Source organism: Gracilinanus agilis, chromosome 3, assembly GCF_016433145.1.
Source record: "Gracilinanus agilis isolate LMUSP501 chromosome 3, AgileGrace, whole genome shotgun sequence".
Classification (NCBI taxonomy): domain Eukaryota; kingdom Metazoa; phylum Chordata; class Mammalia; order Didelphimorphia; family Didelphidae; genus Gracilinanus; species Gracilinanus agilis.
The window spans coordinates 497,420,983-497,493,071 of NC_058132.1; the positions used below are offsets into that span (position 1 = coordinate 497,420,983).

A 72,089-nucleotide genomic window follows, 5' to 3' on the forward strand; every position below is an offset into this window, starting at 1 on the left:
GCAAAGATACTGGTGTGGTTTGCCCCATTTCCTTCTCCAGCTCAGATGAGGAAACTGAGGCAGAGAAGTGACTTGCCCAGAGTCAAACACAGGTAGTGTCTGAGGCCAAATTTGAACTCCGTTCTTCCTGACTTCAAGTCCTGCATTCTATCCACTGTACCACCTAGCCACCCCGACTTCCACAGACATCCCCCCTTTAAGACTTAGAAAATGCCTTTTTAAAAAACATTTGCCTTCCATCTTAGAATCAATGCTGTTCTAAGGCAGAAGAGTGGTAAGGGCTAGGCAATGGGGGTTAAGTGACTTGCCCAGGGTTACACAACTAGGAAATGTCTGAGACCAGATTTGAACCCAGTTTCTCCCCAAGCCTAGCACTCTATCCACTGAGCCACCCAGCTGCCCCCTAGAAAATGCTTTTTGAGGAATGCTATTTCCAAAACCTTCATCACCTTGAAGCCAGAGTAGTGAAAAGCTAGGCTGGCATAAGAATGTCAGCTGAGTTCCCTTTCTTGTCCCATATTCAAAGTATTTGTAGCTTTAGATTCTGCTGAAGAGTGCAGGCTGCTAACCTTCTTTTAAGTGGCCAAGGCCATCTCCACAGGTAAGAAAGCAGCAAAGCAATTTCTCCTTTGTTGCTTATGGAGCTGGCCTTGGCCACTTAAAAGCAAGGTGGTGGATCCTTTCAGGCTGAGATAAGAACTGAAAGGTAGAAATCACTACAAGAGAGATCAAACATTCTTTCTTTTTTTTTTTTTTTAAACCTTACCTTCCATTTTAGAATCAATACTGGGTATTGGTTCTAAGGCAGAAGAGTGGTATGGGTTAAGCAATAGGGATTAAGTGACTTGCCCAGGGTCACACACCTGGAAGTGTCTGAGGCCAGATTTGAACCTAGGACCTCCTGCCTCTAGGCCCAGCTGCCCCCTAAACATTCTTTCTTAAAATGACCCTTTCATTAAATAAGGAAACTCAAGGCAGTTAATGGCAGTGAATAGTGAAAAGATCTATTGAATTTAGCAGTGAAAGTGTTCTGTTTGTAGTATAATTTAAAAAAAGATCTACCTATTTTGCAAATGCTGGGAAGAATCAATGAATGCTTTAAAGAAAAAACAACGAAAATTCCTTGGGATGCATCAATGAACAAGAAAAAGACATTACTTTGAGATTAAAAGAAAAAAAAACTTGAGAAAAACCAAGAATTAGAAGAATTTTAATAAAATCCATGTTTACATTTGTACATTTTGTGTATTTCTGGCCCTGTGTGCTGACATAATCAGAAGTCAAAAAACTGAGTAGCGAGGATAAAGGTTTCCTGCAGAGCACAAGCAGAAAAGTAGGTGATCTCTTTGTTGGATTACAGGCATTAACTTGGTCGCAAACCACAGCTAACAAACTATGCCTGCCCACCTCCCCATCCCATTTTCAAGTAGCAGCATGTTTCATTATTTTCACGGACATCAACTTTTTCACTTGAAGTTCAGATGACATTCTCTACTGCAAACAATACACCTTTTATAAACATTAATACTTTATAGGCAATAGCAGAGAAGTAGTTCATTAAAATAGCACATTATTGCCCATGTAGTATTAATGTAAACAGTTTAGATCATGCTGAATGAACCAAAGAGTTATGCAGAATCTAATGGCAAGAATGAGTGAACAAAATTTAAATTTTTCTATCCAGCAGCATGATTACAAAATAGAAGACGCCCTATTTGGAAGGACCTTTTTAAAAACAAAAAAGTCATTAAGAAAAAGGACTTCTGAGGGCACAGAAAAAAAGGACACAATTCCAAACTTTAAGATAAATCTGCATGAGACAGACCATTGTTTGTGCCAAAACCCCAATAGGGTAGAAATGGAGAATGTTCAAATCTGCTTCCTGTCTGTCTAAGGTATGTTTAAAGTCAGTTTCACAGAACTAATATTTGTTGGGTGAAAAGAAGATAATAGTCTCACCAAGACTTCTCCAAACTTCTGTGCATCCTATGGAGGGAGTGAGGTGTTCCGCATCCTTGTGTCCATTCTCCAAGGAGCATAAATTCAGACTCACAAGTTGTAATTACAACATGTGCAATAATAGAATCATTCTATAAGCAGTAGAGTCATCAGCTGTGCAAAATTCACGAGCAGGTTCTGAATTAATCACAAGTTAATTTTCATCCGATATAGTCCAGCTACAGAGCATAATTTCTTAATAATTTATTCTTCAGATAACAGAACCACAGTGAGTTGAGAGAATGGTACCATTCTCCCTGCCCCCCAAATAATGTAGTGATATTTAGTTTTTGACCCACTTGGTATTAGGAAAAGGAAAAGGGAATAGCTGATTACACTTAGGACAGGAAACATTTGTAATGGAACTAGGAATGGGTTGAACACCAAACCTTCCAAGTCTATAGTGGATGAATGGTAGTGGAGGGCACCATTTAGTATCATTAAGTATCACAGGTAGCAAAATAGTGCTTGCATTTGGAAAGTAACAGCTACATTGGTGGGTGGTTTTCTTGAATGCCAGTTCTGACTAAAACTACAACCACAAATCTGTGTCCCAGCAAAAATCTAAAAAAAAGGAGAATGCAATAATAGTGGCTTTAGATGATTATGCCAAAAACACAACATGAATTCCAAATCTTTTGAGAATGAGAAGCATTTTCACGTTTTATTAATAAACGTTAAAAAAGTATCAAGATATCAGGAGGCAAGACTGCCTTATGGTTTTTTTTTCCTTGTAGTAGTGAACAAAGCACTCATCAGGGAAGGTTATTTCTCCATCATCTGTGCAAAGGCAGCTTTCCTGAACCACTTGTTCAAATACATGAGGTCAAAATAGGCATCTCATGAAGACATCATTCCATTTGTCCCCACTGAGTGATTCCCTTTTAATGATCCAAGTTCTGGATAAGAGGTAAATTGTTAATGAAGAAAAAAAAAACAATCATAAGTAAATCAGATGGATTTAGGGGCAAACGAGAAAGTCAATGTGAATATGATTTAAGTTAAAAATAAAATCTTCTAGTCCAATATGTTAGTTGTAGAATTTCATACAGGCAGGAGGAAAAACATTTTTATAGGATGTAGGAATGGGAACTTGACCACTAAGCAGGTCGACTGATTTGATTACTGCGACTGTCTTAAAAGTTCTGAAGGTAGGTTGTTAGTTTTTGTTTTTTTAAACCAGAGGAGGCTATCCATTTCCAATGGATTAATCACATTCCATTGAGCAGAAAAACAAAATAAAACCCAAAGGCCACTGCTTAGTGGAAATCTGGCCAACCAAAAGAACAGGCTGGGAAAGGGGGAATAGTAATACCACAAAGGTGGCTCCCCAAAGCCAGCAATTTGAAAGCAAAAGTATAGTTCATGATCTATTCCTGAAAAACTGGATGTAGACCCCAAACCTGGATGTGCTATATCGACCCTGATTAATGCTGGATTTTGAGAGTGAGTGGCACAATGTGAGCCCCTCTATTCAATAAGATCTCTAAACATTGACCACTTCCTTGGATTAAAAAAAAAAAAAGAAGACGACATCTTCATCACCATGTCACATTATAGCAAAATATTTCAGTGCAAATTTATGTTCCTCAAAAGAAAGAAAGGAATTTTGTCAGTCCTGGCTTCTTCCCCCACGATTTGCCTTGATGACAAAAGAAAGGCTCATTTTTCTTTCAGAAGAAAGTAGACATTTGTTTTCAATTACTATGTACAAGGACAAGTTCACTCTTGAATGTCCCTATCTTTGATAAGGTATTTTCCATTTACATTCATAAAAAAAAGATCAGCAATTCAATGTTCATGTTTCACATCGACAGAAATCTTCCCAGCACCCAGGGTATAATCCCTTCATCTTGATTGATGTCAAGAGCAGTTGTACTCTGGTCTTTTTATCCAGCCCATTTTGTAAAGGAAGAAGTGTTTGCAAGTGCAAATGTGCCTTTTTCAAGTCCGATTGCCGGGGCTAGATGAATTAGGGTTCGTGTGTCTGCTCGCAGCACAATGAGTGTGGACCACACCACCGTTCGGATACCTGACGAACGCAGGCTCACAAAAGGGACTCTGGCACATCTGGCAAAGCTTTTTGTCTGATAGCCGCACTGGGCTTCCTTTTAATTTTATCTGCAAAAAGGAAATAGAGACCATGAATCCTATGGGTCTGCTAATAACATTTCAAATTTTGTTTTGTTTTGTTTTCTGGAGAGATCCATCAAGTGATTCTGAGTGATTTTTCCTCAGTCTCTTGAAAAGGTTAAGACAAAATGGGAGCTTTATACAAAACACCACATTAAAAAACCCACTTACAAGTTATAGACAATACTTGTAAAGTGCTTTGTACATAGCGGTACTTAATAAATGCGAGGTAGTAGTTAATGAAACTACTTTTAATTTTATAAAACCAAGCCAAGTAGAGACATGAATAGGCAATTTTCAGGTAAAGAAATCAAAAGTATCAATAAGCACATGAGAAAGTGTTCCAAATCTCTAATAATTAGAGAAATGCAAATCAAAACAACTCTGAGGTATCACCTCACACCTAGCAGAGTGGCTAAAATGAAAGAAGGGGAGAGTAATGAATGCTGGAGGGGATGTGGCAAAATTGGGACATTAATGCATTGCTGGTGGAGTTGCGAACTGATCCAGCCATTCTGGCTGGCAATTTGGAATCATGCTCAAAGGGCTATAAAAGAATGCCTGCCCTTTGATCCAGCCATACCATTGTTGGGTTTGTACCCCAAAGAGATCATAAATAAAACAGATTTGTACAAAAATATTTATAGCTGCGCTTTTTGTGGTGGCAACAAACTGGAAAAGGAGGGTATGTCCTTCAATTGGGGAATGGCTGAACAAACTGTGGTATATGCTGGTGATGGAATACTATTGTGCTAAAAGGAATAATAAACTGGAGGAGTTCCAGGCGAACTGGAGAGACCTCCAGGAACTGATGCAGAGCGAAAGGAGCAGAGCCAGAAGAACATTGTACACAGAGACTGATATACTGTGGTAAAATTGAATGTAATGGACCTCTGTACCAGCAGCAATACAATGACCCAGGACAATTCTGAGGGATTTATGGTAAAGAATGCTACCCACATCCAGAGGAAGGACTGCAGGAGAGGAAACGTATAAGAAAAACAACTGCTTGAACGTATGGGTCGGGGTGGACATGATTGGGGATGTAGACTCGAAACTACCACACCAATGCAACTATCAACAATTTGGAAATTGGTCTTGATCAAGGACACATGACAAAGCTAGTGGAAATGTGCATCGGCCATGGGTGGGGGGAGTGCGGGGGGTGAAGGGGAAAGTAGGAGCATGAATCATGTAACTATGTTAAAAATGAATATTAATAAATGTTTAAATTAAAAAAAAAAAAACAAGCCAAGTGCCAGCCAAGTTTATAGCTCTAATTGGATCAAAGCATCTCAATCTCATTCTAAAGCTTCTATTAATTTAGTCAAAGCCAGAGCTGTGAAGGATCAGGTGAATTTTCCATTTTCTTTCTTTCTCTTCATTACTTTTTTTAAAAAATCTTAAAATCCTTAGCTTCTGTCTTAGTATCAATCTAAGGGTAAATGACTTGCCTAGGGTCACATGGCTAAGAAGTATCTGAGGGCCAGAGTGGAACCTAGGTTCCCCCAACTCCAGGCCTGGAGCTCCCTCACTGACCCTCATTCTTTCATTTTCTAGGAAGGAAACAAAGGTGAAATCATTTCCCCGAGTCATACAACTAGTTACTGGCCCAGAGGAGAGAATTTGGGAAAAGGTTCTGAGACATTTCTGCAATTGGCACAGGTGAGCCCTGTTTTTCCTAAAATGCCAAGTTACTGTGAGTATAGCCAAGCCGGCTTGTCTAACGTCCTGGGCCTTCTGTGTACCAGGTGCTATGCCGAGCACTGGGGACACAAAAATGGCAAGGGGGCAGCTGGGTAGCTCAGTAGATAGGGAGTCGGGCCCAGAGATGGGAGTCCTAGGATCAAGTCTGGCCTCAGACACTTCCTCACTGTGTGGTTCTGGGCAAGTCACTTCACTCCCACTGCCTAGCTCTGATTGCTCCTCTGCCTTGGGAGTCCATACACAGTAAGGGTTCTAAGACAGAAGGTGAGGGTTAAAAAAAAAATAAACAAAAACAAAAAAAGGCAAAAAAAGGCTTCTGCTCCCAAGATATTCCCTGTCTAATGGAGAAGCTAACAAGCACAGGCAGGCTCTAGATCCAAGATAAACTAGAGATGATGTTGGAGGGAAGGCACTAGGTAGAGGTCATTGGGATTCTTCCTGTAGAAGATAGGATTCGAGCTTGGTCTTAAGAGAAAACCAGGGAAGTTGGGAAGCAGAGATGAGGGATGGCCGAGGAAAAGCTCGGCGGTGGGAAATGGAGAGTCTTCTATGAGAAACAGAGTGATGCCGCCACTCCCCTCCTCAGTTTCTGGGAGCTACCCCATAAACACTACAAGTCTGAATGTAGACTTAGTTTTGAATGATCATGACTACAGAGAGGAAGAATCACAAAGGAAGTCACTAATAAACACGTAAATTAAAAAATGAAAAGAAACAAGCGGCAGTTGTGTGGCATGGGAGCGTCATGCTGAGCCTACAGTCAGGAAGATCCTGGCCTGATTCACGTCTCAGATGCGGCTAGCAGCATCTGCTCCATCAGCTTCCCTTTTGTAAAACGAGGGGCTGGACACACTCGATTCTAAGGGCCTTCCTGGCTCTGAGCTCCGGGTGCCGTGACCGGAGAAGCAGCCCCCCTTCCCCCGGGCACCGCAGGCCCCACTGCAGCCCTCACCTTGTCATGCTTGTAGAGTAAGTTCTCGGCGCTGGCCAAGCCCAGCGCGGCCTGCGTCATCCTCCTGGTGTGGAGGCTTTCCCTCAGCGCCCTGGTGAGGAAGGGGGCCAGGAGCTGAACGGACCAGCCGTCTGGAACCAGCTCCAGCACCCGAGCCGCGTCGAACTCGGCCGCGTGGAGGTTCAGGAGGTCCACGGCGGCCAGCGCCAGGTCACAGGCGGGAGGCCCCGGCTCTAGGTAGATGGAGAGCAGCATGTGAAAGAGGCGCCGGCGGTATGGAGCGTCCCTCCCCTGCGAGCTCCATAGGCAGTAGTCCCGGGCCGCCGAGAAGTCCTTCAGCTCATGCACCAGGATGTGAAGGGCCTTGTCGTGCTCCTCCAGCTTCCCGTGTAATATGGCGCTCTCCATGTGGAGGCTGGTCCCCTGGATTTTATCTGTCAAAGGGAATGAGCCATTTAAAAATCAGGCAGGCAGAAGCCTGCAGGAGCACCTGGCCAATAGAGTACTTCTCCCTGAGTTCCCATCCCACCCAACATGCCTTTCTGTGCCCGTTACTATAAGAACCTGGGAAAGGAAAACTCACTGCAGGAACACCTAGCCAGGAGACAGCAGAGGTTGCTATATGCTGCCATCTAGATGACTTACTCAATGTTTTCATGCACATTCATGCTTAGTGTGTAGGTCCAAAACCAGGAATAAAATATTCTATTATGATTACAAATGATCTTGGAATGGATACTTTTCAAAATTTCAGAAGCAGGGGCATCAAATATTTCAGCAAAGGCCTGGGGAGAACTCAGGATTACAGGTTCACCAATAACCTCCAATTCTAACAAAAAGTCTTTCACTTACTTTGAGTAGGCATTGCCATATACAAAAAGCCATCTCAAATGAGGATCAAAATGAGGTAATATTTGTAGAGTATCTCGCGCTGTGCAGGCACAAAAGAAGTACTATATAAATGCTTATTCCCTTCCCCATTCCTTCCCTTCATTTTTGCTTATTCTCTACCTTTACCATACATTAGAAAAGTAATATAGGCCTGAATAATCCATTCACTGACTCCTGATCCAATGCCAACCTATGGTTGCTTTGGCAGAATGTAAAATGATTTAATTGAGTAAATCTACCTATTTAAATTATTGCTAAAGATATTCTTCTATCTCTTCAATCTAGTCTTTCACATTAAAAGAAGCAACATAATCTGATGGGAAAAAAATGAAAACCTGAGTTCTAATTTCATTTCTACCCTAGGTAAGTTGTATAAGTGACTTCATTTCTTGCCTAAAACACCTCCAGTATAAAATGGGGAGAGTAATAAAGGGGCCCTTCCTATGGTGAAGAGAGGTTCACAGGACAGATGGGGAAGGAGAACAGAATTATAGTCGATACAGTTAGGTACATGTAACAGTGGTCTAAGTGGGACAGGTGTAAGACCTTTCTAAATGTATTCCCTCAGGTTCATTTTGTCTCTCTGGCCCTCCCTGTTCTTCCAGCCTGTCACTGCTGCTCTGGCTCTTACTTTTTTGCCTTTAAGAGACTTTCCCAGTTCAACTCTCTGCTGTTCTCCTCTCCGAATCTCTTCCCCATCCGAATCTCTTCCCCATTCTCTCACTGCTGAAGACTTGCTAAATTCCAACCCAATTCCCGCCATCTGCCCTTCTCTATTCAAGTCAAGCCAACATTTATTAAGAGCCTGCAATATGTCAGCAACTGTGCTAAGCAACAGACACACAAAGAAAGGCACAAATGGTCCCTGCTCTCAAGGAGCTTCTGGTCTAACTGGAGAGAGACAACCAGCTTCACATAGCCTGCACACACAGAATCTGTGGGACACACACACACAGGACATAATCCACCTAACATGCATGCTACCTCCATGTCATTCTATGTCACATAAGCTATATATACGATACAGATATTTTATGTACATACACACATCTACTCTGTCATGTATAGCTTGTTTGTAGTTGTATGTATTGTCTCTTTCCCATTAGACTGTGAGCTAGTATATGTGTATATGAAATTACATATATAAATATCCATATTTATAAATGTGTGTATGTATATGAGTATCACATTTTTTTCTATGTGAGTGTAACATACACACACACACGATAAACTGGAGATACTTATTTTTTTTTTAAACCCTTACCTTCCCTCTCAGAATCAATATTAAATTTCAGTTCTAAGGCAGAAGAGTGGTGAGGGTTGGGCAATAGGACCTAAATGACTTTGCCCAGAGTCACACAGCTAGGAAGTATCTGGAGCCAAATATGAACCCAGGACCTTCCCTTCTTTAGGCCTGGCTCTCAATCCACCGAGTTACCTAGCTACCCCCACTGGAGATATCCTTAAAGGAAAGGCACAAACTTGCAGAAGGTGGGATATGAGCTTAGACTTGAAGGAAGCCAGAGAGTCCAGGAGTGAAGGACAGCCTATAGACTCTGAGAATTCACAGAGTGGCACAGAAGTGAAGTCAAATCCTCTTGTATGAACAACGAAAAGGAGGCCAGTGTCACTGTATCAGAGAGTATTTGGAAAGGAGAAAGGCACAAAAAGACAAGAAAGTCAGGAGGGGGCCAGGTTAAGAAGGGTTTTAAAAGTCAAACAGAATTTTACATTTGCTCCTTCTGGTTAAAGAGAACTGCTGGAGTTTACTGAATAGAGAGTTAACACGGTCAAACCTATGTTTCAGGAAGATCAGAGAAATGAGTGAGGATGGACTAGAATGGGGAGAGACCAACCAGAAAGCCATTGTGGTAACACAGATGTGAAATAATAAGGACTTGCACCAGCATGGTGGCAGTGTCAGAAGAGAGAAAGAACTATATATGAGATGTTATTGAAGGTATAAATGACAGGATTTGTCGACTGATTGATTGGATAGGGAAGTTGGGAAGAACTTGGAGGTTGGAGGGAGAGAAGAGAATAAGTTGTTCTGGACATATTTCATTTGAGGTGTCTAAAGAACATCCAATTTGAAATATCTAATAGGCGATCCGAGATTTGAGACCAGAGGTCAGAAGAAATGTTAGGGGTGGATAAATGGATCTGAGAATGATCTGCATGGAGATGATAATTGAATATATAAGAGCTACTGAGATCACCAAGTGAAATAGTGTAGGAGAGGGGAGCCCAGGACAGAGCCTTGAAGGACCCACGGTCACTAGGTGTGATCTAGATAAAAGGAGTCATAGTCAGACAGACAGGAGGACCAAGAGAGCAGAATCATGAAATTTTAGTGAGAAAAGACTATCAAGAGAAGGGGATCAAAAATAGTAAAAGCTAGAAAGATAAGGATTAAGACTACTAGTTATGGTGACTAAGAGATCACTGGTAATTTAAGAGAGCAGTTTCCACTGAATAATGTCAGAAGCCAGACTGCAGTGAGTTTAAAAAAAAAGTGAAAGGAAGTGGGAGCATGGAGAATTGATGATTTTGATAAGTTGAAGCATGAAAGAGAGGAGAGATAGGGGACAATAGCTAGCAGGGATGGCTTTTTAAGGATGGAGATATGAGTGTGTTTGTATGCAGCAGAAAAACATCCAGCACACAAGGAGAAACTGAAGATTAATGAGCATTGGGATAACAGAAGGAACAATATTTTAGAAAAGGGGAAGGAATGGGAATCATCTGTGCATTTGGAGGGGTTTGCTTTGACAAAGAAAAGGGCCATTTCTTCATATGAAATGTGAAGTGGAAAAAATAGTGGCAGAAGCAACTGAATGATGTAAAGGGAGAGGGCACTGTTTGGAGATGATCTCCATTTTTTCAATGAAAAAGAGGCAAAGTTCTCAGTTGAGAGAGTAGAGGGAGAGAAAGGGACCATGTGACGTTTGAAAAGATCTAGAAAAGACACTGTCAGAACTGAGACAGTGAATCTGAGAAAACTACAGAATTGTGTTGACTATGGGTCCACAATAAATTTTTGCTATCTCGAAGGGATCCTGAGAGCTACACAGTAATGCTTCTGTTCTCTCCTGACACTCTATATACTTCCCTCAGATGCTGATCCCTACTGGTCTCAAGCCACCTATTCCCATTCATTTTCAGTATAGGATTTTACTTCCTATTTTATTGAGGAAATCAAGACTATTAATCATGATCTCTCTCTTCTTTCTATTTCACAATTCAAAACTCCACTCCATTAGCCTCTGCTCAGTCATTTGCTCCACTACCTGAAGTAGAGGTGGCCTTTTCCTTGATGAGTCCAACCCCTCTACTTGAGCCCTCCTTTCCATAAAGATTGCCCTTTCAGTCATTTCTTTGCTTTTTTTCAATTGCTCCTTATATATGGGCTCCTTCTCTGTTGTCTACAAACAGAATGTTTGTCTCCCCATCATCAAAAACAAAACAAAAAATTATTTGACTCTACCAGATCCTCAAGCTATCATTTTATATTTCTTCTCTCTTTTACAGTTAAACTCTTGGGAGCGGAGGGGGAAAGGGGGGTCTACACTCACTGTTACCAACCTCTGCACCTCATACTCTGATTTAAAAAAATCTTTTTATTCTGAATTTAAATATCAAAAAAGAGCATTTACATGAATACAGAACAAAAAAAGAGAACTCCATATGAAACCATGACTCTCCATTTCACATCACTTACTTTATTAAAAAGTATATGATGGGGGGCAGCTGGGTAGCTCAGTGGAGTGAGAGTCAGGCCTAGAGACAGGAGGTCCTGGGTTCAAACCCGGCCTCAGCCACTTCCCAGCTGTGTGACCCTGGGCAGGTCACTTGACCCCCATTGCCCACCCTTACCAATCTTCCACCTATGAGACAATACACCGAAGTACAAGGGTTAAAAAAAAAAAAAGTATATGATGGGGGCAGCTGGGTAGCTCAGTGGATTGAGAGTCAGGCCTAGAGACGGGAGGTCCTAGGTTCAAATCCGGCCTCAGACACTTCCCAGCTGTGTGACCCTGGGCAAGTCACTTGACCCCCATTGCCTACGCTTACCACTCTTCCACCTATAAGTCAATACACAGAAGTTAAGGGTTTGAAAAATAAAAAAAATAAAAATAAAATAAAAAAAGTATATGATGAATTTTATGAGTCACACCCAAAACTGTCCTGAGTATCTGTGTCTCCCTCCAAATCTTCTTTTGTTCTCTTCTGCACATTTCCACAATGTCTCAATGGGTCTACTTCTTTTCTTTAGGGGGAAGGCAGCTCAACTAAAAATAGAGACAAAAAACCCAATGCACTTATAAGCCCTTTGTAATCTGGCTGCTGAGCCTACCAAGGACTGAAACTGACTTCCCAATAATCTGAAATGTTGAGTCAATGGTATTTTCTCAGCCTTCAACCTCCTTGGACCTGATTTCTGACACTATTCAGAAACCTTTTTCAATGCTAGATATTCTTTCCTGATTTTTGTCCACGCATCTTTCTTTGGTCAATCTCCTTTGTTCTCTCTCATGTTCCTGCTTTCTCAGTTTAATCATCAGTAAAATACGATTAAACAATATTTGCAGTGCTTACCTCACAGTCATTATAAAGCTCAAAGTATTTAAAAACCTATATAAATACTAGCTATTATTTATGATCTCTATTCCAATTTTATGAAAATTTGTATATTTGCCCCTAATCTCTCTCCTGAACTATGGTCCTATGTTCTCTGTTGTCTCTAAACATGTCCACCTAGATTTCCCATTGGCATCTCAAACTCAACATCTCCAAAATACCTTGTCTTCTCCAATAAGTACACTCAAATTCCAATTTCTCTTTCTGCTGAAAGCACTCTGATACTTCCAATCACCAAAGTTCTCTACCTCAAGAACCAATTCATTCCTCTCCCTCACACTTTTAAATCAAATTAGTTGCAAAGTCTTGGGTAAACCTTGGTGTGTTATATCCATTCTCTCTTCTACTCTTATGGCCACCACCTTATTTCTTGTCTGGATTTGCATGACTTCTTAGTGGTTCCTAGGTTCCTTTCCTTCATGTTTTCCCCTTCCCAATTCATCCTCCCTACACCTGCTGAAATAATCTTAAGGTAAATATCTGACCATGTTATTATCCTGCTCAAAAAAATCTTTGGTAAACAATGTAGTTAAAATCAGAAGGGAAACAACAAACTGGAAAAAAATCTTTATAACAAAAAACTCTGACAGGGGTCTAATTACTCAAATATACAAGGAGTTAAAGCAATTGTATAAAAAAATCAAGCCATTCCCCAATTGATAAATGGGCAAGAGACATGAATAGGCAATTTTCAGGTAAAGAAATCAAAAGTATCAATAAGCACATGAGAAAGTGTTCTAAATCTCTAATAATTAGAGAAATGCAAATCAAAACAACTCTGAGGTATCACCTTACACCTAGCAGATTGGCTAAAATGAAAGAAGGGGAGAGTAATGAATGTTGGAGGGGATGTGGCAAAATTGGGACATTAATGCATTGGTGGTGGAGTTGTGAACTGATCCAACCATTCTGGCTGGCAATTTGGAGCTATGCTCGAAGGGCTATAAAAGAATGCCTGCCCTTTGATCCAGCCATACCATTGTTGGGTTTGTACCCCAAAGAGATCATAAATAAACAGATTTGTACAAAAATATTTATAGCTGCGCTTTTTGTGGTGGCAAAGAACTGGAAAAGGAGGGTATGTCCTTCAGTTGGGGAATGGTTGAACAAACTGTGGTATATGCTGGTGATGGAATACTATTGTGCTAAAAGGAATAATAAACTAGAGGTATTCCAGGTGAACTGGAAAGACCTCCAGGAACTGATGCAGAGCGAAAGGAGCAAAGCCAGAACATTGTACACAGAGACTGATATACTATGGTAAAATCGAATGCAATGGACTTCTGTACCAGCAGCAGTGCAATGATCCAGGACAATTCTGAGGGATTTATGGTAAAGAACGCTGCCCACATTCAGAGGAAGAACTGCAGGAGAGGAAACATAAGAAAAACAACTGCTTGAACGCATGGGATGAGGTGGACATGATTGGGGATGTAGACTCGAAACTACCACACCAATGCAACTATCAACAATTTGGAAATAGGTTTTGATCAATGAAACATGTTAAAACCAGTGGAAATGTGCATCGGCCATGGGTGGGGGAAGAGCGGGGGGTGAAGGGGAAAGTAGGAGCATGAATCATATAACCATGTTAAAAATGAATATTAATAAATGATTTAAAAATTAAAAAAAGATTGACTTGCTGAAAAAAAAATCTTTGGTGGCTCCCTATTACCTTTAAGATAAAATATATTCTTCTTGGAAGGCCTTAAAACCCTCCATAGTCTACCTTTCCATATTTATTTCCTATTACTCTTCTTTACACAATCTATTTCTTTTCTGGCCAAATTGACTTACTAATTGCTTCCCACACTTGATACCCAATCTTATTCCTCCATGTCTTCGCACAGACTTTCCCCCAGTGCCTGAAAATGCACTCCTTCCTCACCCCATCCTTTCAGAAGTTTAAGCATGCTTCAAGGCCAATGTATCACCACCTTGGTGATTTCCCTAGTTGTTAATGCTCTCTCTCATTGCAAATTATCCCCTTACAATCATGTTATAGTTCTCTGCTAGAATGTTAGATACACAAGGACAAGCAATGATTCATTTTCTTATCTTCAGCACTTACTATAGTGTCTTGCACATAGTAAATAATAATGTTATTAAAAGTAATAGCATTACTTATATATAATAATATAGTAATTGTATATTAGTAACAATATCATTAGTAAATAAAAATTAATACATGATGGATTTGAATTTCTAATTTTTGAGTTATTTCATATAGAATTACATATATCTATATGAATATAACCCAAAGATGAATCAATTTGACAAATGAATAAAATCTATTCTATGTAAGGCAAGAAGAACTGAAAGGGACCTAACTGGTCATTTAGTTTAATCCCTTCATTTAATAGATGAGGAAACTGAAGCAAAGAATCAGTGACTTATCCAAGATATAAGTAGTAAGTTGAAGAGAATAGATTTGAACCTAGGTCCTCTGTCACCAAATGACACTCTTTCCACTATATTGCACTGGCTCTAGCTATATCAAGATGAAAGAGGGCATAGTCACTCTCCTCAAAAATCTTACAACATAATAAAAGGAGATGGCATATACAATAACTTTAACATATGGCTAAATGTGATAAGAGCACACAAAGGAAAGATCCAAACAAAGTGTTATGTTAAGTTGGAAGAAAGAATTATCATGGTTGGTGAGAATCAGGGAAGGTTTCACAGAAGATGTATCACCTACCTTGGATCTGGAAGGGAGATATTTAAATAGACAGAGAAGGGATAGGCGGGCCCATTCCAGGCAAGAAAAAGTGTTAGAAAAGGCACAGAAATGAGAAAGTGAAGCGCATGAATGGGGGCAGGTGTCTTTGGTCGAGTTTGACTGTAGCACTGAATTCATAAAGTGAAACAGCAGTGTGAAATCAGTTAGAAAGCTATTATGGGGCCAACAATGAGGAAGGTCTTGAATATCAAGAGAGAATCTGAAGCTTTATGCATGTATTAGAAACAAATGTTTTTAATAATCTATCTTCTATAAAGTGCTTTATTGAGTATTTAACATATAATTACTTATTTTCACTAACTTACCTAAAAAGTTTTTTTTCAATAGTATAAACATAGGACTTTACATGTAGTTATATTCATTTTTCTTTTGGACCAGACCTGTCAGTGGAACTCTAAGATGAGGAAACTCCATCAATACAAACTGGCACCTTTGCAGCAATTTAGTCTTGGAATAACTTCTGAGGTCCCAGAGGTTGATTTGCCCAGAGTCACACAGGCAATACGTGTCAAAGGCAGAGCTTGAACCCATGACTTCTTGAACCTGAGACCAGTACTCTATCTATTATGACATGTTGCCTCTCCATTAATGTTAATAATATTAATCAATAACATTACAATTGAAGCGTCCCATTTACATTTGCACGGAGCCTTACATTTTACAAAGGACTTTCAAACATATCTGTCTGGATCCTCACAACACATCTGTGAGGAAGGGAAGGCAATTACTATTCTCATTTTACAGATTAGGAAACTGAGTTTCAGAGAGGTTGAGTGATTTTCCTTAGGTTACATAGTGAGTGAGGAAGCTGAGATAACAACTTAGGTCTTCTAAAATGAAGTTCAGGTCAGTTTCTACTATGATATGGTCATTCTCCATATGAACACATCTATATATAACAGGAGTTTTAGGACAGTTTTTCTCTCACATGACGTAGGTTTTGAGGGCCTTCAAAGAAAAATCACTATATAAACATTACTCAGATTAATTTAGTTATTAACAAATATAAATTTTACAAATCAATGGAGCCAAGTAACTACATGGCTCAGTGAATAAAAAGGCAGGCCTGGAGATGGGAGATTCTAGGTTCAAATTTGGCTTCAGACACTTCCTAGCAGTGTGTCTCTGGACAAGTTACTTAACCCCCATTACCTAGCTCTTCTGCCTTGGAACCAATACTTAGTATTGATTCTGAGACAGAAGTGAAGGGTTTAAAAAGAGCAAGCAAGCAAGAAAGAAACCATGGAATTCAATGTGAAATGTTCATCAAATGCAGTTATTACCACTAAACCTCATGCTTATAGCTGGCCAACTGGTTTGCAGTCCTAGAATATTGTCATTTAGAATACCAGGGGAACATGTTACTAGTGGACTGAGCTACATGGTAAAGTGGTTGGTTTGAGGAAATTAATTGGAGAGATGTAAAAAAATTATTCCTCCAAAAAAAAGCAGGCAGCAAGTCATCAGCTCAAAGAGAAAGGAATGGAGTTGGTGGCTTGAGGTGGTTTGGAATAGTTGCTAAGAAAAATAGATTAAGTTAAGAAAAGATTAATTAAAGGATTTATAAAGAGTCAAAGCTGAGGTTGGCATGAATTTGTAGCATGACTACTCAGTGGTTTTGTGATGTCCTTCAAAAGCACTCAGCAACTTGGAAATAGCTGGTATCAACAGGTGAAAGTATGATTCATGTGGTGCCTTTAAACAAGAGACCAGAACTATTAGTACTAGAGTACTACTAAAAAGTCAGGCTTCCTTCCCTTCCCCTTCTTTTTCTAGGTCAGGGGGTAAGAGTATCATAATCCACTTTTTCAGGTCAGATTCAGAAGAAAGTAGCATAGCAAGCATCAAAAAAGATTCCACACAGATTCAACCCTAAATCTTATGCTATGATTCATGGAAATATCGGTGATCAATCATGCCAGTTCTTTAACCTGGAAAACAAACACTAAGTAGGGCAGGGGCTTAAGATGCCCATATCTCTGCTTCTTGTAAATCCAAATCAATTCAGTATTTATTGAGCAAAGATCAAGACTTTGTGCAAAGTGAGAGATTACTACACTTGGAAACATCAGAGAGGCAACTGTATTTTTGGGAGAGGATGTGGTCAAATGGTGGAAAAAATGCTGGACTCTTGAGCATCTAAGTTTAAGGCTAAACTCAAAGGCTTAACCAGCTATATGATCTTGGGCAAATCTTATATCCTGTCTCAGTTTCCTCATCTGTAAAATGGGAACAAGAGCACCCTCATTACCTGCCTCAAAGGGCAGGGAGGAAATTAATTGGAGAGATATAAAAACTGAGGGAGAGAGAAGTTTGTGAATGGAAAGCACTCTGTAGATGTGAGTTACTACTCCAGGAAGTAGAGAGAAAATAATAAGTAGATAGGAAACAGAATGCTCTTGAGATGAAGTGGATCTTACCTATCAGACAGTGGACTTTGTAGAGATCAGATTTTTGAAGGAGACTCCGTAGCTTTGCCTGAGTTTCAGTCACTTCAGCACAGTTACCATTTGCACTGGGCTTCTGCTGAAGCACTTTCTCTAGATAGAGGATGGCTAAGTGGGTGTGATACTCTTCTTTCTGCAGAAAAGGAGGGACATATGAATGATAAACACCTGGCCACAGAAAACAAAACAACCCCATTTTTAGCTGAAATCATTAATACTAATTAATAAAAACTCCCAAGCATTCTACATGGTATGGCATTTCAAGGTTTACAAAACATGTCTCCCATCTCCAACCCTTTTATAAAAATTACACAGAACAAACTTGTGACTTCAAAGCTCTTCTAAAAACCACAACCTAGGGAGAGGGAAAGAACATGAAATATGTAACTATGGGAAAATATTCAAAATAAAACTTAAAAAAATAAAAATAAAAACCACAACCTAAATAAGGTGAATTAGAAATATTTGGGGAAGAAATCTGCTTCTTGTAATGGAACTTTTTTAAATAGGAATTCACTTAGGCTCTGTAGAAGAATTCAAATAAAACCAACATTACAGTGATTGTTCTGGAAAAATCAAGAAAGTCAAATTATCCAGACTTACAACATCTCTCAGTCCTTTCAAGGAAGTAATAAGACAAAGATGTGGAAGGAACAAAAAAAGCTGAATGGAGGCAGAGTGAGCTAAGAGCCCATTAGAACATATGTCTCAAGGTCTTCATGTCCCTAGGCCTCTTGGAATCATCCAGACATCCCATTAAGTATTTACTGAGTACCTATAAGGTACACAGGATAGTTGGTACAATTTTACTCAGTGTGCTCTGTAAGAAATTCTGTAATCTATTCAGCCTCTTCCCATAATTACTCTAAAAGTATATCCTGTACTTTTTTTTTATGGAATCTTAGACTTTACAAGGACAACTAAAGTCATCCAATCCATCCTCTTACCCAGTGCATCAAGAGCATCACAGAGAGAAGACTAAGAATTTTTGAAGCACTTACTTGCACTCTCCTGTCCACGACTAGATGTTCCAGGTACTTAATAATAGACTTAGGATATTTTTTAAGGCAGTTGATGATATCATCTGGGTTAAAGTTATTTTTTTGCTCCTCTTCCAAAGGTCTCTTGGTAAAAATCTGAACTCCAACCTGAAATTTTAGATATTAAGATTTTCAAAGTCACCTATTATGTGCCAGGCACTGTGCTAACCATTTTTAGAAAGATCATCTCATTTCATCCTCTCAACAATCCTGGGAGGTAGTTGCCATTAAAATCCCCATTTTACAGTTCAGGAAATTGAGGTAGCCCCACAGGGGCACATAGCTAAGCTAATAAGTGCCTGATGGTCCAGTACTAAAAATAAATGTTAGACAGGAAGAATGAAGGATTGATTTTATCATGGGTTTGACAATATGAAGAGTACAACTTTGATCACTCCACGGGTCACCTAGGAATGACAATGTCCTCTTTCTGAAAGATTATAAGAAAAAAAAATTGGCCATTCAATAGAATAAATTCTCCATTCTCTGCATATAAATTATCCATATAGATTTGTGAACTGTTTTAAATGGCAAATGTATAAATAGGCTGGTTCTGCCAGTCACCTTCTTTCTTTCTTTTTTTAAACCCTTACCTTTCTTCTTAGAATCAATATTGTGTGTTGGTTCCAAGGCAGAGGAGTTGTAAGGGCTAGGCAACGGGGGTTAAGTGACTTGCCAGGGTCACACAGGTGGGAAGTGTCTGAGTCCAGGTTTGAACCCAGGACCTCCCGTCTCTGGGCCTGGCTTTCAATCCACTGAGCCCCTAGTTGCCACCCTGTCACCTTTCCTGAGAAACCTTTGTTATAATTATATTGTTATTGAAATAACAAGAGAAATCTAATAACAAAGGCTTCTCAGGAAAGGTTTTTGCAGGAAAGTGAGGTGAGAAGTGAAAATCATAACTAAATGAAAAACCTCATAGAATGATTTTTGGATTATTTACTCTTTTGAATTTTTTTATATCACTATCTTCCTCTGCTAGACAACATACTTGACTACTTAGAACTATTATTAGTCCTCATAATACCTGTAAGTATTTTCAATGTAGCAGGTTTAAGCAATTTACACAAGACCATGGAAAGATGAGGAAATGAGCTTTTGGATGGTCAAGCATGGGAAAATACCAAAGAAATGTGCTGATATTGTTGAAAGCAAGACACATGAGTTTCTGGGAAGAGAGAACTCATTTGTTGCAAAAGTACTCTTCAAGTTTCCTCACTCACTGACTAAATGTCTGAAGTACCATGAGTCCAAGGTTGACACTTTAAAACTGCTCATAGAATATATAGTGTACAATGTTTCCATCAATGGCCATCAACAACTTGCATATCCTCTTTGAAAATAGCTCTTAAGGTATGTGGCATAATTGTTGCAAATTCTGCACTGAACTACCCAAGGGTATTGAAATGCAGGACAACCTGTCCCAGATAAGAAGCTAGCCCCCACTAGACCGCAGGCTTCGTCCCCACAGCCCAATGTGAGCTCAGGTAGTTCTGTGCTTTTCTTGGAGGGAAGAGACATTTCCCCACTTTTTTGAATCAATGTCTGTTCTGCTTTCTGACTATATTGAAAAGACTTCTACGAGTCTCCCGGCCTCTAATCCAATCTAGCCTCTATCCTCTTAGCTGTCAGAGTGATTTTCCTAAAGTAAGGCTCACTGTGTCAATCCATCATTCAATTATCTCTGGCAGCTCTTTATTACCTCTAAAATCAAGTATGAAATCCTCAGTCATGTAATGCCCCTCACAACCTGGCCCCTTTTTTTACCTTTTCCATCTCCTTATACTTGATTCCCTGTCATGAACTTTATGATCCAGTTTCACCAGTCTACTTGTTTTCCTCAAATATGACATTTCATCTCCCAACAGCACCTTCACAGCAGCTGTTCCTGTCCTGCGTACTCCCCCCAAAACACTCTGCTCCCTCCCCTCTACCTACTTCCTGCCTCCCCAGCTTCCATGACTCCAGTCCAATCATATCCTATGCAGGCCTTTTTTGGTCCTCCTTGGTATGTGTGTTTCCCCTCTGAGACTCCCTTCCTTCTACTGTCTCCCATGTTTTATGCAGTTACTTACCTGAGAGCTCCTCCTCATGAGGCAGGATGGCACTCTTGCCTTTCTGTGTAAATCCAGTACTTCCCACCATGCCTAGTACTCACAAGAGCTCACTAAATGTTGGCTAATTGGGCTATGGCAGCACAAAGTGCCCCCATCCTGGCATGACCACACTTCAAACCTTCCCACTTTTCTCTCCTTTTTCTCCCACTTCTCTGCCTCTCCTCATCCCCTCCCCAAGGCATCACAGCCCCAAGCTCTGGTCTGCAGGACTTAGCAATAGTAATAGGAATGGCAGGCAGGATGGATGATGGATTCCGGGTGCTAATGTACCTAGTATGCAGGACTGACACATTTCTGGATCACCCAGCTGAAATTTATTTCTGTTCTACCCTCTCGTTTAGGGAGCCAAGCAATGGAATGCTATCATTCATTCCAATTTTGCTCCAGCCCACTGGAGGTAGGGAGAAAATGACAGACTTTAACCTATAAGGAGACATTTGAAAAAAAAAAAGGCTTGTGTATGTCCACCTCCAGAAAAAGAACTGATAAACAGAAACAAGCAAGACATTAAATTTCATATATATGTACATGTTTTTGTCAAATGAAACCTTTTCTTTTTTTTTTTTAAACCCTTACCTTCCGTCTTGGGGTCAATATTGTGTATTGGCTCCAAGGCAGAAGGGTGGTAAGGGCTAGGCAATGGGGGTCAAGTGACTTGCCCAGGGTCACACAGCTGGGAAGTGTCTGGGCCAGATTTGAACCTAGGACCTCCCGTCTCTAGGTCTGGCTCTCAATCCACTGAGCTTCCTAGCTGTCTCCAAATGAAACCTTTTCTAATAAGGGGAGAGGAGAGAGGGAAGGAGATAGTTGGGAATTTTAATTTAATAAACAAAAAAGTTTACTAAAAAGAAAATAAATGGGATAATGTACAAATAATAATTGGTGAAGCAAAAAAGGAAGGGGGTGAGGGGCATTTTAAAGAGAAAGCTACAAAACATGACCTGGCTGTACTGTCCTTATAGGAATGATTTGCCCCAAGAAGTAAATCAGTTGCTCTGAAATAGAGTACTTACCTAAATGCTTAAGTTAAAATGTGTAAAGGGGAAGTGTTATGGGGGAATAAAGTAACTTATAAGTCAGAAAGTAGCTCAGGATTTTTTTCTCTAAAAATAATATTTTTTTTCTCTTGACCAAAAAAAAAGAGGCTATCTATGAAACACGAACCTCTTCACTTTTCTGCAATACCCACTCAGCATATTTCCATACTAGTTCTTGGTCTAAGCAGTAGGTTAGAAAATCAACAATATATTCATAAAGGTCTGACCGAGTAGAGTCATGAATTTCTCCGTTCACAATGTTCACCCATAACTGGAAGAAGGAAAAGAAACGGAAAGTTAATTAACTATACATTTTCTGAATTAGCTCAAATAAGTTTAGGGCACTTTGTCTTTTTTTTTTTCTTTTTGAGTTTTATTTATTTTTGTGACATCAGCATCACTTCCCCAGCAATTCCTGTCCTCCCCAACAGAACCTTTGCATATAATAAAGATGTACAATTAAACAAAACAAGGCAGCATATGCCATATCTGTACCCTGCGTCTACTACCTCTCTAAAGGAAGCAGGGATTACCTATTTTTACCTCAACATCATCTATGACTATCTAAGAGCACTGTGTATGTAGCTTCAGCCTAGGGGCTCCTCTCACAAAGCATCGATATGCAGACCTTTTCCTGGGGATCCACAGCTATGACAGGACCCAAGAAAAGTAAGTGACATTCAATGCCTTCATCGCTCTTCGCTGAGGCAATGCTACCACTTATCAAACCAAGGAACGGTTTTATTTTCTATTTAGCCCAATCATGAAATTTGTGTAACATGTGAGGACTGTTAGAAAGTTTTTGGCAATATTTCCTTAGGAATGGTCTTTCTAGCAAAAAAAACAAAACAAAAACTACACTTTTTTTGTTCTAGAAAAGCTTTGTAAATCAAGCTAAGACAACCAATCAGTGTTTATATCAACAGCCTGGTTTGATTTTTAAAACACACATGACTAAAGCAGTACATACTATATAATTGGAATTTGGGGAGGTGCCATTTAAAAGTAGTGTTCGTGGACATGTGGGAGCTTTGAGACTACATTACCCATGATTCCAATGGGTCTTAGGGTCTTAGAATGTCGAAGGTCCCCATGCAGGGGGAGTTTAAATTCAGAGGGAGGGCTTAGAGGAGGTCTCTTGACCTTCCTGAGGGCTAGCTAGAAGATGGGCTCCAGCGGTAAATATAAAAGATAGGTGCGGTCTTATATATATTTTACCAGCATGGCCATGGCTTTAATTAAACTACTAATTTCTGTATTTATATCAGTCTTTATCATTTTTAATTGTAACAATACACTGCTACTCTAGGAAGACTAAACAAACCTGCACTGCGGCAGCATCTTGACCATTATAATGATAAAGGAGTCCAAGTGCAAAATACCTGAAAGGAAAAATTAAAAATGATCAGCATATAGCCTTCTCCATCACACACACACACACACACACACACACACACACACACACACACACACCATAGAGTTTATGTGGATGGATACACTTCAATTTTCTACAGAAAATTATAGCCCAGGGTAGCCAATGATGAAAGGGCAAAGGGTGATTAACATCATAAGATATTCAAATCTAAGGTGTTGAAAAGAAATGAAAACTCAACCCTGATGAAATTTTTATTTTAAATATAAAATCTCTTTCAGCATAAAATGTGTCATTACTAGCCCTGAAGTGCAGTGTTTCAAATAATTTTAAAAATACATTAATCACTCACCACTTCATAAACAGCCTCTCTTCTCTACAACTTCTAGTTGTAACTGGACATGACACATAGTAGATAGAGGACAGGCCTAAAAGCCAGGGAGACCTGAGTTCAAGTCCCACCTCTGACACATCCTGGCTGTGTGACCCTGGACAAGAGCAAAGGGGTCAGAAACCTGGGTTCCAGTCCCAGCTCTGCCAACTGTGTGGCTTTAGACAAGTCACTTAACCTCTGGAGGCCTCAGTTTCTTCATCTGTAATGGAAGCCTAAGGTTCCTTCCAAATTAAAAAAGTGCATAAATCTACAATAGATGGATAAAGCATTTGATAAATGCTTGTTACTGTGTGCCATGACATATGCTTGACTGTTTATTAGAATGTCTGCCATTCTGATCCAAGGCTTCAGGAATTTCTTTAAAATATTAATGATAAGCAGGGAAACCAATAACGTGCTGGCATTCTTCTGAACAGAATTAGGTTTCCTCCTCAAACATTCACTATTAATGGCCAGGAAAAAAGTCCTAGAGCTTGTGCCACTACTCTTCCCCTGAGGAAGTTATAATATACAAAGGAAATGTCCAGCTCTTTCCCTGAAGGGAGAAACTCCCTGGGCATCTTTCAGAATTATTCTGGGTTCCTGGTCCTATAAAGCATGAAAGTGTATTTTCTTAATATAATTATGTTACACAGATTCCATCATATTTTCTTAACATAGTTATGTTATCATTAATACTTTAATTCTTCAAGAACCACTTGAAGAGGGGCATTTCATTAAAAAGTTAAGACACTAAAAATTCTGATGATCTATATAGCAGAATTGCTAAACCGATTCCAGAGAAAATGGAAGAATAAATAATGCTACCTTAATCTAGTTATTATTCAAGTTTCTTCCAGAAATGAAAAAGGTAACTTCTTCCCAGCTGAAACACTCAACCAACAAGAAATGGACTTGCCAGCACTCTAAGCTGAGTTATCATTCACTGAAGAACACCATTAGTTTTTAATAAAATGCCCATGTGCCTTCTTTCATCTGTATAAATTTACAGATTTAAGCATGAAAGTAAAGGAGAAATATAAGAATTATTTTACTCAAAGCTATTTAATGGTGACTGATGCTGATAAACCTTAAAGGACTGACAATTTTGATAGTACTAGTCAGAGATCCTTTGATGTTAGAATTGAATATGAAGACCAAGATCGTAGCATTAGAATTTGACCTAGGCTTTGAGTGAATATGCATATTTTCTGCTACCATCCTGACTTAAAAGAATCATTCACTTAATGTGTATCCCTTGGAAGTCTCCAATTTTAAGATTATGCCATCCAAGTTTAATTTCTAGATTGGGGTTCTTAACCTTTTTTGTGACATGAATCCCTCTGACAATCTGGTGAAGCCCATTGACCCCTTTCCAGAATGTTTTAAAATAAATAAGATTGAAAAAGAAACCAGTAAGACTGAAATAGTTATCAAAATAAGAATTTTTTAATTTCATGGACCCCAGGTTACAAACCAATGTTCTAGACAGCAGCCCTTACCAACCGTATCTTTCAGGAATGAAGGATTTGGGATTCGGCTCTCAATGGAAGGTGGCTAGTACATGCATCACCGCTATCCCATCTTGGAAAGAATGACTCACTTTTTGTGTTTCTCGAGCCACGCCACACTGTCTGTTAAAAGGCAGAAGTTCTCTGTGACTAGAAGGTCCAGCAAGCTTTCATGATCTGCTTCTGCATACAATTTGAGCAACGCAGTATCAATATCTTCTTTATAACCATTAGCCACTTCTGTGCTACGGACCTCATTTAAGTAGCTCATAAGAAATCTTTTGCATTTGGTCATCTTCTCCTGGTCCCCTTGGGTTAGCTGGTTCAGGTCTGCATACTCGTGCAGAGGGGGGTGAGATCGTGTGAATGAAGAAGTAGTAGGCAACAGGAAGGGATACAGAGATATCAGCTCCCGGACATCAAGCTGGCCGCTTCTGCAATTACAGTGTCAAACTAAATGAAGCAAAAAAGAGAGAAAGAGTACACATAGGCACACAAAAACAACACTGAGGTTGTGTGCAAACATACACACATTTATGGTCTTGGGGACATTCTTTAAGAAAAAAAAAGACCAATTTATTTGCAAGCATAACTTGGAATGAACCAAAATCAACTTGGGCATGTTTCTATACATATAGTTATACATTCAGAAGTTAAAACTAATAAAGGAGAAGAGAAAGGGATGATGAATTTTTAAGAGCCTAAATCAATGTCTGAGCAACTTGTTTAAATGAGGAAGACACAGCAATCTTTAGAAGAACATTGATTTAAAGTAGCAACTTTCAAAAGGCACTTATTTCAGCCCTCAATCTAACTAAATAAAAATACCCTATTATGGTGAATGAATAGCATTTATATAACATTTTAAGGTTTAGAAAGCACTTTATACATGTTATCTCATTTGATCTACTCATAAAATTTTCATAAGTATTTTCTCAAAAGGTGATACATTTTTGGACCATTTTTTAAAAAGAGAAATGCAAGAGGAGAATTCAACCTTAAATATAGACTACACTTATATAAAGAGACTTATGGGAGTGTGGGGGACCAAACTATGAGGCAGCATGATTTCTACTTCATATTTTGGTTTGTAATTGCTTACCAAATATAAATATAAACTCTTGATTTAGCCTGGCATTCAAGGTCCTCCCATAATCTGTCTCCAACTTACCTTTTCAATCTTACTACAAATAGTTCTCCTTCACCCATTTGTGGTCCATTTTAACTGGAGTAGTAACCATTCACTGATTATTATCATGCATGCCCATTACTGCTTATGTGCCTTTAACCCTGGCACTCCAATATTTAGAATGGTCACCTTCCACATCCTTATCTTTTGAAATTCTTCCTTTTTTAAGGGCAGCTTTGATCCTATTCTGTCCCATGTAGCTATTCTATACCTGATTCTCTCAGGTGAAAGTCATCTCTTCTTCCCTAAATTTCTCATACCACTTTCTTTGCACTTCTAGGCATCTATATTATAACCTGTATTAGTTAGCTATGTATTTGTCATATTTCTCCTATTAGACTGGGGGCAAAAACTATATCTTATCTCACCTTAGTATATTCAGGTTCTAGAATAGGACACTGAACATAGTAGGTATTTAACAAATGGTGAATTGAAATTAAATGTGGCCAAAGAACACTACAGAATCTCAAGAATCTCAAGCAGGAATGAGTAAGATTCAGGGTTGTTGTTTTTTAATCCTTATCTTCTGTCTCAGAATCAATACTGTATATTAGTCCCAAGACAGAAGAGTAGTAAAGGCTAGGCAATGGGGGATAAGTGACTTGCCCAGGGTCACACAGTTAGGAAGTGTCTGAGGCCATATTTGAATCCAGGACCTCCCATCTCTAGGTCTGGCTCTTAATATACTAAGCCACCTAGCTGTTGAGGCACCATGGTTTAATAGAGAGAGCACAGATGTGGGGGTTAGAAAGTCCTGGCTTTGAATCTTGCTTTAGACACTCACTAGCTGTGTAACCTTGGGCAAATTACTCAACTTTTCCATGCCTCAGTTTCCTTGTCTGTAAAAAAGAGGAGATTGTACTCTAAGATTCCAAAGGTCCCTTCCATCTCTGAAGTTGTGATTCCATGATTCTATAAAGTCATCAGGAAAGACAATTCCAAAATCTCCCTTGGTGGTTTTGGTGGTTTTATTCTCTAACTGGATTATAAACTAATTTTTTCTTCAGTTTTCTACTGAAATAATAAAAGTGGTGTTAAGAGAGAGTGTTCTGGATTTGGAAGACCCAAGTTCAAGCCCCTTACAACTATACTTCATTGATCCTCTCTCATCTGTAAAATAGGGATAATTATAATAATGATAGTGTTACCTATTTAGAGGGTTAATGTGAGGTACTAACTTGAAAGTGCTATATAAGTGTGAATTTAGAGGATAATGGATTTAGAGCTAGAAGGGATCTCAGAAACATTTTACAGATGAGGAAACTAATCATAGAGAACTTAAATGACAACATAAAATCATATGGATAATTAAGTAATGAGTCAGGATTATAATTCAAGACCTCTGATTTCAAGACCAGAATATTCTTCACTATCGAAAATATGTGGTCATTGTTCTTGCAGGAACCTTTTTTCTACTATAAGAATTATGAAGATCATCCTTTTGATTTTTTTTTTGACAGGTTAAAACATCTCAAAACCCTCAACTTTCCCTTCACAAAAATTGCTTTTCTAATTTCACTTTAATTTAAAAGCTAAAAATAGTTGGAGAGTAAGGAGCTTTAAGTCGAATGATCAGCATTGATTCGGAAGCAATAATCAACATTTCTACTTGATGTACAAGATCCAATGGTATTATCAAAGTCATATCTAGCACAGGGTCAGTGGCACTCCACCCGAGGCTGCTACAACTCAGTGATGATTTTGGTGTACATGCTTTCCCCTCTGACAGCTCTATCTATCTGCATGTGGCCCTTTATCAGCCATGCTCCATACCCTCATACCCTGCCCTTCACCTTACCTAACTGGATTGCCTGTCGTGAAGTGCTAGGGCTGAGGACTCATGCCTGGTATGCCCAGGAATAGCAGTGATTGCAGGGCATGTGCTAACCTCCTAAAGTAGAGACTTCAGGATCTTGACTTTCCCTCAAATGAATCTGCTCTAGCGGCCAGAATTCCTAGTGTTATGGAGGGAGAGAATGGTCACCGAAGGCCTTGAGCCGGTAATAAGTCCAGCAAGAGATTGAAGCTGGATGTTTGAAGGAATGAGCAACTCAGCTAGAATGGACTTGCTTTAAGTTTAAAATCCAAACCCCAGGCTGAGTGGCCAGTGAACCTCACTGCTAGCTGCTATGACTCCTTTAAAATGTCAGGCAGCCCGGCCCCTCCCTGCTAAGGTAACTGCCTCCTATTAGATGATGGCAGATCGGCAGGAAGTGATTGCTTGAGCTTCCTGCCCTCACCAATGGAGGTGTTCAACTGTTGTTCAACCTCAACAGCTTAGAATTCTCACCTTGTTGCTTGACCTCCTTAGTCTATGGTGGTAAAGAAATAACCACAGGATTCTCAGACTAAAAGCTATGGGTTTACTTGGTAACTTGGAAGGAACAAGGCAAAAGGTAAGAGGGTTTGGCAACACTATTCTATGTAATTGATAAAATGGCTGAGGCTTGTAGAAGCTCCTAGTTGGTCTTGGTAGACCAAGGGCTGGGTGCCCTTGGTTAGAGCAAATGGTCTCTGGTTAAGAAATTGACCAGATCTATTGGCTAACCTTGATGATAATGAAATAGTTATTATTGAGATGCTCTTGAAGAAAGTCCTAATATCTAGGCTATCCTAATTTCCTACCCACGATCCACCACCCTTCACCACCCTTCAACTCAGGGCCCCAGGGGAAGGGGGTAGTTGAGTGATCAGGATGAAGTCAGGGGAAACAGAACCCAGGCTTGGGTTTCCAGGGGCTTTTATAGTCTTAGCCCAACTGCCAGCTGGCACCTGGCCCATGGCACATGCCATCATCAACATTCTATCCAGGGCAACTGAAAGGTTTGCCTAAGCTAATATTGCAATGCAAAAACCCTGCATTACACTAGTCAAAACTCTGGTTATTATTTGCCCTACAGCATCATATTCTAGAAAGATCTTTTGATCCTAAAGAACATAACCTACTTTTTTTTTTTCAGAAGAATCAGTGTGATGATAGCTTTAACACCAATATTCCAATTTACCTGAAGAGTTCTTTAGCTTCTAGGAACTGAAGCTGTGCAAACTGTATAAAACCCGCCTGCTGCAGAATTCTTCTGTACATTACCTACAAGGAAAGATACAATTTGCATTTCTAAGAGAGAACAAATCATCATTCAATACCTCAAAAGATTTAGGACTTCACCAGTATGAGAACTTTCCTCTACCAATATATATCAGAAATCTCCTTTTCCTTTGTAGATAGTCTTAAGAGTTGCTATGGTCAAAAAAGAAGAAAATCATCCAAATGGCCAACCTTTGGGTGATAAATCTCCTCAGGGTTAGCCAGGCTAGTCTTCAAATGACAAACACACAGACTGCTGCCAGGTCCATAATCAAAGCTCTTCTTAAGTGGTAAGGCCTGCTGGAGTTTTTGCTCTACTACTGATATTAAAGTCAAGGACCCAAGGCTACTGCTACAATGTGACAATGCATTAGGATTTAGACTTTAGTGCTTTTTGGATAAGATCATAACTATGACAACTTTTCCAATGGGTTCTTTGACTTTAGTCCCTTCTTCCAATCTATCCAGATTAAATTTCCTAAAAGGATCACTTTTATCATATTATTTCCTCATTTGATAAGACTCTCTTTATAAGACTATCTAATTATAATATTCTTAATGCTTATCAAGATTTCACTTTTCAGTTTGGTATATAAGTACCTTTCCCAACAGAATTTACATTATTGTTTGTCTCACTTCTCTCCCACTATTCCCAACAGGCCAGGCTCCTTATAGTCCCCATGTGTGACATGCTTACTCCATGCCTTTTTTTTCAAATTGTTTTCTGTAGCCAAGTTGTACCCTCCACAGATCCTAATCTTACACTTTCTTAAAGACCCAGCTCAAGACCTACTTCTTTCCAGTGCCCAAATCCTCTATCTACAATCGTCTTTTCCTTTCCTTCATCATAACTTTCTGAATTCTATTTATGCACAGACTTTAACAGAGTAACTTGAACTTGTGTGTGCGCTGCCTTCAATTGTTCTCTTGTTGTTTTGCAATATGTGTGTGTCTGTCTGTCTATCTCTAGTTGTGCCTACTGTAAGCCCTCTGAAAACAGGAACCACCTCCTACTTCTCCATCTCCTGCTGCCAAAGGGGACAGAGTAGAGGCTTAAGAAATCTATAAAAGGATTTTCAACTATTTTCTTATTCATAACTAGTACTACATAGAAGGAAGTAAAATATAACTCAATTATTATCTACATAAGAACACAGATATGAAAAAAATTATCAAGAGATTTCAAGTAATCATACTTAATGACAAATCTTTTTTTTTTTTGAAGCTGTTTCTCCTTATGTTATCCAAACTGTAAGTTCAATGGGCTAACCACTCATGAGCTAAACCTATCACTGATTGGTATGGGAACTCTGGCCTGCTCAGGCTCTCCCTTCCTTAGGACACTTTATCATCTTCATCCCACTAAATCTCAGAACTCCTCTACTTAAGTAAACCACCAGTCTCAGCCTTCCAAACTGCAAGAATTACAGGCATGAATCAGTGACTCTCCCAGTTTAATAACTAATCTTAAAACAACTATATCATTAGGACTGAACACAGCCTCAAAGGACAGACACCTTAATTTAAGCTTAAAGGTAATTGTATACCTGCTAGGGAAAACAGAAATTGAGGCTTTAATAAACCATACCACTAGTTTAGCTCTGACATTAGATATAGTATTTCTCTTTTTTTATAATTAATTTTTTAACTAGTTAGCACCTTCTTTCTTTCCTTCCTACTTCTCTATCTTCCCTCCAACATAAGGCAAAAAAAAAAAAATCAAGAAAAAAAAACCTTATAACAAATGTAGGGAAGCAAAACAAATTCCAACCCTAGCTGTGTTAAAAAATCTATGCCTTTCTAGTTGGGGTATTTAATAGACTAGAAAATTTAGAGCTGGGTAGAAACATTCCTAGTCCAACTTCATTTTATAGAAAAGGAAAGCAAAGCCCAGAAAAGTACCAAAATCACACAGTTAGTTGTAAGCATATTTAAACCCAGGACTTCTGACTCAAAATTCAATGTTCCTTCTATTTGGCCACTACTCCATTTGGAATCTCTTATCTATAACAAAAGATCATAAAAATCTCAGAATAACTGCCCTTGAAGAGATGTTAGAGAACATCTAGAATAGCCTTTTTTTTTTTAACAGATGAGCAAAGTGAGACCCAAAAGAGCCATATGTTCTTAGAAGAAAAGCTGGTAACTAAGATTCATAATCTCATGTTCCTTTCAGATCTAAAATGCTGAATAACATTGAAAGGTAAATATTTTGTGATAAAAGAAAGAAAATTATAACCTGAATATTTCTGAATCTATTTGTAATATCTTCATTTAACTGCTTTTACTATTCTCTCAAGCACTTTTATGGAAATGCATACGTTACATGTATGTACATAAATACATGTATGTACACATGCCTGCGTATAATACATGCATGCTATGTGTATACACTTTGAAAGAGTGCCTCAAAACTTTAGTGCAGTTTAAATCTTTACTAAAATACCTCCGTGTGTATTAGGCGCCAGACTATCTGCTCGATTCTACTTCATTTTCAGAGAAAAGAAATCCTTTTCCAACTAAGGGGGAAAAGTGTCAGGATAAAAGACAAAATTTTAAAAGCACACTTTCAAATTAGACATTAAGAGCCAAAGATGGTAATAGCTTTAAAAGAGAAGAGTGGCTTCAGGCAACAACCACACGATGGCAGCAAAGGATAAGAAAATAAGTAAGGGTAGCTGTCACTTTACACTCAATCATTAAGTTTCTGAGAAGAAACTGGATACAAATCAGAAATCATAAACAAAAAGCCTTCCATAGTTTCCTCTCCTTCCCTTTTTTGCCGCAAGATCAGAAAAGGAAGTAGCCCTTCTCCTTGCCAAAACTAAACCCAAAACTTGTGTTTTTGATCAATTCCATCCCTCTTTTGGAAGATTAACACATATTCATTGATCATACCTATTTTTTGATATTCAATTTAAGAAATGTTTGTTGCCAATGTGCAAAGCATTTTAATAGACATGGGATAGATAAACACAAACCTAAACAGACCTTGCCCTTAAAGAGCTTACCTCATGTATTCTGTAAATAGATAAATTTGGCTATAAAAAAGGTGAAGTTACTTAGGTAAAGTTTTTTAAACTACTCATGAACTAAGTTTATAAATAAGAGTTAAGATACTAGGAAAGGGTTAGATAATCATTGTAAGTGAAGTGATCAGTTAAGCTGCCCCTGGAAACGTAAAAATTGCCATCTCTAGGTCAAATAAGAAGAAGATAATATAACTGCAAATAAAAACTTTCTGGAATACGCAATGGATTGAGCTTAAGTACATCAAATCCTATTATTGAAGTTTTGTGACAGGCCTGCAACTGAGCAAGTCAGCCAGCACCATTTTTCCAACAGCACATGCTCACTTTGTGTTTCTGTCATACTTTGATAATTCTCACAATTTTTCAAACTTTTTCATTATTATTACATCTGTTATCAATGATCTTTTATTTTACCTATTATAACTGTTTGGTGGTATACTTAACTGCATCTATTTAAGACAGCAGACTTAAGTTAATAAATGGTGTATCTGTTCTGACTGCTTCACCAACCCATTGTTTGCCCTCTCTTCCTCTCCTTAGGCTTTTCTATTTCCTGAGACACAATAATAATGAAATTGGAACAATTAATAAATTTACAACAGGTGCAACAGGTGCAGCTAGAGTGCAGGCTTAGAAATAGGAGGTCCTTTCTCTACTAGTAGCAATACAATGATCCAGGAAAATCCAGAGGGACTTATGAGAAAGAAGATTACCCACATTCAGAGAAAATACTGTAAGAGTAGAAATGCAGAAGAAAAACATATGATTGATTGGGGATTTTGACTTTAAATGATCAATCTATTATAAATATTAATAACATGGAAATGGGTTTTGAACAATGATACACGTATAGCCCAGTGGAATTGCTTGTCAGCTCTGGGAGTGGGAAGGGAAGAGAAGAGAGAAAAACCATGAATCATGTAACCATGGAAAAATATTCTAAATAAATTAATCAATTAAAAAAGAAATAGGAGATCCTGGGTTCAAATCTAGACTCAGATACTTCCTAAAGTCATTTAACCCCAATTGTCTAGCCTTTATTGCTCTTCTGCTTTGAAATAAAGATTCTAAAATAGAAAGTAATGCTTTTTACAAAAACGAAAATAAAAAATAACCTTACAATCATTCTTGAGTATTCAAGTAAAAGCAAGAATCAATTGATGTGGCAAATTTCACTGCTGTCATAGTTTAAGAAATTACCATGGCCACCCTAACCTTTAGCAACCACTACTCCCATTAGTCAGCAGCCTGAGGTAAGTCCTTCCACTAGAAAAAAGATTACAACTAGCTGAAGGTTTAGAAGATGAGTAGCATTTTTTAGCAATACAATATTTTAAAATTAAGGTATATACATTGTTTTTTAGACAATACTATTGCACTCAACTGCAGAATAGCGAAAATATAACTTTTATATGCCCTGAGAAATAAAAAAAAAATCCACCTTATTTCAGTATTTGCTTTATTACTGTGGTCTAGAACCAAACTGGCACCATCTCCTAGGTATACCTGTATTGCTATGCATAGTACATTTAGGGGCAGCAAGTTCTAGACCAGGTATTTGGGATTTTTTTGTATCAAAGATGTCTCTGAAAGTCTAGTAAAATTTATGGACACCTCAGATTAATATTTATAAATGCACACAATAAATTATCACAAAAGAATCTAATTATATTAAAATGCAGTTATTAAAAAAATGTCTTAAGATCAGGAATCTCAGGTTAAGAAATCCCTGAGCTAGACTTGCTTACCCTGAACTCTCCAAAACCTTGCAAACTTCCAAAGTCAACGTACTCTGCAATCACAGCTGCTAAAAGGAGTTTGGGCATGGGTGGGAATGGACATCAAGACTGGTAGCCATTTTTTTACAACCCCATAAACATTAAATGCTAGAGGTAAGAAGTATATCAGAACTATGCCTCTCACATTAATATTAATGTAAGGAGACACAAATTTACCAAATCATCACAGATGCCGTGCAAAGACAAAGGCCAAATGAGGATCATATCCTATATGACCATTTCTTAATTAAAATATTCTCTTCTATTTTGGAGACGAAATAATAGGATCATCAATATAGTAGAAAGAATCTCAAAAGAGGAAATTTAGCCTAACCTCCTTATTTTAAAGACAAGCAAACTATGTCCTGGGAAGACTAATTTAGTAGCTTCAAGGTGACGTAGATTGAGTTGTAAGAACCAGAGGGAGAATATGAATTTATATCCTGACTCCAGAGCCACTGCTATTTCTATTATATGGTGCTATTTTTAAAATATATTGCTGAAAGAAAAATGTAGACAAAAGTCTAAATACTAACTGTTGTGATGGTAAGGACTGATGGGAGGAAAAATTCAAATAATCAGAGTGATCCAAAATTTGAGAAAGCTGCCTCAGGATATTTCCTGTTTGTGTTACAAGGGGTGGTAACAACCAAGCAGACATACTGTCAAGAGAATGCTAGTTCAGGATGGCCATTGAAGATCCTTCCAATTCTGATTCTATGTATGAATGTTCTGCTTTGAAATGATATGGCTTTGTATAAAGAACACTGGATTTTGAGACGAATCCTGCCTCTAGTACTATTACCCAAGCGACCCAGGACAAATCACTTTGCCTTGCTAGGCCTCAGTTTCTTCATCTGTAACATAAGGGATTGGTTTAGATGGCCATTTTTACATCTGTGATTCTAATGAACTTTGCTCTGCTATGAGACCTTAAGAATTCTTAAGGTCTCATAGCAGAGCAAAGATCTTAGAGAAGAGGCCTTAGTTTCACCTCATTTCTCAAAATGAGGCAACGGGGCAAGATAATCACTAAGGTTCCTTCTGACTCTAATTCCCATGACTTTCTGTATCAGAAGAGTTTTCTTTATTTAAAAAAAGGGCTGTCTTCTTCCACTAAGTTATTACACAGATTTTGTTTCTCCTTATGACATATAAACACATGTAGAATTTGCTAAACAGAATGAATATACTTTATGAATCTGAGGCTCCCATATTTTGGAGTTTTCACTTAAGGTTGGCACTTTTCATTGAAGATTTGGGAGATGCAGATTTTGTTAAATGGCCTGTGACCTCTGAGTGCTCTGGGAAAGATGTATCTTCTAATGGTGATACACTCTGGAAGGGCTTCTTCTTGGTAGAATCTTCAGGTGTTAGGAAGTCTGTGCTACTTTGGAATATTACCATAGGAAAGTCTTGATTTTTTTCTTTGTTTTGTCTTGAGGTCCTCTTCCATACTGATGTAGCATTTTGGTGATCACTGCTACTACTTGAAGATAACAATGGCAAAACTCTTACTTTTCTTCTAACTCTTGGCTTTTTCTGCTTAGAATATGTTTTTAATTTTTTTTTCCTTTTGGCTGTTGATTCAAAAACTTGCACTCATACTACTGTTGCTTTCATAATCACTTTCAGAAAACAGGTGTTTCCTAAGATCATAAAACAATTTTCTTTTTCCTTGGCTTTTGTAACTGCTGAAAATAGAGCTGTCCCTCTTTTTCAAGGATGACTTTTTTTGAGACTGAAAATCCTCTGCTTTGCTTCAACAACCACTTGAGAATACATAGTATCAGAAGAGTTTCCAAAGTCATAAAGATTCTCTTTTGTTTCAGGAATGTTCTTGCTTGAAATCGTTCCTTTTCTTCCCTTCTCTATGCCATTAACCTTCAACAGATCCTCCTGGAACGTTTGAGTAGACACAAAAGAATTGCTACAGCTGGGCTCCTCATTTAACTTAGGAACCAGGATTGTATTCGTTTCTTTCAGGCCATCTAAAGAGTACCATTTTGAAGCAATTACTTCTTGATTTGGGCCTTCCAGATCCAAGAAGTTAGCTGAAGTATTACTCACAACACTTGTTGTTGCCTTAGGCTATTCAACTAATTGAGAAGAACTTAAAAAAAAAAAAAGAGAGAGAATCAGTTTTATCATCTTTCACAGATTCTTTCTGGCACATGGGCTCTTGTGCTGATGTTTCCTCACGGCAGGAGAGAATCTCTACTGTGTCTTCTTCCTCAAAACTCCCAAACATTTCTGGTGGTTCTTCCTTTTTTGTCTTATCAGGGTTTGATAGGTATTTGTCTTTTCCAAAAACTTTCATGCAAGTTTTTAGTATGTTGGATTGTAAATCAAAGTGTATTTCTATGTTCTTCACTTCTTTGTTATTGAAAAGAAGCAATTTCTTCAGGTAAATGACAAGTACCTTCTTTTTTTCAGCTTCTTTTATACTGAAACCTCCAATTGCTTCTTTTAGAAGTCTTACTGAATCCCACATGAAACCCTCAGTATTATCTATATAGAAAGTTATACTCTTGCTTTCTATATTAAAATCAATCCAAAATTTCTTCAGATTTTCATCATGTGTTTTTTTTTCAGCTCATATCTATCAACAAAGGCATATAATACTACTTTGATAAAGCTGAAACAATCAAAATTAGAAGAAGACAACATGTCATTTTTCCCTGGTTGCCTTAATGTGTGGAGAAAACCCATTTTGTTCAGCCTTACAGGTCATACCAGACAGTCTAGGAGAGTCTGCTGTCATCTCTACCCTTGAAAACCATACTAAACAATTGAAGATTAAGTTTGAGTCTAGGAACAAGAAAAAGGATATTTGTTCTAGAAATGCTATGAAAGCATCTGAGAAGTTAGCCATGCTTTAAAACCAGATACATCAATGTAGGCTAGAGAAGCTAAAACAATTCCATAAGACTGTTCTTCAAGAATTGGGCAACTTTAAGATGGATGTTCAGGCTCTGAAAGATCTCAAGAAGGAAGTGCTGGACTTTTGAAAGGAAGAGTTCACCAAACTAAATTCATTCTGTGACCTACAAATCCAGAGTCTAAACCATCTGAAGAAAAGATGAATGAAGATGACTTGCTCACTCTTTTGCCTTTGACTAAATAAATGATGCCCTGACACGGCAGCTGTCATTGACACCATTCTATTCTTTTTCTCCCCCCATCATTGAGTCATTTGAATTAGAACTGAATATGAAACACTGCAATTGGTTTGGGAAAAAAAGGGTTTTTTAAAGCTATTTGTCTACAAAAGCCTTGCTTTGGGGTTAAGTATTGGTCAGAAGAAAGAATGTTCAGGAAGTCAATAATGTTAAGAACTCTTTTAAAAGTGCAAAGTGATGAATGATTAAAAAACCCTTCTGCTTCCCTTTCGAAAGAAAGAAAGAAAGAAAGAAAGAAAGAAAGAAAGAAAGAAAGAAAGAAAGAAAGAAAGAAAGAAAGAAAGAAAGAAAGAAAGAAAGAAAGAAAGAAAGAAAGAAAGAAAGAAAGAAAGAAAGGAAGGAAGGAAGGAAGGAAGGAAGGAAGGAAGGAAGGAAGGAAGGAAGGAAGGAAGGAAGGAAGGAAGGAAGAAAGGAAGGACAAATTTTTAAAAAGAGAAAACTAGGAACTCCTATTCAAATTCCTTCAGAACAAAATGGACACGGAAACAAAAACATTTCAAGATCCAAAATGAGTATCATAGGCTCATAAATTTGAAGCAGGAGGGTACTTTAAAGCCATCTAGTCCAGTGATGGGCAAACTATGGCCTGCAGGCTAGATGCTGCCCCCTGAAATATTCTCTCCAGCTGCCTAACATTATTCCTAATCTGACGAATATAATGAGTAGGATAAAATACAATGAAACTTCGAAAGAATTGCCTTAGAAACAGACTGACAGATGAACATTTCCTTTCCTTTGTCCCCCTCTTTAAAAAGTTTGCCCATCATAGTCCAAATGTCTTACTTTAAAAATGAGAAAGAAAAGGCCTGGAGAGATGAAAGTATTACTCACAGTTAATACAGGTAGTAAAGGAATAGGTTTTTGAATTCAGGCCCTTTGATTCCTGAAGCTTAATACAATAATTTTTTTTTTGTAACTTTAGGTTATGTTATCATGAAGAAATGGCATTGCTGATTACCAAATATTTCCCCTCAATATCCTATGACTTTCTGTTCTGGCTTCTTAGCAGCTCCAAGAAATCCCTCTAATCTCCTTTTAAAATGAAACATCAGAAGCTTCAACTAAACACTGAGACAATGGTTTCATGCTCCAATTTCTTGTTGTACCTTCCCTATTTCTGAAGTAAACAAAACAAAGGCAGGAAAAGCTGATGAATGGATGCTAGCATATCAACCTCCTTGACACTTTCCTATTTCTCTCTGGTCTACCTTTTTTCTTCCTCTTGCTTTTCCTAACATTGAGATAAGAGGAAATTCTTACTCAGAGGGTTTCTGAGCTTGAATAGACTTTTTGAGATTTAGTTTCCCTGCTCATTTGATAGATCTAGCAAAGGGAGATGATTTTAAAAAAAACAATAAAACCCTTACCTTCTGTCTTAGTATTATTTCTAAGACAATTGGCGAGGCAAATCAGAGTTAAGAGACTTGCCTAGGGACATGCAACTAGGAAGTATCTGAGGCCACATTTGAACCCAGGTCCTCCTGATGATTCCAGGCCTATTGTTGTATCCACTCTGATACCTAGCACCTAGAGAAGTGATCTGTAATGAAATCATGCTACTAAGTATTCCCAAGATTTTCCTAAGGCATTTGCCTGAGATACATTATTTTTAAGTCACATTTTTATGAGTAAGGTAAAATATTTACCTACCCTGAGGGATGCAGTCCATCAGAGTGGCAATAAAGATAACAGTACATTAGCATTGACATTCATTCTCCTTTTAACTACTGTTAACAAAAATTTCAAAATTCTGGTTAAAGCTTTAGAACCCAGATATTCCAAAGAAAAAAGAATGACTAAAGGAAGTTTATCTTCTAGTCTGTCACTTTTTTCTTTTTGTAATTCTTGTATTTAAACATACACAGAGACACACACGCTCTCTTGATCTAGAATTTTGTATTCTCAAGTAGCACTATTTTCTCTAATGTACTACTATAATATTTTATGTATATTTTATATAGAATTATAGATGTACATGTTGTTTTTCCTAACAGAATGTATTTAAAGACAGTAACATCACTTTTGTCTATATATCCTCAGTACTTAGCACAATGTTTAGAAGACAGTAAGCATTTAATAAATGCTTGTTGGTTGCTATTCAGTATTACAGTTGTATGTATTGTATTTTATCCTTCATCAGTAAAGTCCCTGGGGATAGGAGCTGGTTCTTGGCTAAATTTGGTCTCACTTCATCACCTTTGTGCTCTGACAAAGGAGACATTTTAATAAATACTGGTTGAATTGAACTGATTACAGCTAGTCTTTTCTTTCTACCCAATCTAATCTTTTACAGCTTTCAAAATTTCCATTTATAGATTTAAGTTCAATTTGGATAATACATCATTAAAAAGTATAAGAGTTTAAGGTATTAGATCAAACCACTAGTTACTGAAAGACTTGAATCAGAACAACTAGTTTTTGCACTTGGGGGGCACAATAGCCAATCTGTGTGTATATGAGGAAATCCCAAGCCATTGGCACAAAGATTTGGGAAGGAACTCAACCCCTAAGGATCTAATAGCTTCTAATGCAAAGTAGCAAGCACATCTTAGACACACAATTTGTGCAAGGCATTGGACTAGCCTTTGGGGACAAAAATATAAAACAAAAATTGTCTCTTCCTTCAAGGAGCTTCTATAGGGATATATATGTAAACAGATAAGTATATAATTACCTCAGGAGGAAGAACACACTAAAAACTAAGAGGAATCAATATAGATTTCCTATAGGAGTTGAAATGTAAGTTGGGCCTTAAAAGAAACTAGGGATTCTCATTCAGAGAATGGTAAGAAGGCTGGTTGAGGACATAAAGAAAGTTTCTGAAGGCAAGTAATGTGCAATAAGCCTAGAAGTGTAAACTGAAATTGATTATGAAGGCTTTGAAGTGCCATTCTGAGGAATTTTGTATTTCACTGCCCAGGCAACAGTAAGTCATTGAAGCTTCTCAGGTAGGGGAATTAAAGGCAAGACATATTTTAGGAATATCATTTTGGCAGCTCGTGGGAGATAGATTTGAGAAGGGAGGGCTAGGAGATGAGAGTTCATTTAAGAAGCTTTTGCAATAAATAGTCCAAACAAATAAAAACCTGAAACAGAGAGTGGCAAGTGTGACTAAGGTGAGTTGGAAGGATATAAGAAATGTTGGAGGCAGAATCAACAAGACATGGTAATTGATTGCAAATGGAAATTGAGGAAAACGGGAAAAGTGGAGAATGAAGCTGAGCTTGTGAACCTAATTTATTGGAGGGATGGTGGTACCCTTAAAAGAAAGACAAAAGTTTGGTAGAGGAGCAGGTTTAAGCTGGAAGATGAGTTCAATTTTGTTCATGTTGAATTTGAAATGCTATGAGATAATAACTGTGATGCAGGTGACATAGATAGGTGGTAAAAGAAACACAGGAGAAATTATGGCTGGGCATATAGATCTAGAAGTCATTTGCAGAGGTAATAATTGAACAAATAGGAGCAGATTATCAAATGATAAGGGTAGAGAATGAGAAAAGAAGGGTGATCAAGACAGATATAAATTGGAGTAAGTGAACTCTTCAGAGAAAGAAATTGTAGATGAAAATCCAGCAAAGGAGAATGGATAGCCAGGTAAAAGAGGAAACAGGTCAAAATAACATCTCAAAAGTTGAGAGTAGAGAGAATGTCCAGAAAAATGGTCGAGGTCAACATTATCAAAAGCTGAAGAAAGAGTTCAAAGAAAGCTGAGGACTGAGAAAAGTTTACTAGATTTAGAGATCACTGGTCATGTGGTAAGGTTTGAAGCTAGATTGCAAGTGGTTAGAAAATAAGCAGAAAGTGAGAAAGTGGACACAAAGAGAATAAACAGTTTTTTCTAGGAGTCTAGTTTGGAAATAGAAGAGAGCTATAAAATAATAGCTTCCAATTTTAACTAATTATTCTTGTGAACTAAGTTTAAGTCAGAAATAGATGGTTAGTTCAAAAACTAGTTGTAGACCCTGAGGGTACAGGGAGAACAAATGAGGGATCAGTTACCTTCCCACACTCCCCACAATACTTAACAAAACTGCTACAAATTAAGAAATTGTGATACAAATCTGGGGTAGTTTGGATGAACTTTGATTCCCAACTGGACTCTAGGACCAAACTGTGAGCAACTCTGAGCCAGAGGAGTATAAAAGTAGTTTTTAGGATTTTGGTGAGGGCATCAGGAAACCCTTTTGCCAATTGCTTTTAACCTTTTAGCCAGAAGTTTTTGTTATCTTTCTTAAATGCTTTTTTAACCTTCTTCTACTGAGAGTTTTAAAATATGATTTTAAGGACTGCTTTTTGAACCCTTGGGCTCTGAGGTATAACTATCTAAACACCAGGACAAGTGGCACTGAAGAGATGTTTGAAAGGATACCCTTATTCAACTATTTGCCTCTCTTCTCCCCGTCTTCAGGCGGACATGATTCTGGCCACTCAACATCCCCTTTTTTATTAAGATGATAAAGGATTGGCCCCAGAAATGAGTGGCAAAAGTCCAGAACCCTTTACTAATTGTTGAAGGTAGTAGTAGGACAGCTTACCTATGTACATTATTAGGGATGTAGCTTAATGAATAATTTTACCCCCACCATATGTACTAGGGTGAAGTGGGGGATAATGGCAGAAAGGTAGGATAGTATTGTAAGACATGTGCAGCTCTCCCTCACTTGCCACCTCTAACCCTAATCCTCACTGCTCTATTCCCCGGTGTTATTTAGAATTTCCGGGGTTCCATTTAAAGGTATTAGGGCTCATTTGAGCCTCAAGATATGTAGATATATGACAAACTTCCTGTGGACACTTGGAAAACTACATTTTCCATGGTCCAACGGGTTTCCTGTTTTGGATGACATCTTCAAGGTACAGCCCAGCTTTAAATATTGGGAAGTCGGGCTTGACTTCCTCTTTGCTACCTGAGCATGCTCCCTGGGGAACGAAGAAAGGATTAAGGAAGGTACGGAATGTAATGGCGGAGGCGGGATTTTTGAAACAGCCAGGCGCATGGTCCAGTTTTATTCTATCAACATGGGCCCAAATAAAATATTAGTTTTCCTCATAATATCAGTCTTTATCGTTTTTAATTGTTATACCCCCCAGGCATTCCCTGAGGCCCATGAGATTACATGGGCACCTTAAAAATTAGGTACCATGTGATAAAGCATAGTCTGCCCCATCCTCATTATAGCTCTTTCTCTAACCTTAGCAGGAGAAGATGTACAAAAAAAAAAGCATAAAGAAAAACTAACCATAGTCTTGAGAAAATGTTACACACACTAAGTATGGGCAAGGAGAGGGCTCTTGAACAATTTTAACACTACTTGCTTAAGATAGCCTAAACAGATTCATTTCTTCAAAACAGAAAGTAATTCTTTTTCTTCTACTTTCTCACATCTTAAAATTAGAATTATAAAAATAGTTTTTCATTCAAAAATTTTTCTTTTCCATATTTTTTTCTATGTTTTACTTTTCCTTCACTTTAATTCTTCACTCTCTCCCCAAAGAAGACACATATGCTTTATTTCTCCCTAATTCCGTATCATTGACTCCTAACTTGTACCTATTGAGCAACAGCAGGATATCTTATTATACATGCAACTATATTTTATATAAAGTATATAATATGTATATGTATTGCTATCTCAGTAGTTCTATCTCAGATCTACCTTAAAATCTCTATGACTTCAAGTCAAGTTCTTTCTCCTTTTTTCTAGTACATCATGCTGCTTGGCTACATACAGCTTTAACATGCTAGTTCTCTTTGAAAGAGTATATATATTTTCTCTCTCCATCTAGTCTATGCCCTTGTATATATTTGTATATTTGGCATGCTGCCTTACACAAAAAAAAAATTACTGCTGGATATAATTTTTTCTACAATCTCAATGGCATTAATAGCACTGCCCTGGTACCTCCCCCATCAAGCTTAATATACATGTGTATACATTATATATATTTCTGTATCTATATCTATATATGACATATTTATACATAATATCTTTGCATGTAGTTTTGTTACTGTCAAATATTGAGAATAATTTATACTAAGTTAACAAAGTACTAACAAGATGGAGTTCTTAAGACCTTAATTTAACAAAAGGAGACAATTCATAATTAGCATATTATCTTTGATATTCAGGTGTGTCCTTACAGCTTTAGAAACTTTGTTCTCTTAGACAGATGATTACACTTGCCCTTCTTATTCATTTGCTTAGTTAACCTTTTCCCCATAGACTGCATAGATAAACTTCAGCCCAACTTGGTTCCAATAATCACAAATTCTTACTGACAAATATGAATTATGCCCTTGATTCATCTCTGCAGGTCCCATGAATAAGAATGACAAATGCTTTTCAACTAGGTTTCATTACTGTTGGATAATTTTTTACATGATCACAAACTACAAACCTGAAATTTTTCTTTTGGAATGTTCCTTCGTGCTCCTTTTGCTAAAACTAAAGCTTCTTCCACTCTTTGACTTGCAAGGAGATCCTGAATTTGTCTTTCAAGGGGTAAAGGAACCAAGATATATACTCCTTTACTGGTAGCTACAATCACTCTACCTGTACAGAAATACAAGGTTGTTATAGAAGAACATAAACATTATATTTTAGGTAACTGTTTTTTCAAAAACCAGGTTTTTGATACATGATACATTTTAAACAACTTTTAATTTAATCCAAACACTTATCCTTTGTACAAAGCACTGAGTTAAATCCAAGAGAGAACACAGAGATAAGCTGATCTCTGTTCTCTACATGCAAAAATATAATTTGTCTAATTTAAATTTGTAATTTTAAAATACTTAAAAACATTCCATTCTGCTTTAAGGTTCAATTAAAATTTAATAATCTTTCCATACTTAATAAATTATTACCCTAGTTCAATATGATTTCTCCCTACCCTGGACCATTACCATTTACATATTGCCTATACCACGCATCAAGACAACAATATAATACATTATGTCATTAAGGTTTCTAAAGAAGTATACATATGTTATTAGCTCATTTGGGCTTTGATAGCCATAGGTATAACTATCATGATCCATATTTTACATAAGTAGGAAAAACTATTCCAAAAAGGCCGAGTTGCCTATTCTCACAGTATCAGAGACAGGATTCTATCTCAGTTCTCTATAACTTCAGGTCAAGCTCTCTTTGTTCTTTCTAGTGCATCATGCTACTATCTGCCATAAAACTCCTACATACTATTCTCTTTTCAGGAGTCTATATATTTTATCTTTCTATTTAGATCCTAAGCTCTTGTGCCATATTTTTTTGCAGCCTCAAAAGCACTTAGCATGATGCCTTACACAAAAAAATATTTATTGACGGATATAATTTTTCCCATCTCAATGGCCTTAATAGCATTGTTCCTGTACAATCCCGCAACCCCCATCAAACTTAAAACTTTGTGAAATAGGTGTAATTATTAATTCAATATTTCAAAATATCCATGATTTCATTAATATAGGCATTCCCTTCCCTGACCCAGACTGAAACTTCTCCATGCTTTGGTAAATGGTTTCATTAAATTGTTGCCTTCAAAAATATTAAGTTGTTTATCTGGTGACAAATCTTTTAGTGCTGAGACAAAGGGCCAGCTGGGTAGAGCCTGCCAAAATTTGTGCTCCTGTGGCACAGTTTTCAAGAACCAAGGATCAACTTCACACCATAAGGAAGGATCATAGTCAAGACTTTAGTGGAGGACATAATCCTTAACACTGAAATTTTTAAACCAGAAGTTGCCTCTAAATTTAGAGTAAATGCTTTACGCACATATTCTAGAGCAAAGCCTCTTATTCTGGCAGTCAATTAAAGATTGCTTTTGGTAAAAATTGCAATGGGCCATCGCTTAAAATAGATTCTTTTTTTAAAATTGAAAAAAAAAGAACTTGTCAAATTCAGAACATGGATTGTTCCAAAAACTAGAACTTTACAATACAACATTCAGAACTAAAGGACCGTACAGAAAATAGCATTCTTTCCAAAAAGTCATAAAAATCATTATACTAATTTATCTTTTTCAAAGGTCCTGAGTTCATCTGGCTGATGAGCAAAATCCTTCTCATGTTACTGATCAGGGAGCTGAGACACAGAAAGGCCTAAGGCTTTTACCTATTGTTTGTAAGTGGTGCAAGCAGGATCATAATCCAGTTCTAACATCTACTACTGAGGGCTTCCAAATATACTCTGTTGTCTCTTGGAAAAGGTTTACAAGAGTGTATTGTTCACCAACTCCCTGTTTATATGAAGAGAAATGTAAAGCATGTATTGCTAACTGAAAGATAATTTATGATACCATTCAAAAAGATTATTTTTTTCATACTAGTTGCTAATGAATTTGTTAATACCTTCAAAGTCCTGTAAAATGTGGCCTTCCTTAAAAGGTAGTGTCTGTTTTCGCTGTTGATCCAACATGCTATGCACTGTAATGAATTCATCATCTAGAGCTATTACATATGGAAAGCAAATGGCTGCACCAATCACATTCTCTGACCAATGCACAGGGGCACGCTGAGATATCCCATCAACTGTTGCAAACATGCCTATAAAAAAAGAGAGATAAAATGAACTAGAATAAAGATTAATATCATTAGTGGTGTTTTTATACAGATATGTCTGACTACACAATACATTCATTGTTTTTGGAAACTGGGTTAGATTCAAAGAAAGGAGAGAAGATGAAAAGTCTGAGGAATTATAAGGCTTAATTTTATGAAGGGATTATGTAGATCTTTTCCCTAAGATCCATATTGTACATTTGCTTCTGAGAGACAATTGATTGTGACTAAGAGCAAGAGAAGTGCTTTTATCTGATCGAAGTATATTAATCTCTCACTTTTTAAAGCTTGTTGTGTCCCAAATATTTAATTAATACATACACTTTGTTCCTAAGGCTTTAGATTTTCTTAACCCTACATATTATTCTCTTCTAATTGTTCTTTTTTAGCATTTGTATACATTCTATAATTAGTTTCCTTACCACATATTATCCAAAAGTGAAATTTTTATTCCCTGCAAACCTGTGCCTCTTTCTAATTTGTCGGTGGTACCACCATTCACAGAATATCCCATATCAAATATTATCATAATCTTTCCATACCCTAACAGTTTAGATCACCACTTTTTGTTAGTCCCACTTCTTCAGTCTTTCTCCTACCCATCCCTTTCTCTTTAGACCCATGACCACTATTCTAGTACAGACCCTCATTACTACCCTCCTGGTCTTCTGCAATAGTCTCTTCACTGATATTCGATTTCTTCATTCTCTTCTGCATTCCACATCACCATTCACATTCTAGCCAAAAAAAAATAAGTTTTCTTCTGTACAAATCTGGTTGGATATCCATGTTGCTTCACTCATCTTTATTGTCTCCTGAGGACATACAAAGCCCTCCACACACAATCTGTTGTCACTCTGCCTTTCAGGTGCTACTTCATCATTCCTCTAGTTATACTCCAGGATCCAGTCAAAGAGAACTACTCTCTGTGTCCTGAACATTCTCTAGATTTTCCAAATTTCATATCTTGGCTTAGGCAACTCCTTATACCTGGGTATGTCTTCCTTTATTCTTTATTATCTAATTCTGATCCATCCTTTAAAGCCCATTTCAAACGCCAAGTCTTCTAAGTCTCTGATCTCTACTGGTTGTAATTAGTGTGACACCTTTCACATCCCACTTAATGTTTGATGATTTCACTTAATGCTATCACATTATATTTTGCATGACAATTATCTAGCCTCTCCTATTATCCTGGAAGCTTTCTGAACACAAGAACCACATTTGACCTAGACTCAAAAACAGTGCTCTGCATACAAAAACTTAATAAAAGTAGGACTATATTCTGAGTTAATGAATTGGCCAAATGGGGAAAGTAGAAGGAAAAAAAGGTAATTCAGGGACAGAATTTCACCCAAATGTCAGGCAAAGTTTAAAATGGTGAGTAGACCCAGAGTCAGACCTGAGCTTGGTCAGATACATCTGCCTCCCACCATCAGATAGGCATACAGAGTATATTCTCATGGCAAACACAGAAAGATGATAGTACAGTAATTCTCCTCAGCTGATACCAGCCATATAATAGTGTCTCTGTACAGAGAATGAGAGGAAGGATGGAAGTCAGAGGTCAAAAACAAAGCCTGCAGGCAGACAAAAGAAAAGCACACCAGGCTTTTGCCAGACTAAAAGAATCACTTTGCTGTCTGAACTAAGCGGGGACTGCTGAACTAGCTGCTTGTCTAGGAGTCACAGAGATAAACTATGGGAAGAGTAAGATTTCTCTCAGGAAGCAAGATTATCCCTACAAACATCAACAAAGAATTAACAGGGGTCAGTCTGCGAAAGCACCAATATGATTCAGCTTAGGAAAAAAAGAGTAATGTTAGAACCAAAACAGTAAGGAACAAAAGGGAAAGTTACATGACTAGGAAAAGAGTTGAGACATTTTGTCTGAGATAGAAAGTTTGACTAGTGGTCAAACAGGGAGGCTATAATAAAAATTAGCAATAATAAAGTGCTTCTGTTGGCACAGTAGCCTAGAATTTGTAAAGCATTTCTTTCCCCAAATTTTGTAAGATAAGTAGTATAAATGTGACTATTCTATTTTACACATAAGGTAGCAGACACAGCTTTGAGACCCACAGCCTCTAAGTTGTGTAAATAGAATTAGCTCAAGCCCATTCATAGTTAAAATTGTAGCCACCAGAGATAATGTCATCCCCACCTCCCTTAGTGGGGAAGGGAGATGAGTTACCCACACATGACAATAAGTAACAAATCAAGAACAAGGGACTGCCCTTTGGGCAGTCCAAATCAGTGTAGAAGCTGCCATTTGTCCACTTGAATTAGAGGTGGACCTACAGGAAGTGATAAAAGACACCATCTCTTGAAGTATGTTGGTTACTTCCTGTTGGGGCAGTTCTCCCTTTGAACTTGGTGCTGAAGGATCTCGGCTGAGACCTCAGGAAGTTTCCACTCTGAATTGTCACGTGGGTAAGTTAGGCTGACTTCCTTGGCCTACTTTGGCGTTTCCAGACTCTCTACCTTAAGTAGGCTTCTTGCCTCTCTAATTGCTAAGGCCTTGCAGCTTGTAGCCTAGTCTAATTAGCCTTTCAATCCTCTCACCGCCCGTCCTCAGGTAGGCCCGGGCTAGCCTCTCTCTCTCTATTTCCCTACCTTCTACCTTCCTAATTGTAAATAAACTATCTTAAACCCAATCCTGACTTGGGTCTATTTTAATTATGGAATCAATCTGAATTATTGATTCCTGGCGGCCACACCTTAAATATATATCTATATAATATCTAAATTATCCAGATATTACAAAGTGGCCAATGTGGAATTTGAACCTGGATCTTTTGTCTTTAAACCCACAGCTGTTTTGTAGTTACAGAGTAATTAGTATTTTTCAAAATGCTTTCATGGGCATGCTAGCAGCTGATTTTATTGTTGGAGCAGGAGGAGGAGAGGCAGTGATATTATAAACTATGATTTCATATGTGTAGGAAATACCTGCTGGCCAAAACTCATTCTACTTCTGTAATTTAGGATGAGACGGTTGTGTGAAGTTCTGGGAGGTTAAATGCTCTGCCCATGCTCACAAAAGGTCATAGTAAGGGTCAAAGGTGGGACTTGAACCCTGGTCTTCCTGATTCTAAGGTTGTTCTAAATATGATACATTGCCTCTCACTAATTTGAATGATTAGTTTATAAAAAGGAAAAGCTATGTGATGACAATTGTGAAGATGGGATTAACTCTCCCCTTGCCCATTTTTAGATTTAATCACCAAAAGAGTATAAACTCTCCCATTTCCTTAAGCAAGGGAGGTCTGCAACCCACATGCTAGAGTGGGTGACAATTCAGAAATGACTGACTGCCCCCTGGGCAGTCTTAAGAAAATTCTAAAACTGTGATTGGTCCACATAAAATGGAAGGAAGGCACAGGAAGTTATGCAAAGAAGGGTCTTTAAAAGTAGTTGCAACTTCCTGTGACCAGCTCTTTCGCCTTCGAACTTGATTTTGGAGGGGCTCCGGCTTGGGACCTGGGACTGCTCTTGGATCTTCCTTTAGGACTACCATGTGGGTGAGTGAAAAGGCTGACTCCTTGCCTGACTCCTTAAGGGACTAGCTTCTAGAGAGGCACCCCTGTCTTGGAGGAGACCTCGTGGATAGAACCCTTGCTTTATTCACCACCAGAACCTCCAACTTATGGTTCTGTGGTAGAGGGTTAATGAGCCCTACCTGGTTCACACCAGGCCAGAGTAACTACAGCCCTCAGGCCAGATGCAGCCCCCTGAAATGTTCTATCCCACCAAGCAACATTATTCCTAATCTGATGAATACAATGAGTAGGAAACAATACAATGAAACTTCGAAAGAGTTGCCTTAGAAACAGACTGACAGATGAGCATTTCCTTTCCTTTGTCCCCCTCTTTAAAAAGTTTGCCCATCACTGATCTAGTGTGATAGGATAGATACCTTCTCGACTCTCTCTTATCTCTCTACTCTTTCCCTCTGCATTTTATAAATAAATTGCTATAAAGTCATTCTGACTTGAGTAATAATTTCGGGGACCACATTTCTCTTATATTTAGTCCAACCTTAATTTTTTTAACCCTTACACAATGCTGTATTTTGATAAGATTCACACTTCTGTAATATAAAAGGACTTCATACTCGGTCACTTCCTAACATGCCCATAAAAGCAGGGATTCATAGCTGGAAAATAACATGAAGAATAAGAATTTTGGTTGATTTTCTTGTTCAGGTAGAAATAAGGGCTATAAAGTTTCAAGGGAAAATAGATGAGTATAACAATCTGCAAATGCACTGCAAAAATTACTTAATTCCTTTTAAAGAAAAATTAAATTCTTTAATTAAAAAATATTTTACAATTATTTCCCCTTATTCTCATTATTATATTTATAATTGTAAAAGTGAAATTTGGGAAATGTATCAAACTACATTTCCCGTGGTCCAACGGGTTTCCGTTTCCGGTTTTTGGGCTTGGGAAGGCTTACGTCTTGACGCAGGGAAGGGTTTAAATCTCCTGGGTTAGGAGGAAGTGGTCTCTCTCTCTTTTCGAGTAGGCTCTTGGCTAGCAGGAAACAGGAGACAGTATGGAGGCGGCAGTTTTGAATGCTTACAAGCGCATGGTCTAATAATTTTATCTATCAGCATGGCTTTCATTAAAATACTAATATATATATTTATACCAGCCTTTATCATTTTTCATATTTATCATAATAAATATATTATTAATTATAAATATTATTATAAGTATGACATTTATGTTGCTTGAAATCAATAATTATTAAGATTAAGTTAGAAGATTCATAATGGCAATTGGACATTAGGCTAAAGTTTTGTTGCCTGTTTTGTTTAAAAACAAAGAAGGAAGAAATGTCAATGACTTCATGCTCTGCATTTTTCATTTCATGAAAACTGTCTTTTCCCCCATTGGCTTGATACTACATTGTTGCTCAAAACCCCATGAACATTATAGGCTTTGGGTGTTCCTGTTTGCACCTCTCTATCACTATTACTAAAAAGCACATTAATTTCAATTCAATAAGTATTTGCGCAAGGCACTATGTGATGATGGCAAGGAAGTGCTATAAAAGCTGTATTGGATATAAAGACAAAATTTACAAAGAGGTCCTACTCTCAAGAAACTGACATTCTGCCTGGGATTGGGCTTTACAAATTTAATCAGATTAATAAAATACAATATAATTTGATGAGCTTCCATGAAGCTCAAGTCACTATTAAGAGGCAGAGGTGGGAAAGATGTGCATGCTAGTATGTGGAACACCCTGAGAAAAAGCATACAGGCAAGAGATGAAATGTCAAGTTGAGAAAAAAAGCCAGCAGCCAGTCTGTCTATAAAAGAAAGTGCATGAAGTTCAGTACTGGCTGACTTTGCTATTTCTGAAAAAGCCGCCAATATTAATACCTATCAACATTCATGCCAAGCTCACTTTAATTGTTAAATTAGTCTTATAATAGGAGTCTTTTTAGCTTGGAGCCTGTGAACTTTTTTTGTTTTTGTTTTTGTTTTTTTTTTTTAAATATTTTTGGAATTCCTCTTTTTTTTTTTTTTTTAAATTTTAAACCCTTAACTTCTGTGTATTGACTTATAGGTGGAAGAGTGGTAAGGGTAGGCAATGGGGGTCAAGTGACTTGCCCAGGGTCACACAGCTGGGAAGTGTCTGGGGCCGGATTTGAACCTAGGACCTCCCGTCTCTAGGCCTGGCTCTCAATCCACTGAGCTACCCAGCTGCCCCCTTGAACTTTTTTTTTAAAAAACCTTACCTTCGATCTTAGTATCAGTTCTAAGACAGAAGAGCAATAAAGGCTGGTAACTGGGGTTAATGGACTTGCCCAGGGTCACGAAGCTAGAAAGTATCAGAGGCCAGATTTGAACTCAGGACCTCCTGATTCCAGGTGTGGAATCTATCTACTATGCTACTAAGCTGCCTTTGTGAAGTAACTAAAAAAATTTTTTTTATAATTCTATTTTAAAATTATTCATTTCCTTTATAATCCTTTGTATAGTTTATTTTATACATTTACAAACAATATTCTAAGGAGCCATAGGCTTCACCAGACTGCCAAAGAAGTCTGTGAAATCAAAAAGTCAATAGGAATGTCTTTAGGAACTTAAGAATCTGTAGCCAAAAAAAAGAAAAGAAAAGAAAAGAAAAAATGCCTATCCTTCCTCCCCCAACCCCCCCGCAACCCCCCCCCAACCTCCTTAACTTCCTTTTTGAAGCTATCTATTAAAAATTCAAGGAAAAGTTGCTAAAAAATAGGAAGTGTGGACCTGGAAATGAGATTTCAGTTTTTTAAAGAAGGTTTTGAAGTAGAAAAATAGGCTTTTATTGCAATTTTGATCATGAAAGGATTTCCTTTTATATGTGCATTTCAAAATGCACATATTAGCAAAAACTGAAAATTTCCTTAAGCCAATCCCACTGCGAAGCATTATAACCCTCTTTAATAAGAAAAGAAGAAATTGCCACCTTTATGGATTAAGATTCATGCTGTCAGAGCAAAGGAAAGTAATAAATGTTGTAGGGAACTTGTCAAAATTAGGACATTAATGCATTGCTGATAGAGTTGTGAGTTGATCCAACCATTCTGGATGGCAATTTGGAACTATGCCCAAAGGGCTTTAAATGACTGCCTTCCCTTTGATCCAGCCATACCTCTGCTGGGTTTATACTCCAAAGAGATAATAAGTAAAAAGACTTGTACAAAAATATTTATAGCCACACTCTTTGTGGTAGCAAAAAATTGAAAAATGAAGGGATGCCCTTCGATTGGGGAATGGCTGAACAAATTGTGGTTATCTGTTGGGGATAGAACACTATTGTGCTAAAAGTAATAATGAACTGGAGGAATTCCATGTGAACTGGAATGACCTCCAGGAATTGATGTAGAGTGAAAGGAGCAGAACCAGGAGAACCTTATACACAGAGACTGATACACTGTGGTACAATCAAATATAATGGATTTCTCTACTAGTAGCAATGCAATGATTCAGGACAATTTTGAGGGACTTATGAGAAAGAACGCTATCCATATCCAGAGAAAGAACTATGGGAGTAGAAACAAAGAAGAAAAACAACTGCTTAATCACATGGTTCGATGGAGATATAGACTCTAAATGATCACCCCAGTACAAATATCAATAATATGGAAATAGGTCTTGATCAATGACACATGTAAAACCCAGTGGAATCGCACACTGGCTGTGGGAGGTGGGTAGGAGGAGGGGAGGAAAAGAATATGAATCATGGAACCATGGAAAAATTTTCTTAATTAATCAATAAAATTAAATTAAAAATTTTAAAAATGGCACGTAAAACCCAGTGGAATTGCTTGTTGTCTATGGGAGGGGGTAGGAGGAAGAGAGGAAAAGAACATGAATCATGTAACCATGGAAAAATATTCTAATTTAATTAAATAAATAAATAGACTTTATTTAAAAAAAAAGATTCATGCTGTCATAATTCTGGACTTTCTTGTCAAAAGAAACTAGAGACACCACCCCTACATTTCAGCAACATTTAGTAAACTTAATAGAAAACAGAACAGGCAGGTACAAGAAGTATGAGAGTTACTAAAAATGCCATCATATTTTCCTTACCCAGTCCTCCAGGCCCAGCCAGCAGAAATTCTTGCCTCCCTATCCTCTTCACAATTGGCTGTCTTTCTTCACTGCAATATGGGAACAGATCCTGGGAGGCCCCTGTGTTATAATTCAATATGATGTACTGAGTAGTAAGTGCCAGGCATAAAAAGTGGCCATCCACAGCCACAGCAAATGGTTGCTCCGGGGTTGACACTTCTTTTACAATTTGGACTCGGTCTTCATAGACCAAATACATCTGAATGGTCCTACGTTTGACTGAAATGATGCAAACCTCTACACAAAAGGGGTCCCCACTCACAGGATTCTCATTTAAAGCAAAAGTCACTGCCCCTTTTATTCGAGCACCTGAAGGGATGGGTTCGAGGTTCATCATGTTAACCAATGCAATGGTATTGTCACAAAGCACCAAGAGCCTATTGAGGGCTGATGCTGCTTTCAATTCATTCACTGGTTTCTTGAAAGCCAGATATTTGTGTCTCTGCTTTGTCGCAGAGAAAGCGACCTTTCCAGTTGGTGACATCTTTTCCTCTAATAGGAAATGGTAAATGAAACAATCATTGGTACCGACATAAAGGTTCTTTCCACAGCACTCAATGCATTCAATATTGATGTGATCTTTGTCACCCATCAGGAGCTCCCGCTCGATGGCGGAGACCAGTCTGAAAGCCTTGATGTTCATCATTTCTCTTGATTGATCTACTAGAAAAAGATGAAGACAGACATTAGCAAAGACTCAAACACAAATGTTTTAGATCAAGCTATAAACACAATTTCATAGATAGTAGAAGAGGCTATAAAAATGCAATTAAAAATGTAACTCAGTATTAATAAGTCTGAAAGTATCGATTACTTTTGGAGAAAGATTCTTATTTGACAAGAAGTGATCAGAAAAGTGATCAAAAACAGTTTGGGAGAAGTTAATTTTAGACCAGCATCTTACAGCATTTACCATGACAAGCTCAAAATTTATATGAAATCAGATTATTAAAGGTTACAATATTTTTTTTAATTAGAAGAGAAACAGATCAGATATCATTCACTGGTACGGCTTGGAGAAAAAGTTATTACAGGCAGAAGCCAAAGTGGTTACAATGTGAGTTGAGAAGGAAATACTTGCAATATCATCCAAGGTAGAATCAATAGGACTGGACAGATGAATAGACATGTTGAGGGTGAAGGAGAAAAAAGAATCAATGAAGATTCTGATGCCATGGAATTCAGAGCTGGAAGAGACCTTAGACATCATTTTTTTTTTTTTACTGTGTATTGGTTCTAAGGCAGAAGAGCAGCAATAAGGGTTAAGTGACTTGCCCAGAGTGATAGAGCTAGGAAGTATCCGAGGCCATATTTGAACCTAGGACCTCTCATCTCTAGGTCTGGCTCTCAATCCATTAAGCCATACAGCTGCCCCTCTTAGATATCATTTAAATTCTAATCTCATTTTATAAATGAGGAAACTGAGGACCTGAAAACTTAATTGATTTTGCCCAAGGTCACTAAGTAGTAAAGCTGGGATATGAATGCAGGCATTTCAAATTCCATGTTTTTCTTACTACTTTTGAGCCTGTGAGTCTTAACAAGAGAAGCAAGGAAGTCAGGAGGAAGATAAGTGCCTTAATGGAAAAGTGGGTTTGGGGGATGATGAACTCAATTTTGGACATATTGCATTTGAGCTATCCGTGGTAAATTGAGATAGACATGGATGAGGGATTCAAATAAAGAACTGGAACTTTGGGGGGATGTTATAGGTGAAAATAAAGATTTGGAAGACACTTGAAACTATAGGAATGGATAAGATGATCAAGAGAGAAAATGTAAAAAGGAAGGTAAAGCAGATCAAGTACAAAATCTTAGAGGCTGCCACACACAGCATGATATCGTGTTACATTAATAATTACAAAATTAGAAGGACCTCTGAGATCATCTAGTACTATACTCTTCTTTTACAGATAAAGGAACTGAGGCCCAAAAAGTTTGTGACTTGCCAAGGTCACATAGGTTATTAGCGGCAGAGTTGAGATTCAAACTCAATCTATACCAGAGGTGTCAAACAGAAGCACATTGAACAAAAACCCCAGTCTATCCCCACTCCTGTCTTCACTATTACAGTAGGTGACAAAACCATTCTCCCACTCTCACCACCAGGGTGTCACCCTTGACTCCTCATTATCTCTCACTTCCAAATCCAATCTGTTGCTAAGACCAGTCCATTTCACCTTTGCAACATCTTTCTAATATGGTCCCTTCTCCTTGATCTCCTCTGACACTGCTACCACACAGGCTCTCATCACTTTATACATGGATTGCTATAATAGCCTACTGATGGGTTCTGCCTCAAGTCTCTTCTCTCTCAATTCATTCTTCTTTCAGGCACCAATGAGATTTTCCTAAAGTGTAGGTCTGACCGTGTCACCACTCTAGTCATTAAATTACAGTGGTTCCCTGTTGCCTTCAAGATCAAATCCAAAATCCTCCATTTGGTATTCAAAGCCTTTTATAGCCTTACCATCTCCTACCTTTCTAGTCTTCTTACTCCTAATGGACTGCATACTTTTTGATCCATCGACTCCAGCCTTCTTGCTATTCCACAAACAATATACTCATTCAGCTCTGGATATTTTCTTTGTGTTTCCCATGTCTGGAATGTTCTTTCTCCTCATTTCTGCCTATAGCCTTTCCTGGTTTCCTTTAAATCCCAACGAAAATCTCACCAACTGGAAAGTTTTCCCAACCTCTTAATTTTAGTGCCTTTCTCATTCTTAATTATTGTTTACTTGTCCTATATTTAGCTTGTTTATATATATTTATTTGCTTGTAGTCTCCTCCATTAGAAAATGAGACTCTTGAGGGCAGGGGCTATCGTCTGTCTCTTTGTATCCCCAGCATTTACTTAGCACAGTGCCTGACATATAGTAGCACTTAGTAAATATTTATTAACTATTTGGAATTCTTTACATTGAATGGAAATAAAAACCCTTCTATCTGAAGCTCTGCCATCATGTGATCATTGTCAAATACTTTATACTAACATAAAAGCCAAACACAGTTCATTATCTGGAAAATCCATGTAAAACTTTTTGGCCCTCCAGTAGTACCAGAAAAGTCTGAATTTTTAATTTTTCTTTTATTGTGTATTTACAGTGCCTTATTGTAAAATTTTGGTTAAGTACTTGGTCATAGGCTATATGTAGGTCAATGTTAAGGAGGAGAATAATACTGAATATACTGCATGTATAACAAGACATTTAAAAACAATGCAACAGTACATACATCTTATGCATTTATGTTACTAAACCTTTTAAAATATCTTTATATTTCTAGCCTTTATGTGTCATATGCTGACTTTAACATTCTTTTTGCAAATTTTAACTTTTTACTCATTTTAACATTAAAAAAGAAATTGTGTATGTTTATAGTAACAAAAGATAAAATATATTGATATTATACAATGCTATACATATATTTTATGTATTTCTGAGTTTCTTTTTTTTTTTTTTTAAAGCCTTTACCTTCTGCATTAGAATCAATACTATGTATTGTTTCCAGGGTGGAAGAGTGATAAGGGCTAGGCAATGAGGGTTAAGTGACTTGCCCAGGGTCACATAGCTAGGAAGTATCTGAGGCTAGATTTGAACCTAGGACCTCCCATCTCTAGGTCTGGCTCTCAATCCACTGAGCTACCCAGCTGCCCCCACCAGATTTCTGAGTTTTTAAACTTTTTTGTGTCTTCTGCAGGCCTTCACCTGTTGTCTGTGGCTTTAACATACAGCTGGCACATCAGAAAAATCTATCTAAAGTCCTCAAGGTAATGCAGTGTGGCAATTTAGGGGCTGAAGTATGTGAAAATAATAGAGAAATGTGATGGGAAACATGAGGATACTTATATCACTGAAGCTTACCAGGAACGGAGGGAGGGAGGGCATGATGGTACCTCTGCTGCTATCAACAGCTTTCTTGAGTGCAGCAAAAACAGCATAGAGCTGAAATGAATCTTAACAATGCTCTTCCTGATGCTCCAGAAACAAGTCTGATTGAACCCCAGAGAAAGGGCAAGTGGAGAAAGAGTGACGAACCTCGGTGATAATCAATTAGAACGAAATGGCATGGAATCTGAGAATAGCTAAAAATTCCATTTCTAACAAGGAGAAAAGCTAATAGAGAAACAAGCCTAGAGAACTAATAGGGAAGAAGGAATCTCGAGGGTTATGTGTTCTAGTTGAAATAGGCCAAGATTTAGAGTCAGAAGCCCTGGGTTCAATTTGCAGTTCTGTTACTATCAGTGTGGCCTTGGATACTTCATTTAATGTCTCAAAGCCTTTGCTTCCTTTTCTGTAAAATGAAGCAATTAGGAATTCTGAACCTTTTCTGTTAAGTCTATGGACTCTCCAAAATAATGTTTTTAAAGGCACAAAATACAATACATAGGATTGCTACAAAGGAAATCAATTATTTTGAAAGACACATCAAAATATTAAAAACAACAGATCACGGAGTTCAGGTTAAGAAACACTGGCCTGGATGATTTCTAAGGTCCTTAGCTCCCCAAAGTCCCCAAAAAGCTTCAGTGGCTTTTGAAAATGTCTAGCAAAAACCTCTGAGTATAATCAGGCCACATAAAAACTTTCATGAGACCATTTAAGCTTATTTCCTCTTCCTTCAGCAGTTACTTAAATGTATAATATATGCATAACCAATAATAGCTTATCATTTTATAGACCATTTTCTATTATAAGTATTAATAGCCCCATCATATACATGAGGGAAAAAAATGAAGAGATGTTAGGATACTTGCCCAAGATCACATGGCTAGTAAGGGCACAGGAGTTGTCTTTGACCTAAGTGTTGTGACTAAGCCCAGGACTCTCTCTACTCCAGTTCAATTCAATACAGTATAAACATTTATTACTACAACATGCTGGTAGCAAAGCTGATCTTCTGGAGAGATGTCTGGCTGCTCAAGTGTCATTTGAAATATGTAGGGGAAAAATAACTATTCTTAAGCATTTACACACACAAAACATCATGGCTAATGGTAAATCTCTAATAGTATTAAGTATGATAATCTTGAACTAGAGACAAGGAAGCATAGCAGAAAGCACATTGCCTCTGGAGGAAGAGGGCCTTGGTTCAAATCCTGCCTATGATGCTTAGTCCCTGTTTGTCCTTGGCCTTGGTTCAAATCTTGCCTTGGATGCTTGGTCCCTGTTTGTCCTCGGGCAAATCACTTCTCATCTCTGCTCCTAAGTTTCTTCATATGAAATATAAAAGGGCTGGGTTAAAGGCCTTCAAGTTCTAGACCTATGAAACTGTGATTTCTTCTTAACTAGTTAGTCTTTTTTTTTTTTTTTTAATTCTTACCTCTGCCTTAGAATCACTACAAAGTAGAAGAGTGGCAAGGGCTAAGCAAATGGAATTAAATGACTTGCCCAGGTCACACAGTTAGGAAATGTTCGAGGCCCATTTTTGAAACCAAATCCTTCTGACTCCAGGCCTGGGACTCTATCCCTCTACTACCTGGCTGCCCCATACCTGTCTAATCTTAAATCAAATTAAGTAATAATACTTTATATTTTCATTTCAACCATTCAGTCAGCAAATACTTACAGAGAACCTATGTGCAAGTACAAGACACAGAAACATAAAAATAAATAAGGCAGTTCCTACACTTAAGAATCTAGTAAAGGAGACAGTCACACATATAAACATTAATACATTTCAAAAATCATGTCAGGCAAAGTTTAGTTAATAAATGTTGAATGAACTATGATTTCACACCAGGCAGTTAAAATTCAATATACTTTGCTGGGCTAGTTACTTATAGAGTTGAATATCTTTAAACTATCTGCCCCCAAACTGTAAAGGAACAATACATAGCCTCCAGTCATTGGTGAATCTCCTCAGTGCTACTCCTGCTGCTTCAGAAATATGTGTACTCTAACTCCAGAGCAGGGCATGTGGAGAGAGTAAAATGAACTCCAATACTAAAGTATATTTAGATTGCTAGTGACACTGTCACTTACTAGCTGTGTGACTTTAAACAAACCACTTTTTCTGATCTCTTTTCTTAGGGGTAAAATAAGGGACTTGTGGATTACTTAATCTCCAACTTTTCTTCTAGAGCTAAAATTATTTATGACTGTCCTAGAATTTGAGGCAATCTGAACTGATACAGGATCAGCAGTAGTCAAATCCATCAAGTAGATGAAGATTGATCTCAGATGCTACCATGAAGCCTTGAGACAGTGCTGGACCAGGAGTCAGAAAGCGCTGGATTTGAATGCCATCTGACTAATAAAAGTCATTTACTCTGAGCTTCAGTTTCTTCATCTTCAAAGAAGAAACAGTATTATCTGTAGTACCTAATTCGTAAGGCAGTTTTGAGGCTCCAATGTGATAATCTATGCAAAATGCTTTGTAAAACCAAAAGCAGTCAGCTATTAGTACTCCCTAACTCCCCAGAAAAAGGAAAAAAAAAAAAAACACCTGTATTTTTTGCTCACATTTCACATAAAATTCTACTTGGACCTCTCCTTTGCACTATCCTTTCCATCTAACATCTTAGTTATATATGAACTTGTTCTCAATCTCAATTAGATTATAAACTCCTTGAGAATTTAGACTGAGATCCATCTTTGTATTCTCAACACTTAGCACCATGCCTTCCAGATAATAAAAGCATCTAGCAGTTGCCTAACACTTAATAAAATGTTTGGTTGCATGAAGTCTATCCAGCAGAGCTGTACACAGTCTACCATTTCTGACCTTTCCCTTCTTTTCAGCCTTCTGCATCCCAATTTTCAGCCAGGTTCCCAATATTCTCATGTTACCCTTTTCTTTCTTATCAATGAAGCCAAGTAATAAATTAATTCACACTGATGTAATAAGGCCCTTTTAAAGAGGACCAAAATACAGATAGCCTAAAGAACAAATTGCTAATGCAGAATTTTATCTCTAAACTAGGTATACTGGGGAGAAAAGATTAGGGTATGTTTCCTACTTGGTAAAATAAGAGTATTAAATAATTAGTAAGGTCCTAGATTCACAAATTGAGATGTAAGGGAACTTACAAATCACCTGTTCCTACCTCCCTCAGGTTCTAAGAGTATCAGTTCCAGACACTGGTGAATGTGATTCTTTTAGGTAGGAGCTTTCTCTGTGCTTCATAGATATTTCATATTCATCTAATCTTAAATAAGGAACTGTGCTTCACAGATATTTCATATTCATCTAATCCTAAATAAGGAACTCTCCACTCTTAGGTCTGCTATGCTCCTGACTATAGAAGACTAGAGAAGCCCGGTAATTTGCAAAATTACCTTAGGGTTGGGCTATAGAATGAAGCATTTGAGATAGTTCCCTATTTGAAATGATTTCCTGAAAAGGGATTAGGCTTATATAAGATGAAAATGAGCTTATTCTCATTGGCTACTTAAAGTGGCCTGTCATGAGCCCTTCTGGGATAAAAAAAAAAAAAAAAAAAAAAGACCAGAAAAGTCTTAGAGTTCTTATAATTTTGTCACAGAATAATTAATGAAAAAAGGAGTTACGAAGTGTCCTGAAGATTCATTTTAAGGATTCCCAGGCTAGGAACTTAATCATAAGGCTTGTTTTATTTAAATGTGAAATCTTGTCAGTACAAAGAAGGATGGACAGAGGGCTTCCATAGGACAGTGTATTAAGCCCTAGCCTGAAAAACCAATTGCTTAGTTTGAGCACTAACACTAATTTGGAGTAGACCCTGGACAGCAGTGCACATAGGAAAAAGAATAGCTGGTTGGGAGTTTGGAGACCTGGCTTCTTCTTTGTGCTGCCAGAAACCAGTGGGATAACTTTAGGTCATTTAACCTTGTTGGACTTCAGTTTCCTTTTCTAAAAAATGAGGAGGTTCGACTATATTGAGTCATCTCCAAGATCTTATTCATCCTGAAAGTTTAAAATGTCATGGTTTCTTCTGGCCAATATACTCCCTTCTGCAAAATGCCACCTCTTTTTGCAAAAAGAAAAAAAGGAAAGCAAAAGGAAAAAATTTAAATAATAAAAAATAATTCAAAGAGGGTGCAGAATCTTTTTTTTTGGTGCTCACTGTAAAGAATTCTTGGTGAGAAAATTCCCTCTACCAATACAGACCAGCACCTTCTTGCTTTGCCAAAGTACATATTTTATATATGGAATCCATACCACTCAAGAACTGTGAAAATGGGATTAACTCTCCCCTATTATTATTCTTTAGATTTTAGACATCAGGAATGTAATCCTTAAGTGGGGGAGGGAGGTCTATGACCCATATGTGCTAGTGAGTGACAAATCAAAAACAACTGACTGCCCCCTGGGCAGTCCAAAGCAAAGTTAAAGTTGCCATTGGTCCACTTAAAAGTGGAAGGTAGACACAGGAAGTGACGCAATGAATTGCCTTTAAATATGGTGGTAAGGGGCAGCTGGGTAGCTCAGTGGATTGAGAGCCAGGCCTAGAGACAGGAGGTCCTAGGTTCAAATCTGGCCTCAGACACTTCCCAGCTGTGTGACCCTGGGCAAGTCACTTGACCCCCATTGCCTACCCTTACCAATCTTCTACCTATAAGTCAATACACAGAAGTTAAGGGTTTAAAATTAAATAAATGAATGAATGAATGAATGAATGAATGAATAAATATGGTGGTAAACTCTTCTGCCTTGGAGCCAATACACATATTGACTCCAAGATGGAAGGTAAGGGTTTTTTTATTATTTTTTAAAAAAAATGGTGGTAACTTCCTGTGAGGAGTTTTTTTTTTCCTTTTTGAACTTGGCCTTGGAGGAGCTCAGGCTTGAGACCTCCGATTGCTTCCCTTTGGACTGCCACATGGGTGAGTGAAAAGGCTGACTCCCTTTCCTTGGCTTTTCTGGGGGCACTAGCCTCTGGAGAGGCCCCTCGTCTTGGAGGAGACCTCATAGCTAGAAGCCTTGTTAAATTAACCTTTTGCTGGGGCCTCTGAAGCCCTGCCTGGTTTGAACCAGGCTGGATTAATTTTCATTCTCTCTCTCTCTCTCTCCTTGTTTTCACTCTTTCTATTTGTAAATAAACTACCATAAAAGTCATTCTGACTTGAGTCTTTCATTTGGAATTAAGTACTTAATTCCTGGTGGCCAAACTCTTAATTATTCAATCCAACCATAATTTTACCCCTTACAGAAGTCCTTCAGAGGAACTATCAGGAAGGAAGATGTTTGGGGTACTGAAAACTATAAGTTGAAATATATGAGTTTGGTGACATCATGCTGGCTAAAATGACTGCCCTAAGTGATATTCAGTCCAAATATCTGTTGACAACTTCCAAATGGTGGTAGTCAACAGTGAATCGGCAGATAGTACCTATGAAACTTTGCAAAGTAGTACAAGTACAGCCTGAGTTCCTGCTGACAAAGGTAGCTACATCCTTTCTCCATACTGGGGGCATTTGTTTCCTACTATCCTCATGTGTTCAAAACAAAAAGACCTTAGGCTACCAGAAACCACAGTTGGAAATAAATGCCAGAAGATTCCACTGTATCTGGGGGATTATTCCACAAATTAGACAGATGAACTGTCTTTCCCCTTTGAGATGCCAGCAAGAAAGAAAAAAGTTTGATGTTGGAAGTAGTCAAAGAAGTGGTTTCCTGTTCTTTTCCTACTCTTCAAATATTCCTACAAACATGGCTTGTTTATAACCTTCAAACAAATAAAGCATTTTTACACAGAAGCACCAGTGGCAGATATTCAGAGAATGATGCTCTAATCAATTCTACTGATCTTACAGATATTTTGATTCTCATTACTCCCTTTCACAGCTACTGGCTGAGGAAGTGAAAAGGCAATTAACCAAATCACTTTAACCTCTCTATCACAAAATACAAGTGGAACATGGGGCAAATGATTTGAGGTTTTTTTTTTTTTGTTTGTTTTTAAACCCTTGTACTTCGGTGTATTGTCTCATAGGTGGAAGATTGGTAAGGGTGGGCAATGGGGGTCAAGTGACTTGCCCAGGGTCACACAGCAGGGAAGTGGCTGAGGCCGGGTTTGAACCTAGGACCTCCTGTCTCTAGGCCTGACTCTCACTCCACTGAGCTACCCAGCTGCCCCTAAATGATTTGAGTTTTAGTTTTGTTATAGAACGGGAGGGTTACACTAGTTTATCTAAAATTATATTATAATGGCTAAAATAGTGTTTTTCTCACTTTGTTTCATGGAGTTTTTATCTTACAAAACACCAAACAGCAACAGAAAGGAAAATAAGTCTTCAAAAACTTTGGTTTGAGACCCAACTAAGCCAAATCATTCCAAGAGCATTCATCAATGAAACTGAACAGACCCCTTAGTTTTTCCATAACAAAACCATCATCACTGGTGACAACTGAATCATTTTTGGGTCCAATACTTCAGTGTCTGGTGTGCAATACAAGGCATCAGAAATAGCATTAAAGGCAAAGATAGAAAGAGCAGCTGCACTGAGCTAAGAAAAAAATCTCAGCTGAAGGTAATAATTTTGAAAAAAATAAGAGATCAATTGTCATGATATTCGAGAGAGAAATATATCAACTCATTACAGAGGTGGCATGATAGATACTACAGAGAAAGCTAAGGCTATCATGTCACTTTTTACTCTTTTTTCCCCCCATGCACAAGGACAGCCAGAGCAAAGACCTGAAGACTGAAAATAAAAGCTAGACATAAAGCAGATCAAGAAAGCCAATTTGGATAGACCGGTGATGGAAAACCTATGTCACGCATGTCAACACTGACATGCATAGCCATTTTCAATGACACATGGCCAGAAGTATGGCGCCCGCATGCCAAGGATGAAACATTTGCTGTAGTGTAGTATAGACACTCTGTGCACTATAGATGACAATTCTACCTATATTAATTTACCTACTTTGGATTATTAAATAGTTATATATTACAATTATACATTTTTTTTATTTAAACTATAAATATTGTGAAATTATGTTTTTTTTTTCCTCAAAGTGACACACCACCCAAGTTATGCTCAGTTTTTTGATGAATTTTGACACACCAAGCTCAAAAGGTTGCCCATCACTGGGCTAGACTGTCAAATGTGGGAACAGGAGGCTGGTAAGGTAGTTTGGGACCAAATTGTAAGAGGCTTTAAAACTTTTAAAAGTACAAACAGTACTTTTACATTTGATCCTAAAGGCAATAGAGAATTAGTGAAGTTTGTTCACTAAGGAAGAAAGTGGACAAACTTGGGCATAAGGAAAATCACTTTGGTAGATCTATTAAATATGAAATGTCACAAGTAAGGAGGAACCTGAGAAGGAATTTCAATAAGGAGGTCATTGCAATAGTTTAGGAAAGAGGTTATAAGATCCAAATTAAGAAAGTGGTTATATGAGTAATGAGAAAGAGATGCAATAGATGTGAGAAGTAGAAATGGCATGATTCAGTGACTGGTTGAATATTAAGGATGAAAAAGAGTGATGAGTCCAGGATAAAGCTGTGTAATTAGAATTTTGAAGCCCAGGGCTCTCTCTCCTAGCATTCCATTTTCCTTTTCACGTTATGTGCTTACCTATGTAGGAAATATTTTGATGTGACCCCGCCCCTCACACTCTTCTTCCTGGAACATGGCTGTGGAGGCTGGGGGAAGAGCTTGGCAGGAAAGTTTACTCACGTGGTCAATTTTAAGTTTTGTACTTTGTTCGTTTATTTTTTCTACTTCAAGTGACTATTAATAAATCTTATAAAATATAATACTTGGAGTTATTGCATATTAATTTTAAACTTAGTTTTGGTGAGCCATGAAGGGATAGAGTCCTTGAATTTTTTTAAGAAAGCCTTTGAGTAAAAGATAGGGATGTGTTATTGAAATTTTGGGGTCTCTGAACTAAATTTCTTGTGAGCCCACTGGCTTCCTGTGGAAGTTTAGGGGTCTTTGAACTACATTTCCCATGAACTCACTGGCTTCCTGTCTTGTGTAATGACATAGACAGGACAAAATCAAATGGCTGGTCTGGCACTTGCTTTTTTTCCTCCTGAAGTAGCGTGGTAGTGGCAGGTAATAGTGGGTCTTTCAAACAGCCTAAGTTAGCATGGCACGTGGCTTCATTTTCCTAATGGCTACCAATAAATCTTTTAAGACCATAAAAACTTTTAAATCTATCCTATATTCATTTTATTTTTATAGGGAACAGATAAATTTTGCTCCTGCTAATAAGCTGCTTTTTGCCATACTGTTTTTTTTTTTTTCCCCATTTTTTGCAAGCTGCCCCACCCTGGAGCTCCTGGCCTAAAAAGATAAACCTCCCACCATTTCTGATGTCTGCAAGCAACTGCAGTTCACGCCATCGCTCCCCTCGCTCCTGCCACGGCCTACCTACCACTGCTGTTTGGCCGAAGGTCTGAGTTGTTTGGAAGCACCTTCTTTTTCTTGCCAGAAGGGTAAAATACAAATCTTGTTGGGTTACCCACACACACACACACACACACCCCCATGTGAGTCTCAAGCCTGCGCTTGCCGCTTTTCAGCAGGGAAATATAGTGTGGAACAATCAATCCACGCTATCTATCCCAACCCCAGTCTGGCTAACAGGGGGTGGGGGATGGGGGGGAGGGGGGGTCTTCCATGCTCCTGGTTGTGGGAATGAGGACTGAGGTGTCATGGAGCCACTGGCTTTACCCCGGGGGGTGGGGGTGGGAGGGACAGAACTCCTCTCCCAAACATTCCTTGTGAGGCTTTTACTTCTAGCCAGTGCATACTAGAGTAGCACCGCCTACAAACAGGAAGTAGAGATTGAAAACATGACCCAGTTTCCTGCCTATCTCAAACAGCTCCTGTTTCTGGAGAACCTTGCTGAGCTCATGCAGCTTACTGCTTTAGTATGTCTTTTCTTACTACCATTCCTAGATGTACTAATAGGAGACCTTGCAGTTGATAGCTTGAGTAATCTCAAGATTCAGAGGGGAGATCCATCTCCCTACACCCCCTTGCCATTTTGGCCTGTTCAGTCTCTGCAACACATCCAATATGGGGTTCGTCCACACTATGCTCCGTGCGGGTAAGGGGAACCCCAGAAGTGTAACCAAAGGAATCTAGATGGATGATGATACTTGAAAGGGGAAGGAACCTCAATGAGTTTGGAGGTGAATTTTAAGCCTTTTCAGACTCCATCTGCCTTATTGATGTTAACTGTTTCAGTTTGTTCCCCACCAAATAGTGAAATCTCTGTAATGCAGCTATTGGAATTGGAGAAAAGGACTCTTGAATTCATTGCTCACATCCTGTCACGCTTATTGTATTTGCTGATTGTTTTAAGATTTAATTTTGTTTTTAAATTCACATATTAATCTAATATAATATATTCTGTTACACTATGTCATTTTCACCTACTGTGTTTTGACCATTAGCTATATGTTGTAACGTTGACTTTATTTGTACCCTCCCCTATGACTGGACTGGAGAAAATACCATTATAAAAGTCCATAAACAACTTGGAAGAACCCCTTTCCGTGGCAAAACCATAGGTCCTTATGGATGCTGGATTTGTCACCAGATCCATCAAGGCCACATATTGCCTAAACAACCTTTTGTTCCCTTTTGCCTTTGTTAATTGTCGCATAGATGAAGATGGATGGACTCCATCAAACTGGTTACAACCTGTATACAACCTTTGGAGAATTTAATGAGCTAAAAATCTCATCTGATTTTTAGGGGTCTTCAGAAGTGATTTTCAGATATCTAGTAGCACCACTACCTCTGACTGATCATTTGTCTACCTTTGAGTTGTTTTCAACAAGAGGTAAGGGTCCATGTAGTAGTTGAAGTGAAGTGCAATAGCACTATTGTATTCCCACCTCCACATTTATAAAAATGTAATGAATAAGACATCAGAAGTGATTTTCACTGTTGTGTTCCTCACCTCCACATTGCAATGGATGGGACATATAAATACATGCCTTTTACAGCTCTTACAGTCTCATGCCAGAGAAGGGAGGTTTCCCAAGAGGCTTGGTTACCCCATGATGGGTTATAATCTCATCCAGGAGGTGGGAAGGTTTTCCCAGGGGATGTGGTGACCTCTGGATGGCTCCCAAGAGGGAGCACTTCCCATGGAGCTTGGTGGCTCCTGGATGATTTTTATATTTGTAACTCTTCAGCTTACTCTACCCTTCTACCAGAATGATCTAGATTTCTGGTGGCATTTTGGACCCAAAAGGTTTTCATCAGCAGTATATAAGTTTGTTTTTTTCCTGGGCTCTCCTGTCACATTTTGGAATGATGGCAATAATAGACTTTGTTAGAAATATCTCAGCTAAGGTTGAAGGATTGACTAGATCTGGAGAACTTGTGAGAAGTATCCATGAGCTTCAGTGATTATAGAGACTCATGTGAATCCTAATGATAGCGGGTTTGTTTGCTACTGTAAGAGGGAGATTTTATATATATATATTTAAAGTGTAGCCGCCAGGAATCAACAATTCAGATTGATTCCGTAATTAAAATAGACCCAAGTCAGGATCGGGTTTTAGGTAGTTTATTTACAATTAGGAAGGTAAAAGGTAAGGAAATAAAGAGAGGGAGAGGCTAGTCTAGGCCTACAGAGGCCTGGACGGAGAGGGAAGGTTAAAAGGCTAAATAAATTAGGCTACAAGCCACAAGGCCTAGCAATCAGATAGGCTAGAGCCTACTTAAGGTAGAGTCTTGGAAAAACGCCAAGGTAGACCAAGGAAGTCAGCCTAACTTACCCATGTGACCATTTAGAGTAGAAACTGCCTGAGGTCTCCCCCTAGATCCTTCAGCACCCAAGTTCAAAGCGGGAACTCCCTTAGCAGGAAGTAACCAACATATTTGAAGAGATAGTGTCTCTCATCACTTCTTGTGGGTCCACCTCTCATTCAAGTGGACAAATGGCAGCCTCTACACTGATTTGGACTGCCCAAAGGGCAGTCCCTTGTTCTTGATTTGTTACTTATTGTCACGTGTGGGTAACTCATTTCCCTTCCCCACTAAGGGAGGTGGGGATGATATCATCTCTATGCCTAGGGTCAGTAGAGTTTTGACTATGAATGGGCTAGAGCTAATTCTATTTACACACTATTGTCATTAAATGGGCTCTTATGATTTGGGGGGATTTGGGTACTATGAATGTGCATTAGCTGCTGCACTACTAGTTTTAAAAAGCTGTTACTTCATAAAAATCATGTGTACTCACATTGTGGATCATGGCCAACTTAAAAAAGGAAATGGATCTCATTTTGGGGTGAGAAACCTTTGTACTGTGCCTCTCCTTGGCTAACACAGTGTGTCACAGAATATGAACTATATATATTTTTTTAATTTTATTATTGTTTTTCCTTGTATGTGCAATAGAGTATTTGAGTTTTCTTTTTCCTCTCTTTTTTTTGTACTTGTTGTACAAGCAACCAGTATTAATGTTTTGTTTTTTATTTTGCACTAATATAAATGTTAAATGTCCATTAGCCCAAATGTCAATGCATACCCAAAAGTTTTAGACTGTGGAAACCTGCCATTGATTGTTAAATATAATGGGCCCTTGATTAATGATTGTGTCTGATTCCAGGAGAAGGGATCACAAAAGAGCCACTTCACAGTGCTAAGGAGCACAAAGTTAACCAGCACAGTGCCTGGGAGCACAAGGTCAAGGAGACCAACCAATCCCAGTGAGATTGATGAGATGCACCAAGACAGGGGACTTGAACTTATTTTGGAGTTCAAGAAAACAGCTATTTGCAAAATCAGACACAGGATTCCCTCATGCCAGACTCAGACTTCTACCAAGTACCTCAGTTTCACTGCTATTTTGGCTCTCCTATTCCTGAGAGCAAAGGTAAAATCAGATTAAGGAATGATATTTCCCTTCTGCTTCAAAATCTAGTCCTTCTTTCTCCTTCATAGTGTGGCAATTTTCTGTAGTCCTGGCTGCTGATTGGGTAAGTGCATATTGCTGCAACGGTCCTATAGGCTTGTGGGACATAAATCACTTTATTGGGCCCTGATTCTAAGACCTGTTATGGGCTTATTCTTGCTTACTCAGAATTTTTATATACTATTTAATTTTGATTTTTTTCCTTTCCTTCTATTTGCTTTTCTTATGTTTTTGATCTCTTTTTTTTTTAATTTTTTTTTTTAATTTTAAACCCTTTACTTCTGTGTATTGACTTATAGGTGGAAGATTGGTAAGGGTAGGTAATGGGGTCAAGTGACTTGCCCAGGGTCACACAGCTGGGAAGTGTCTGAGGCCGGATTTGAAGCTAGGACCTCCCGTCTCTAGGCCTGGCTTTCAATCCACTGAGCCACCCAGCTGCCCCCTTTTTGATCTCTTTTTAACAATTGAGTCATATACCTCATAACTCAGCCATGTATCCCAGGGTGATCCATGTGTTAGGCAACACTCTTCTCAGCAGACATTATATTATTGTCATAAAATTCTAGATTTATGAAAATTTTTTCTTGTTTGAGAGTAATTTTAGAATAAGAAACTTGCCACCTCCCTGAATCAAGAAATTGAACTGTTTGGAGAAGGCACCATGGAGAACTCTGCGGAAACCACACACTGCACCAAAAGATCCAGAGTGAACTTTGGGATGTAGTGGATTGAACTGTCGGGGGTTAAATGCATTTATTTTGAATGTATACCCTTGTGCCAAAGGGGATTGCCCCTTAGTTGGCTTTTTATCAATGCACCTAGCAATCATTGGTTTTGTTCTCTTCTTTTATTTCCCTCTTATTCCCAAATTATTGTAATTTCCCCTTAGAAAGTGCAATATTTTAAGTACCTCTAGTTAAAGATTTTTAGAGTTATAAGTTGGCTACGTGTACTGATTCATTGGGGAAACTAAGCACATAAATCTAGGAGATTTTTACATGCTCATTTCCCAATGGAATCACAGGGAGGATTGTATAATTAGAATTCTGAAGCCCAGGACTCTCTCTCCCAGCATTTCATTTTCCTTTTCACATTATGTGCTTACCTATGTAGGAAATATTTTGATGTGATCCTGCCCTTGGTGCTCTTCTTCCTGGAATTTGGCTGTGAAGGTTGGGGGAAGAGCTTGGCAGGAAAGTTTACTCACATGGTCAATTTTAAGTTTTGCACTTTGTTCTTTTATTTCTTTTACTTTAAGTAATTATTATTACTTAAGTGATTATTAATTATTAAGTAATTATTATTAATTAAGGAATTATTATTAATTAAGTGATTATTAATAAATCTTATAAAATATAATACTTGGAGTTATTGGATAGTAATTTTAATCTTACAAAGCCAAGGTTTCATCCTGGAAATGATGGACAGTGGTGCCTCACATAGGGAAATTTGGAAGATGGAGGTTTGGGGAAAAGATGAATTCTGTTTTGGACACATTGAATTTGAGATACCTATAGGTTATCTAGTTTGAAATGTCTAAGAAGCAGTTGGTGATACAAGACTGGATCTCAGATTAGGAATTAATATATAAATTTGCACAGATATATACAGTTAAGTTCTGGTATCTGCTAATTCAGTTATTGGGGGGGGGGGGAGGTTGATAATGGAAACTTCTAAAAACTTAAAAACAAATAAAAGGCCCATAAGTTTCAAACCACCTGCCAAGCAAGTATAGGCTATAATGTGAAGCCCACCAACTAAGTACAAGATTCATCTATTTTTTGTCCCCACACCCATGCTCCCATGCAAAACTTTCCTCTAATCTATCTCTAGTGTTCTCACAGATTATATTTACTGAAGCATCACAGCAATGCTTTTGTTTAAGAGAGCACTTATTTACCATAATAATGGCCTCAAAATGCAAAAGTAGTAGTGCTAAGAGTGCAGTTGTGGCCCTTTATCCAGAATCCTGTGATTTAGTTACCTGCAGTTAACAGCAGATGCTTGATTGCCTATATCCTAGTTTTCAGCTATCCATGGTAGGTCTTGGGAAAGTATTCCCTGAGGATTGGCGGGGGGGGTGGGTGGGGTGGGGGGGAATAAGGCATACCTTACTTTAATTAAACCCAAAGAAGCTGATCACAATGCCAAGGGAGGATGTATAGAGAAAGAAGAAGGTCCAGAGTGGAGCCATGAAGTCTGTCCATTCTTAGGGTGTATGATCTGGATGAAGAACCAAAGGCCAATAAGGAGTAAGGAGCTGGACATATTGTAGAGGCAGGAGAGGGAACATAAGTAACCTGACATTAGCTATTCTTCTTAGATCTTTATGTCATCCACAATTTTGAAAAACAAATTTTCTATAATTTCTACACTCCATTTAATATCATCTAGGTCCATGATGGCAAACCTATGGCACACATGCCAAAAAGGGCACACAGAGCGCTCTCTATGGACACGTTGTGTATCACCAGCCAGAGTTCATTACTAGAAGGGTAGAGAGACTTGGGAGAAGCTGCTCCTCTCCCCCTCTCCGCTGAGCCTGACATTTTTTCACATCCCCCGTCCCTCTGCCCAGTAACCCAATGGGAGCACACAGCGGGTAAGGTGGATGGCTCACTGGTGGCAGAGCTGAGCGCTGGGGTCACCCCTTTCCCCTCTCTACAAGGGGAGGACATTCTTCACTTTACCTTCCCCTCCACCTAGCCACCCAATGGGAGCACTTGCTCCCTCCACTGTGTGTAGTAAGAGGCGGGACAGCGCATGAAGCACTGAGGGGGGGAGCACAGTATATGGTCTCTACAAGGTTTGCCATCACTGATCTAGGTCATAAAAA

General features: G+C 38.2%; 1 protein-coding gene across 1 annotated transcript; it reads right to left on the reverse strand.

Annotated features, from left to right (window-relative positions):
* Positions 1-1,194: 1,194 nt before the first annotated feature.
* TGFBRAP1 (transforming growth factor beta receptor associated protein 1) lies at positions 1,195-54,074 on the reverse strand. Its single transcript, XM_044670471.1, has 11 exons — positions 53,387-54,074; positions 45,582-45,776; positions 43,634-43,788; positions 29,160-29,242; positions 25,058-25,399; positions 23,034-23,091; positions 21,837-21,980; positions 18,517-18,663; positions 17,489-17,648; positions 6,791-7,224; positions 1,195-4,119 (listed from the first exon to the last, which is right to left on the reverse strand). The coding sequence occupies exons 1-11, from the start codon at positions 54,072-54,074 to the stop codon at positions 3,943-3,945; spliced, it is 2,583 nt and encodes an 860-aa protein (XP_044526406.1). The 3' UTR covers positions 1,195-3,942.
* Positions 54,075-72,089: the final 18,015 nt, after the last annotated feature.

Coding starts and splice junctions, on each gene's coding strand:
- TGFBRAP1 (XM_044670471.1), bottom strand. CDS start 54,074: ATGATGAACATCAAGGCTTTCAGACTGGTCTCCGCCATCGAGCGGGAG. Junction 23,092..25,057: donor TGGCTCGAGAAACACAAAAA/GTGAGTCATTCT, acceptor TTTTCCTTTCAG/GTATTTTGCACTTGGACTCC. Junction 7,225..17,488: donor CAAAGTCCACTGTCTGATAG/GTAAGATCCACT, acceptor TCCCTTTGACAG/ATAAAATCCAGGGGACCAGC.